The sequence below is a fragment of the Salmo salar genome, chromosome 20 (assembly GCF_965601325.2).
Source record: "Salmo salar chromosome 20, fSalSal1, whole genome shotgun sequence".
NCBI lineage: Eukaryota > Metazoa > Chordata > Actinopteri > Salmoniformes > Salmonidae > Salmo > Salmo salar.
This window is the reverse complement of record NC_138310.1, coordinates 74,918,856-74,990,944: the sequence shown is the minus strand read 5'-3', so window position 1 is coordinate 74,990,944 and position 72,089 is coordinate 74,918,856. Positions and strand designations below refer to the sequence as shown.

The following is a 72,089-nucleotide window of genomic DNA, read 5'->3' as shown; positions in this document are numbered from 1 at the left end:
GGTGTTATTAGGTGTTATCAGTGTGTTACTAGACAGTGTTTGTATGGTGTTATTAGGTGTTATCAGTGTGTTACTAGACAGTGTTTGTATGGTGTTATCAGTGTGTTACTAGACAGTGTTTGTATGGTGTTATCAGTGTGTTACTACACAGTGTTTGTATGGTGTTATTAGGTGTTATCAGTGTGTTACTACACAGTGTTTGTATGGTGTTATCAGTGTGTTACTAGACAGTGTTTGTATGGTGTTATTAGGTGTTATCAGTGTGTTACTACACAGTGTTTTTATGGTTTTATCAGTGTGTTAGTGGAGAGTGTTTGTATGGTGTTATCAGTGTGTTACTACACAGTGTTTGTATGGTGTTATCAGTGTGTTACTACACAGTGTTTGTATGGTTTTATCAGTGTGTTAGTGGACAGTGTTCGTATGGTGTTATCAGTGTGTTACTAGACAGTGTTTGTATGGTTTGATCAGTGTGTTACTAGACAGTGTTTGTATGGTGTTATTAGGTGATATCAGTGAGTTACTAGACAGTGTTTGTATGGTGTTATTAGGTGATATCAGTGTGTTACTAGACAGTGTTTGTATGGTGTTATCAGTGTGTTACTAGACAGTGTTTGTATGGTGTTATTAGGTGTTATCAGTGTGTTACTAGACAGTGTTTGTATGGTGTTATCAGTGTGTTACTAGACAGTGTTTGTATGGTGTTATCAGTGTGTTACTAGACAGTGTTTGTATGGTGTTATCAGTGTGTTACTAGACAGTGTTTGTATGGTGTTATCAGTGTGTTACTACACAGTGTTTGTATGGTGTTATTAGGTGTTATCAGTGTGTTACTAGACAGTGTTTGTATGGTGTTATTAGGTGTTATCAGTGTGTTACTACACAGTGTTTGTATGGTGTTATCAGTGTGTTACTAGACAGTGTTTTTATGGTGTTATTAGGTGTTATCAGTGTGTTACTACACAGTGTTTGTATCGTGTTATTAGGTGTTATCAGCGTGTTACTACACAGTGTTTGTATCGTGTTATTAGGTGTTATCAGTGTGTTACTACACAGTGTTTGTATGGTTTTATCAGTGTTTTAGTTGACAGTGTTTGTATGGTGTTATCAGTGTGTTACTAGACAGTGTTTGTATGGTTTGATCAGTGTGTTAGTGGAGAGTGTTTGTATGGTGTTATCAGTGTGTTACTACACAGTGTTTGTATGGTTTGATCAGTGTGTTAGTGGAGAGTGTTTGTATGGTGTTATCAGTGTGTTACTACACAGTGTTTGTATGGTGTTATTAGGTGTTATCAGTGTGTTACTACACAGTGTTTGTATGGTTTGATCAGTGTGTTAGTGGAGAGTGTTTGTATGGTGTTATCAGTGTGTTACTACACAGTGTTTGTATGGTGTTATTAGGTGTTATCCGTGTGTTACTACACAGTGTTTGTATGGTGTTATCAGTGTGTTACTACACAGTGTTTGTATGATGTTATCAGTGTCTTGCTACACAGTGTTTGTATGGTGTTATTAGGTGTTATCAGTGTGTTACTACACAGTGTTTGTATGGTGTTATCAGTGTGTTACTAGACAGTGTTTGTATGGTGTTATTAGGTGTTATCAGTGTGTTACTACACAGTGTTTGTATGGTTTGATCAGTGTGTTAGTGGAGAGTGTTTGTATGGTGTTATCAGTGTGTTGTCAGTTGACAGTGATTGTATGGTGTTATCAGTGTGTTATTAGAAGACAGTGTTTGTATGGTGTTATCAGTGTGTTGTCAGTAGACAGTATTTGTATGGTGTTAAGAGTGTGTTGTCAGTAGACAGTGTTTGTGTGGTGTTATCAGTGTGTTGTCAGTAGACAGTGTTTGTATGGTGTTAAGAGTGTGTTGTCAGTAGACAGTGTTTGTGTGGTGTTATCAGTGTGTTGTTAGTACACAGTGTTTGTATGTTGTTATCAGTGTGTTGTCAGTAGACAGTGTTTATATGGTGTTATCAGTGTGTTGTCAGTAGACAGTGTTTGTATGGTGTTAAGAGTGTGTTGTCAGTAGACAGTGTTTGTATGGTGTTATCAGTGTGTCAGTTGACAGTGATTGTATGGTGTTATCAGTGTGTTGTTAGTACACAGTGTTTGTATGGTGTTATAAGTGTGTTGTTAGTACACAGTGATTGTATGGTGTTATAAGTGTGTTGTTAGTACACAGTGATTGTATGGTGTTATCAGTGTGTTGTCAGTAGACAGTCTTTGTATGGTGTTATCAGTGTGTTGTCAGTAGACAGTGTTTGTATGGTGTTATAAGTGTGCCAGTTGACAGTGATTGTATGGTGTTGTCAGTGTGTTGTCAGTAGACAGTGTTTGAATGGTGTTATCAGTGTGTTGTCAGTACACAGTGTTTGAATGGTGTTATCAGTGTGTTGTCAGTAGACAGTGATTGTATGGTGTTATAAGTGTGTTGTTAGTACACAGTGTTTGTATGGTGTTATCAGTGTGTTGTTAGTACACAGTGTTTGTATGTTGTTATCAGTGTGTTGTCAGTAGACAGTGTTTGTATGGTGTTATCAGTGTGTTGTTAGTACACAGTGTTTGAATGGTGTTATCAGTGTGTTGTCAGTAGACAGTGATTGTATGGTGTTATAAGTGTGTTGTTAGTACACAGTGTTTGTATGGTGTTATCAGTGTGTTGTTAGTACACAGTGTTTGTATGTTGTTATCAGTGTGTTGTCAGTAGACAGTGTTTGTATGGTGTTATCAGTGTGTTGTCAGTAGACAGTGTTTGTGTGGTGTTATCAGTGTGTTGTCAGTAGACAGTGTTTGTATGGTGTTATCAGTGTGTTGTCAGTAGACAGTGTTTGTATGGTGGTATCAGTGTGTCAGTAGACAGTGTTTGTATGGTGTTATCAGTGTCAGTTGACAGTGTGTAACTCTGCTCTGCTCTTCATCATCAGAGAGTCATCAGACTAGGGAACACACAGTACATCCCTCTTTCTCTTTCTTTGTTTCTTACAAACACTCTCGCACGCAAATATTAAATCTCTCCAACCGACAATAATAACAACAACAACATATGTCAGGATTTTGCATGTTACCCCACTTCCATAACATTCCCCAGCGTTCCCCTCTGCTCCGCATTGCTCCTTTTTCTGTCGTGACAGGGCTGACAGCGATTGATCACCTCTTCTTCCGACAATTCTGATTCGGAGCCGGGAGCGTCTCTGGCTAAAATTAGTGGAAGGCTCAATCAACAGTCTAATTCGGAGCTGGAGTATGTGTGTTGGGGGGAGGAATAGGGAAGTAGGGGAACAGGTTGTGTGTGTAGTGGGGGGGAGGAATAGGGGAGTAGGGGAACAGGTTGTGTGTGTGGTGGGGGGAGGAATAGGGGAGTAGGGGAACAGGTTGTGTGTGTGGTGGGGGGAGGAATAGGGGAGTAGGGGAACAGGTTGTGTGTGTGGTGGGGGGAGGAATAGGGGAGTAGGGGAACAGGTTGTGTGTGTGGTGGGGGGAGGAATAGGGGAGTAGGGGAACAGGTTGTGTGTGTGGTGGGGGGAGGAATAAGGGAGTAGGGGAACAGGTTGTGTGTGGTGGGGGAATAGGGGAGTAGGGGAACAGGTTGTGTGTGGTGGGGGAATAGGGGAGTAGGGGAACAGGTTGTGTGTGTGGGGGAGTAGGATAACAGGTTGTGTGTGGGGGGAATAGGGGAGTAGGGGAACAGGTTGTGTGTGTGGGGGAGTAGGATAACAGGTTGTGTGTGGGGGGAATAGGGGAGTAGGGGAACAGGTTGTGTGTGGGGGGAATAGGGGAGTAGGGGAACAGGTTGTGTGTGGTGGGGGAATAGGGGAGTAGGGGAACAGGTTGTGTGTGTGGGGGGGAATAGGGAAGTAGGGGAACAGGTTGTGTGTGTGGGGGAGTAGGATAACAGGTTGTGTGTGGGGGGAATAGGGGAGTAGGGGAACAGGTTGTGTGTGGGGGGAATAGGGGAGTAGGGGAACAGGTTGTGTGTGTGGGGGGAATAGGGGAGTAGGGGAACAGGTTGTGTGTGGGGGGAGTAGGATAACAGGTTGTGTGTGTGGGGGAATAGGGGAGTAGGGGAACAGGTTGTGTGTGGTGGGGGAATAGGGGAGTACAGGAACAGGTTGTGTGTGTGGGGGAATAGGGGAGTAGGGGAACAGGTTGTGTGTGGTGGGGGAATAGGGGAGTAGGGGAACAAGTTGTGTGTGTGGGGGGGAATAGGGAAGTAGGGGAACAGGTTGTGTGTGTGGGGGAGTAGGATAACAGGTTGTGTGTGGGGGGAATAGGGGAGTAGGGGAACAGGTTGTGTGTGGGAGGAATAGGGGAGTAGGGGAACAGGTTGTGTGTGTGGGGGAATAGGGGAGTAGGGGAACAGGTTATGTGTGTGGGGGAATAGGATAACAGGTTGTGTGTGGGGGGAATAGGGGAGTAGGGGAACAGGTTGTGTGTGGGAGGAATAGGGGAGTAGGGGAACCGGTTGTGTGTGGGGGAATAGGGGAGTAGGGGAACAGGTTGTGTGTGTGGGGGGGAATAGGGAAGTAGGGGAACAGGTTGTGTGTGGGGGAATAGGGAAGTAGGGGAACAGGTTGTGTGTGTGGGGGAGTAGGATAACAGGTTGTGTGTGTGGGGGGTATAGGGGAGTAGGGGAACAGGTTGTGTGTGGGAGGAATAGGGGAGTAGGGGAACCGGGTGTGTGTGGGGGAATAGGGGAGTAGGGGAACAGGTTGTGTGTGTGGGGGGGAATAGGGAAGTAGGGGAACAGGTTGTGTGTGGGGGAATAGGGAAGTAGGGGAACAGGTTGTGTGTGTGGGGGAGTAGGATAACAGGTTGTGTGTGTGGGGGGTATAGGGGAGTAGGGGAACAGGTTGTGTGTGGGGGGAATAGGGGAGTAGGGGAACAGATTGTGTGTGGGGGGGAATAGGGGAGTACAGGAACAGGTTGTGTGTGTGGGGGAATAGGGGAGTAGGGGAAAGGTTGTGTGTGGGGGGAATAGGGGAGTAGGGGAACAGGTTGTGTGTGGGGGGAGTAGGATAACAGGTTGTGTGTGTGGGGGAATAGGGGAGTAGGGGAACAGGTTGTGTGTGGTGGGGGAATAGGGGAGTACAGGAACAGGCTGTGTGTGTGGGGGAATAGGGGAGTAGGGGAACAGGTTGTGTGTGGGGGAATAGGGGAGTAGGGGAACAGGTTGTGTGTGGGGGAATAGGGGAGTAGGGGAACAGGTTGTGTGTGGGGGGAATAGGGGAGTAGGGGAACAGGTTGTGTGTGTGGGGGAGTAGGATAACAGGTTGTGTGTGGTGGGGGGAATAGGGGAGTAGGGGAACAGATTGTGTGTGTGGGGGAATAGGGGAGTAGGGGAACAGGTTGTGTGTGTGGGGGGGAATAGGGAAGTAGGGGAACAGGTTGTGTATGTGGGGGAGTAGGATAACAGGTTGTGTGTGTGTGGGGGAATAGGGGAGTAGGGGAACAGGTTATGTGTGTGGGGGAATAGGATAACAGGTTGTGTGTGGGGGGAATAGGGGAGTAGGGGAGCAGGTTGTGTGTGTGGGAGGATTAGGGGAGTAGGGGAACAGGTTGTGTGTGTGTGGAATAGGGTAGTAGGGGAACAGGTTGTGTGTGGGGGACAGGGTGTAGTGGAGGCTTCTGAGTGCTGGAGCAGATCAGTAGCTGGATCCCGTGGGACTTCCTGTTCCTGTGGGACACTGGCTCTGATTACTGTCACTGACCAGAGAGTGCGTTCCCTCCCATCTTTTGTTCGCTTTCTTCTAGTCCCTCAAAAGTCGAGGTTGATGTGGTACGCAATGAGGCCCGGGCCCAGTGTAGCTCCCTACTCAGAAGCACCTTTCATACCTCTTTTTACTCAACCCCTACTGAGAAGCACCTTTCATACCTCTTTTTACTCAACCCCTACTGAGAAGCACCTTTCATACCTATTTTTACTCAACCCCTACTGAGAAGCACCCCCCCCCCCCCCCCCCCCCACACACACAGTTTCCCCAGCTTGACCTCTGACCTCCTCAGAGCCTGGTTATTAGCTTCTTTATCAGTGCCACACTCCCCCCCCCCCCTTCTCACAGGCCTTCTCGTGTTGCATGTAAACCAAGACAGGCTTTAGTTGGAAACAAATGCAGTCGAAATGCCTTTCGAACAGTGGAGGTGCAGCAGTGTGTGGTGGCTAGTTGGTTCTAGTTTCATTTGGAGGGGGAGTTTGGGGGTAGTCTGTGTGATTGGTGTGATGATGAGTGTGTACGTGTGTGAGTGTGTGAGTGTGTGTGTGTGTGTGTGTGTGTGTGTGTGTGTGTGTGTGTGTGTGTGTGTGTGTGGTGTGTGTGTGTGTGTGTGTGTGTGTGTGTGTGTGTGTGTGTGTGAGAGAGAGAAGGGAGACAGTAAGGGGTGAAGTTGGGGTGAAAAGCATAAGAAAGGTTGGGAGGCATATAGCTTAGTGCATGGCATGGGGCTAGTCTGGGCTTGACTAGAAACCAGTGAGCATGAACAGATGTAGGCAGGTCAAGGGAGGTCAGAGGGTGCAGGTGAACTATCCCTCTAGGAATGATCTCTTTCTCTCTCTCTCTCTCTCTCTCTGATTCCATGATGGTTGGAGGCACTAGCTTCACTCGGTAATAATCATACAAAGCTGCAGGTTGTACTTGTGGAGGAACCCATCGCTATGTCACTGTGCCCTTCTCTCTTCCTCCCTCTCCTCAATCTCTCCCTCACTCCTATCTGTCTTCTCTGTCCTCCTATCTCCTTCTCTCCCATTCTCACTCCTCTTCGTTCAAAGACGAGGAGGAGAGGAGGAGCTGCTGTCCTTGAGACTGAAGCCACAGAGATGCCCCTGTTTTTCAGCTGACACATACACACACACACACAAACATTTTACATGTATCTAACCCTTAATTTTTGGCATTAAACAGTCTCCATATATACTTCCGTAGATTTTTTAAATTGGTACCGTGGCCTTCAGACGAGTCTTGTGAGGCCTGTAGGCGTCCTAGACCAAATCAACTGACATGTACAGTACGTGTTCGTTAGAGTCTCACCTTTCCACAGAGGGGTGTAGCCCAAACTGTTCAGACACTACAGATAGAAGTTGACAGATTGGCTGTACTGACTTCAGACGAGTCACAAGACATTTGTTGGGGTTGTAGAGCAAAACAAAGAACACCGTAGTGTTCGTGAGAGTCTCATCTTTCATAACAGTTTGTCGGCTAAACCAATTGGACACTACAGACTATTTTGTGAGAAGACCATTTACCGCAGATGCAGAAGTGCGACATAGGGGCACGGACATGGACCTTAGGGGGTTTAGAACACTTATTTCAGAAGCATTTGAGAGTTTTCTTCTTTCTACGTCAGGGTCAATAAATGCTGTTCTACTAAAAGTCATTGACATTACAATTCACTCTGAATTAAACATTATTTTAACTATACAGCATTGGTAGTATTTATTTTCTCACATTTTGGTCATATAGTTTTTCAAGAAGGACCGTCCTCCTTCATAGTAACAAACCTTTCGGTTTCACCTCTGAATCCGTTCTCCTCTGTAAAGCCTCCTCTGAACCCGTTCTCCTCTGTCCACCCTCCTCTGAACCCGTTCTCCTCTGTAAAGCCTCCTCTGAACCCGTTCTCCTCTGTAAAGCCTCCTCTGAACCCGTTCTCCTCTGTAAAGCCTCCTCTGAACCTGTTCTCCTCTGTCCACCCTCCTCTGAATCCGTTCTCCTCTGTCCACCCTCCTCTGAACCCGTTCTCCTCTGTAAAGCCTCCTCTGAACCTGTTCTCCTCTGTCCACCCTCCTCTGAACCCGTTCTCCTCTGTCCACCCTCCTCTGAACCCGTTCTCCTCTGTCCACCCTCCTCTGAACCCGTTCTCCTCTGTCCACCCTCCTCTGAACCCGTTCTCCTCTGTCCACCCTCCTCTGAACCCGTTCTCCTCTGTCCACCCTCCTCTGAACCCGTTCTCCTCTGTCCACCCTCTGAACCCGTTCTCCTCTGTCCACCCTCCTCTGAACCCATTCTCCTCTGTCCACCGTGCAGAAAGTCAAATAAACATAGACTGACTCGCTCCCTGAGTGCCCCCCTCACCGCCCGCCATAGCAGCCCCTCTATCAGAGAGCCCCTCCACTCAGGTTTCACTTCTCTGAGCTTCCTGCTGCGCCCAGTCACGCTGACACACACCCTTACACTCAACCAGTCCAATATTGAATGCGTGGGTGTGAGAAAATATGTAGGCCTACATGTGTGTCTAGGTATTTCAGGTTTGTGGTCAATCCCATGTCAATTTAGGTAGTGAATTGGAATTCAAGAGCTGAAAAACACCCTAACTGCACTTTCCATTTCTTGAATAGAAATGTTTATGAACCTCCTGCTGGATTACCTGCATCTAAATGTAATTGACCCTAACCCAGATGTAAATATAAAACATAGACACTTGCATTAGGAAACGTAATGTAACAAAATGTAGAAAAAGTCAAGGGGTCTGATTACTTTCCGAATGCACTGTATGTGTGTGTGTTGAGCTTGATCCTGACTCATCATGGTTGTCACCAAGCTTCCTGTTTGTATTAAACAATCTCTGTCCAGAGAGATAAAGGAGGGGGAGGGTCAACAGATATGTAGAAAGAGAGACAGATTTCTTCTCCCTACTCTCCCTCTATCTTACAGAAAAATAAAGACAACATAGAGGACAATTAGAAATCCCTCTCAGAGCACTCCCTCTCAGAGCACTCCCTCTCAGAGCACTCCCTCTCAGAGCACTCCCTCTCAGAGCACTCAGATGTGGGTAGCAGGATTAGGGCTGTCAGCAGCGCGACAGCTGCGTACATCTGGAGCTGTTGGCCCCTTACAGCTCAATCCTCACATCGTTACATACAGCTAGCTACAGCTACCCCACTGTCTGCCCTGCTTTACTCTGCTGTGCTACACATCACGTCATTACTGACAAACACACACCTTTACCCTGCTCTATCTTACATCCCCATCTCTTGTCTAGCCCTTCCCTGGGGGAAGGATTTATGTGTGACACATGCTGTTTTTCATGATGACGTACAGGTAGGTATCTCTGGTTACGTGACTGTATAATATGCTGGTGGCTTGTGAGTGTGTGTGTGTGCCGTGGGCTCACTGTGAGAGATAGCCACCTGGTCTTTCATAATCCCTCTCTAGAAGATTTAAGCAGTGATCACTCCTACATGTTACCTGGGACGACCAGAGAATGTCTGCCAAAGCCAGGCAATTTTTTCTCAATGAATAGATATTCAACAGTCCAAAAACAGTCTCCTTGGTTTCGCTCTCCTTTTATTGTGGAATACACTATAGTGCACAATGACAATTCAATTGCCTACCATTTTAGAACTTTCCAATCAGTTGCTGACTTATGGGTCAGAATGAATAATTATCTAACAAAATGTTTGTGACTTCCTTAAAGTTTTCATACAAAAATATTGCCCTAGAATCTATCCCACGACCATTTATTATTAAGAATGTTTCAAAAATACTTGGAGACATTTTTTACAGACCAAATCATAAGGTGTTTGACAGTAAATATGTGCTAAAGTGCAACGTTACGTGTCTATGTTTTTGTAGATGTCTACATTTTGTTTTGTATGGCTGCATGAGAAAGTGTGTGTGTGTGTGTTCCCTATCATCCAGACAGATTTCATAGCTATCTATCAGACAGTGCAGGAACACATTGTAACGATGGTGTAGGAATGTCTAGTACTCTGACTCAAAGCTTTGCCTCAAGGATAGGCAGACATCACATAGCAGTGCAGAAAAACAACCAAATGGCCAAATATAGGAATAGCTGAATTCTTACATCAGACACAGTTATACCATGCAGAAAGAAGGAAAGATAATTGCTGTTTTTTAAGCATGGGTGCCCAAAGAGCATGGCACTCCAACATGTTGACACCCATGGCATCTAAATTTAATCTATTTATTTATTTTTGTAATGAGAAAAGACTGTCTGTATTGGTAAGACAAACATAATACATGTGTATGGTACTTACAATTTGAGGACAATACTAAATTCCTAATTCCAATCTAGGACTACATGTCACAGTTTCATGAGCATCACCACTGTAACCATGAACGACTTGCAAGTGGACACAGAACAAATGATCAATTAGCGCCATCTTGCGAACATCCTTTATAAAACACTCACACAATCGAAAGACACCATCTCCCATGATTCCCCCATTTCTACGTCGTATGTAAAGGTCACGTCAGTGTGCGCGATAAGGTAACTACAAACATGGCAGCGCTTTTTGCAATAAGATGCTTATGTAGAAGCAATTCTCGGGTCAGAAATGTCGATGAAAACGCACGAGTACTTGTCAGATGTAGCAGAAGGATGCTGTGCAGTGCACCGTCTTACAGCAGTAAGTCGTTTATTTTGTCGCCACACAGAGAAATGGGAGTTCTACCGCTGACCTTGTAGCATGTGCAGCTATTGTTGTCTAACGTTAGTTGCCTATGCTAGCTAGCGTTCAATTTTCAGTATTTTAACGGTACTAGTAGCTATACTCGAAGCGATTTACACAAATGTAGACAACGTACATTTTTGCCGCGTTCAAAACTGGCAACTCAAATCTCCGATTTCAGTGCGTTCAAGACAACTTAGAATTCGGAAAAAACGAGCTCCGACTGGAAAAATCGAACCGTCATCCAACTAGGATTTCTTAGTCGGAAACTCCGGCCTCTTTCTAGAGCTCCGACCTGAAGAGAGATCACTGGCATCGTGATTTGACCTTGTTTTTTCCCAGTTCTCAGTAGACTTGAAGGCACCATTAGCATTTCTTTCAGCATAAACTACTGGTGGTTTCAAGACAACTGGGAACTCAGGGAAAAAAAAGAAACGTCAGTGATATTCTGCTCGGAAAGTCGGAGCTCTTGGAAGTTCCCAGAGTTCTCGACATTTCCCGATTTGGATGAAGATTTAAAAGATTTTTCCCAGTCGGAGTTTTTTTTTTTTTATCCCAGTTGTATTGAACAATCGGAAGTCGGAGATTTCCCGAGGTCTGAGTTCCCATTTGTTTTGAACGTGACAGCAGTCAGACTTAGCGCATCACATGCATATTATCTGGCTACCATTGAGCTAATTTAAAGGGAAAATCCACCCCAAATAACTCATTCCTTTAATTTACAGTGTTAAGTAACTATGTGAGAACAATATTTTATGTGAATAAATAAGGCTGGTAGCAACGTGGAAATCTGTTGCAGCTGAAGTCTACTACAAAACCGACAATGCAATGCTCTCTCCATGGGCTGGCTAGGTAGCTAGATAAAAAGCAAACGTAGTTAAACACATTATAGCTAACTATCAATTTAGGAGTCCACAATCTCGCCATGTTCAACCTGCAGAGTGGAGTCTGACATTCGCAACGGCACTATGCAATGCACCCTGGACTGAAGAGGCAGACATATGAGAATTGTGGAGGACCCTCTTGTTAAATTACACATTACTCAAGGTAGGAATATTGCAAAAATATGAAAAATGGCTCATTTGAGAGAAGACAACGTCCTGCGTTATGACTTCGGCCCTTATTGAAATCTGACGTATGATAGACGTTTTTGCGATCTAAAAGTCATATTCCTATTAACTTCCAGTGTAGTGAGTGGCTTTATTACAATGCTACGTCATAATGGCCAAATTTCTGCCTGCTTGAACGGCAATAGCGCAGATACACATGAACAGGGGGGCAACTTTAGTTTTAGAAGTGGGTGGGGGGGACATAACCTGGCGGTGATTCTGGGGGTCCTCCCTCAGAATTGTTTTAGGCATCTAAAGCTATTTTCCTGCATTTCTACTGGGGCTGTCCCTGACACACAAATAAACAAATTGTTGGTCGACCAAGAGTCTTTTTTTTCTTTTTTTTTTTTCTTCAACCAATCGATTGGTCAAAAATGTGAAACGGGAAGAGTGCGCTTGTTTCATATGGAAAAGCGTTGCGGTAGCTTTGATAAAGAACATTGAGATGAAGCAGCTGCTTTATAAGTGGGATGCACTGAGTGCTACATCCTGAGGGGTTCGTGCTGATTGTACGGAGATTGTGACAGATGGTTAAATGGCAACCCTTGAGAAGGCATGAACAAGATGTATGTCAGGAGAACTGCAGTATTATCATAAGGAGAAGTGTACTTGGAATACGGAGTAGGAATGGAGGAAAAAAGAGAGGCAGAGGAGCTCTGAGGGTGCGCTTTAGTCGGTTAAAAATGGTGGAAAAAAGGGAGCTGGTTTGTTAAAGAAGAATGGTAGAAAGTGTAAGCAGGGTGAGCTGAAGACAGGAGGCGAAATGGAAGTGAATGAAGGTGAAGTATCAGCGGTGGTAGGTGTGGTGATGTTCTCGTAGCCCGAGACATGCACCGAGGTTCAGGATAAAGATGAGTCTTTAGTTTTTGGGAAAAGTGGGCCGTTGGCTTTTGGCTGATCCATTTGTGGTTTCAGGGTGGGTGAAAACAAATTATTGAAAGGAGGGATTACTGGGGTAGTGGTAAAACATGACATTGTTGGCTGATACCGAAATCAAATATTTTCCTTGTCAAAAAACCCAATACTGACATTTAAAGTTTTAGTCCTTTTAAGCATTCTAGTACAGTAAAATATTTGAAACAAACACTGACCAAAAAGTTATTTTGTCGACATTTACATATGTCCCCATTACCAGTGAAACATAATCAAAACCTATTTCTTTCGCTTACTTGCAGTGCTGTTTCCTTGTTCATTCGTTTCATTCTCAACCAGGATTTCAAGCAGTGAAGTTTCAGCTCTGTCTGTCCGTGGCCTCTCTTCCTCGGTGCGCACTGCCACTGTGTCCGTTTCCATCTTGTCCAGCTGTGTCTGTAACATTTCAAGCGTTCAATTAGCGGTCCTTGTACCTAGCATCGTGCATGGCGGCGATACAGTAAAGAGGCTCACAGAGAATGCCACCGAATCACTTGCTCACACCCTCTTTTAAAGTACTTTTGCAAGTTTTAACCCCACTGTCTGTGTCGGCAGTTATGTTGAGCAGGCGTTTCAATGCCATGACAGAGGGTATCACGTCTGCTGCAGACGCAGTTGATGAGCTTATTTCTCAAGTCAGTTGTTCAAATGGAGCTAGGAGTATGTTCATGTTTTAAAATGCCATGGAAATGGCAGCAGCGGTATGAGAACCAGCATATTATTGAGCATGCAATACGGCTTTCCTCAGTACGAAATCCCCGTCTACCCATGTTCATGGGGCTGACATCGCTGGTCCAAATGTCAGTCGTGAAGCTAATAGCAAGTAGCTCATGGATGTGCGTTTCAACAATACTGTGTAACACCGTTAGAGCAAGATCTGAAAAAGAACGCCTACTTGGTAGTGTGTACCGGGGCTCGTCCAGTCGGCGAAAGCCAACATCATCCACGACAGAGAACAGTTGATTGTCAAGGGCAATGAATACCATTATCTTGGCGTTTAATGGATTTGGCATTAGTTGTCTCGCTGAAATGTTCTTACTCTTTCAAATGACTGCTCCGCTTGTTGACTGCTCGATCCACACAGCAGACATTGTGGGCTAGGTTAGGAATGCTGTGTTGCACGTGTAGCGCTATATTTTTGAGGCGTCATTACGTCATCTACCTAGGCTATATGGGTATGGGCCGATGTTGGCATTTTTAGGTAATATCGGCCGCTTACCGATATATCGTGCATCCCTAGTTATGAACTGTACTGCAGGGATGGAATGTAAGTCGCAGAAAATGGACATTGTGGTGGCAGCTGCAGAGAAGTATTTGGCTGTGAGTAACTTGACGTCAGTTACAGGGTTTGTTAAGTGGTGTCGTCCCATCCTTTCAAGCTGTTGGCATGAGGTAGAACTAAATAGATTTAAATAGTGGAGTATGGTGGTGTTTACTGATAAAAAAAATGATGTATTGTTAGATGGTAGGGTATGTTAATTATTCTATATTTTTTTCAAACAAAGTATAAGGGAGTTTTTCTCTAGTCTAGTAGGTGGTGGTAATGCAACATTTATTGGATGCCAACCGCCGTTAAACCTCATGGAAGAAGGAGAGAGCCTAACCTGGGAAAAAAACTGACAAAACCTGTTCCTGAACCCCCCTGCTGCTGGCCTTGGCAGATTCTCACATAATGCCCCAGAAGTTTCTGGTAATAGGCTACACCAGCGGTCGGAAACCTTTTCCATTTGGAGTGCCAAGTTATCCTACCATTTCTACCAATCTGAGTTCCAGTTATTATTTTCATATGCACATTTTCGTGGAACAGTTTAATTTCATGTTTAATAGTCTAAAAATCATTATCTGGTTAATTGCAAGGGTTAAGAAGTAATCAGGTATTTTATGACGTTGCCACTGGATCAGAGCATTATATTTTCCCTTTCATGTAGAGTGGTTATTGAAAGGACAGAGCTGGAAATATTGTTCAATAGTCTAAAAATAGATTTCATTTAGTTGCTGTTTGAGGTGAAGAAAGATTACTTTGAAGATCCACAGGTCATTAGTGGTGGTCAGTTAAGACAATCAGAAATACTATCAGACATCCCCAAATGGGCAGATTTGTAGGCCTACAAGTCCTACTTCTGTATGAATAATCAGGTGCGCGTCATTGCTCAACATTGACAGGAGCGTTTCAAACGAAAGACAATTAATAAATTAACAAGACTCATAAATGGAATGAAATAAACTTGTTTCTCACAAGTGTAGCATAGGTTGAGTTTTGCATGACACATGTCCACTCCGAGAATGAGAAATGTAAATGACTGATAGTAATAATACAGGGCCTACAATCAACACCTGCCAAATGTGGGTAGATTTTGGCGTTGGCGGGTAAGATGTCCATTTCACCAGCGACATTGTCAGGTGGTCAGGGCTCCACATTGCAAGCATTTCACTCCCATTTGGGAATGAAAATAGACAAGTATGATCATGTTGTAGTAATTGTTTTCAAAAGTATTTCTGCCGTTTTGTTTCATAGTTGGTAAATTAATCACACAAAGTCTAAAAATTACAAATCCTATGGCCTATCCCACCTCGAGGTGCAACACTGCCTGGCTAGGGGCTGTGTGCACGCAACACTGCCTGGCTAGGGGCTGTGTGCACGCAACACTGCCTGGCTAGGGGCTGTGTGCACGCAACACTGCCTGGCTAGGGGCTGTGTGCACGCAACACTGCCTGGCTAGGGGCTGTGTGCACGCAACACTGCCTGGCTAGGGGCTGTGTGCACGCAACACTGCCTGGCTAGGGGCTGTGTGCACGCAACACTGCCTGGCTAGGGGCTGTGTGCACGCAACACTGCCTGGCTAGGGGCTGTGTGCACGCAACACTGCCTGGCTAGGGGCTGTGTGCACGCAACACTGCCTGGCTAGGGGCTGTGTGCACGCAACACTGCCTGGCTAGGGGCTGTGTGCACGCAACACTGCCTGGCTAGGGGCTGTGTGCACGCAACACTGCCTGGCTAGGGGCTGTGTGCACGCAACACTGCCTGGCTAGGGGCTGTGTGCACGCAACACTGCCTGGCTAGGGGCTGTGTGCACGCAACACTGCCTGGCTAGGGGCTGTGTGCACGCAACACTGCCTGGCTAGGGGCTGTGTGCACGTGAAGAGTTGAGTGAAAGATTTGTTTTTAGATTTGCTGTGCACAGGCATAAGTTTATCTGAAAGGAATGTCTACTGAAGTGAGACTGCCCTTTTGTTCCTTGGCTATTTACGTTTTGTTTACAAGCTAGGTTGTTTTTCAATAGTTAAGTTTCAACTGCTAGGGAAGAGAAGATAACACAGCTATTAGTCATACACAGTCTCACAGGCACATCAATCTCGAGTCACGTTACCATGGTAACCTCCCACCCTTAAAGGTGGTCGGTGAATTTCTTTTCTTCTCTTTTGTGATATTTAGGTTAAAAGGTTCAGGTCACCAAAAATCTGAAATTAAACAATATACCACAATACGTCTTACCAGTAATACATGTCGTTTTAGAAACAAGTCCCATGTGTCTCAGTTGGTAGAGCATGGTGCTTGCAACAACAGGGTTGTGGGTTCGATTCCCACGGAGGACCAGTACATAAGTGTGAATGTATGCACTCACTACTGTAAGTCGCTCTGGATAAGAATGTCTGCAAAATGACAAATGTAACAATGTAACATTTTAAATGTAAACATTACAAAGCATGTTCATTTTGTTTTTGTTTTGTGATGTAATTTTTGCCGGGAAAAATTTATTTTGTCTGTTAAAAAGTCTGAGTGACTGGTACATTTTTTATTTTTTGTCTACTTGACACGGTGGCTGCTGAACCAACAACTACATTTTAGGCCAGGGGTGGGCAAACTTTTTGGTTGAGGACCACATCGGGATTTAGAATTTCAACGGAGGGCTGCATTTTTTGGGGGGACCAATTGTTTGTTAAATTCAATTTGTGGGGGCGTCCCGAGTGGCGCAGCGGTCTAAGGCACTGCATCGCACTACAGACCCAGGTTCGATCCTAGGCTCTGTCACAGCTGGCCGTGACTGGGAGACCCATGAGGCAGAGCACAATTGGCCCAGCGTCGACCGGGTTTTTTATTTTTTCACCTTTATTTAACCAGGTAGGCTAGTTCAGAACAAGTTCTCATTTACAACTGCGACCTGGCCAAAATAAAGCAAAGCAGTGCGACACAAACAACAACACAGAGTTACACATGGAATAAACAAACATACAGTCAATTATACAATAGAAAAAGTCTATATACAGTGTGTGCAAATTAGGTAGTAGAAAGGCCATAGTGGTGAAATAATTACAATATAGCAATTAAACACTGGAGTGATGTGCAGGAAATGAATGTGCAAGTAGAGATACTGGGGAGCAAAATAAATAACAATATGGGGATGAGGTAGTTGGATGGGCTATTTACAGATGGACTATGTACAGATGCAGTAATCTGTGAGCGGCTCCGACAGCTGGTGTTTAAAGTTAGTGAGGGAATTATGAGTCTCCAGCTTCAGAGAATTTTTTTTAAAATTTTTTTTAATTTTATATATATATTTTTTTATTTGTTGTTTTTTTTTTGTTGGTTTTTTTGCAGTTCGTTCCAGTCATTGGCAGTAGAGAATTGGAAGGAAAGGAGGCCAAAGGACGAATTAGCTTTGGGGGTGACCAGTGAAATATACCTGCTGGATCGCGTGCTACGGGTGGGTGCTGCTATGGTGATCAGTGAGCTGAGATAAGGCGGGTCTTCACCGAGCAAAGACTTATAGATGACCTGGAGCCAGTGGGTTTGGTGACGAATATGAAGCAAGGGCCAGCCAGCAAGAGCATACAAGTCTCAGTGGTGGGTAGTATATGGGACTTTGGTGACAAAACGGATGGCACTGTGATAGACTGCATCCAATTTGCTGAGTAGAGTGTTGGAGGCTATTTTGTAAATGACATCGCCAAAGTCAAGGATTGGTAAGATACCATCGTAAAACTATGTTTGGCAGCATGAGTGAAGGATGCTTTGTTGCAAAATAGGAAGCCGATTCTAGATGTAATTTTGGATTGGAGATGCTTAATGTGAGTCTGGAAGGAGAGTTTACAGTCTAACCAGACACCGAGGTATTTGTAGTTGTCCACACATTCTAAGTCCGAACCGTCCAGAGTAGTGATGCTGGACGGGCGGCAGGTGTGGGCAGCGATCGGTTGAAGAGCATGCATTTAGTTTTACTTGCATTTAAGAGCAGTTGGAGGCCACAGAAGGAGAGTTGTATGGCATTGAAGCTCGTCTGGAGGTTAGTTAACACAGTGTCCAAAGAAGGGCCAGAAGTATACAGAATGGTGTCGTCTGCGTAGAGGTGGATCAGAGAATCACCAGCAGCAAGAGCGACATCGTTGATATACAGAGAAGAGTGCCGGCCCAAGAATTGAACCCTGTGGCACCCCCATAGAGACTGCCAGAGGTCCGGACAACAGGCCCTCCGATTTGACACACTGAACTCTATCTGACAAGTAGTTGGTGAACCAGGCGAGGCAGTCATTTGCGAAACCAAGGCTGTTGAGTCTGCTGATAAGAATGTGGTGATTGACAGAGTTGAAAGCCTTGGCCAGGTTGATGAATACAGCTGCACAGCATTGTCTCTTATCGATGGCGGTTATATCGTTTAGGACCTTGAGCGTGGCTGAGGTGCACCCACGACCAGCTCGGAAACCAGATTGCATAGAGGAGAAGGTACGGTGGGATTCGAAATAGTCAGTGATCTGTTTGTTAACTTGGCTTTCGAAGACATAGGTCTGTAGCAGTTTGGGTCTAGAGTGTCTCCCCCGTTTGAAGAGGGGGATGACCGCTGGCAGCTTTCCTATCTTTGGGGATCTCAGACGATACGAAAGAGGTTGAACAGGCTAGTAATAGGGGTTGCAACAATTTAGCCGGATAATTTTTGAGAGGGTCCAGATTGTCACGCCTGGCTGATTTGTAAGGGTCCACATTTTGCAGCTCTTTCAGAACATCAGCTATCTGGATTTGGGTGAAGGAAAAATGGGGGAGGCTTGGGCAAGTTGCTGTGGGGGGTGCAGGGCTGTTGACCAGGGTAGGGGTAGCCAGGTGGAAAGCATGGCCAGCCGTAGAAAAATGCTTATTGAAGTTCTCAATTTCCATGGATTTATCGGTGGTGACAGTGTTTCCTAGCCTCAGTGCAGTGGGCAGCTGGGAAGAGGTGTTCTTATTCTCCATGGACTTTACAGTGTCCCAGAACTTTGGGGATTTTGTGCTACAGGATGCACATTTCTGTTTGAAAAAGCTAGCCTTTGCTTTCCTAACTGCCTGTGTATATTGGTTCCTAACTTCCCTGAAAAGTTTCATATCGCGGGGGCTATTTGATGCTAATGCAGTACGCCACAGGATGTTTTTGTGCTGGTCAAGGGCAGTCATGTCTGGAGTGAACCAAGGGCTGTTTCTGTTCCTGGTTCTACATTTTTTTTGAATGGGACATACTTGTTTAAGATGGTGAGGAAAGCACTTTTAAAGAATAACCAGGCATCCTCTACTGACGGAATGAGGTCAATATCCTTCCAGGATACTCGGGCCAGGTCGATTAGAAAGGCTTGCTCGCTGATGTGTTTTTAGGGAGCGTTTGACAGTGATGAGGGGTGGTCATTTGACCGCAGACCCATTACAGATGCAGGCAATGATCGCTGAGATTCTGATTGAAGACAGCAGAGGTGTATTTGGAGGGCAGGTTGGTTAGGATGATATCTGTGAGGGTGCCCGTGTTTACGGATTTGGGGTACATGGTAGGTTCATTGATAATTTGTGGGAGATTGAGGCCATCAAGCTTAGATTGTAGGATGGCCGGGGTGTTAAGCATGTCCCAGTTTAGGTTACCAAACAGCACGAGCTCTGAAGATAGATGGGGGGGCAATCAATTCACATATGGTGTCCAGGGCACAGCTAGGGGCAGAAGGTGGTCTATAGCAAGCGGCAACAGTGAGAGACTTGTTTCTGAAAATGTGCATTTTTAAAAGTAGAAGCTCAAATAGTTTGGGCACAGACCTGGATAGTAAGACATAACTCTGCAGGCTATCTCTGCAGTAGATTGCAACTCCGCCCCCTTTGGCAGTTCTGGGTTGTCGGAAAATGTTATAGTTAGGGATGGAAATTTCAGGGTTTTTGGTGGTCTTCCTAAGCCAGGATTCAGACATGGCTTGGACATCCGGGTTGGCAGAGTGTGCTAAAGCAGTGAATGAAACAAACTTGGGGAGGAGGCTTCTAATGTTAACATGCATGAAACCAAGGCTTTTACGGTTACAGAAGTCAACAAATGAGAGTGCCTGTGGAATGGGAGTGGAGCTAGGCACTGCAGGGCCTGGATTAACTATCACCAGAGGAACAGAGGAGGAGTAGGCTAAGGGTAGGGCTAAAGGCTATAAGAACTGGTCGTCTAGTACGTTTGGAACAGAGAAAGGAGCAGGTTTCTGGGTACGGTAGAATAGATTCAAGGCATAATGTACAGACAAAGGTATGGTAGGATGTGAGTACAATGGAGGTAAACCTATGTATTGAGTGACGAGAGAGATATTGTCTCTAGAAACATCATTTAACTTCTATGGGCTAGGTGGGACGCTACCTGATATTTCACTGACGCAGCCAGTGAAATATCAGGGCGGCAAATTCAAAAACAACAAAATGTCATAATTCAACTTTCTCAAACATACAACTATTTTACACCATTTTAAAGATACACTTCTCCTTGTTGTAACCACATTGTCCGATTTCAAAAAGGCTTACAGTGAAAGCAAAACATTAGATTATGTTAGGAGAGTACATAGACAAAAAATAATCACAGCCATTTTCCAAGCAAGGACATGTGTCAATAAAACCCAAAACACAGCCAAATGAAGCACTAACCTTTGACGATCTTCATAAGATGACACTCCTCGGACACTGTTACGCAATACATGTATGTTTTGTTTGATAAAGTTCATATTTATATCCAAAAACAGCATTTTACATTGGCGCGTGATGTTCAGAAAATGTATTCCCACCAAAACGTCCGGTGAATGTGCACATCAATTTACAAAAATACTCATCATAAACGTTGACAAAATATATAACAATTATTTAAAGAATTATAGATATACTACCCCGCTGTGTCAGATTTTAAAATAGCTTTACGGAGAAAGCACATTTTTCAATATTCTGAGTACATAGCTCAGCCATCACGGTGAGCTATACAGACACCTGCCAAGTTCGGGGCAACCTAAACTCAGAATTAGTATTAGAAATATTCTCTTACCTTAGCTGATCTTCGTCAGAATGCACTTCCAGGACTGCTACTTCCACAAGAAATTTTGTTTTTGTTCCAAATAATCCATATTTATTTCCAAATACCTCCGTTTTGTTCGTGCGTAGAGATCACTTATCCAAAGGCATAACGTGCGAGCGCGGAACCAGAGACGAAAAGTAAAAATGTTCCATTACCGTACTTAGAAGCATGTCAAACGCTGTTCAAAATCAATCTTTAAGGTATTTTTTACGTAAAATTACTATAATATTCCAACCGGACAATGGCATATTCATTCAAGGAGAAAAAGAAGGAACTGCGTGCTCGCGTGACCGCGCATATCCAATCCCTTTGTTGCCAGGCAGACCACTCAGAAACTGAGCTCCTATACTCTGCCCGGTGACAGGAGAATGCTCAAACCACTTTCTGAAGGCTTTAGACAGCCAATGGAAGCCTTAGGAAGTGCAACGTAACCCCACGGATACTGTAGTTTCGAAAGGGACTAGAAAGAAGAAATACAATTCTCAGATCCTCCACTTCCTGGTTGACTTTCTCAGGTTTTTGCCTGCCATATGAGTTCTGTTATACTCACAGACACCATTCAAACAGTTTTAGAAACTTTATGGTGTTTTCTATCCAAATCTACCAATAATATGCATATTGTAGTTTCTGGGCCAGAGTAGTAACCTGTTTTAAATTGGGTACGTTTTTTCATCCGGCTGTGAAAATACTGCCCCCTAGCCCAGACAGGTTAAACCAGGTGAGGTCACTGCATTATTGGGAGGTGTAACTAAAGGATTAGCTAAGGCTTATTGAGCAGGGCTAGAGGTTCTACAGTGAAATAAGGCAATAATCACCAACCAAAACAGCAATGGACAAGGCATATTGACATTAGGGAGAGGCATGCGTAGCCAAGTGATCATAGGGGGTCCAGTGAGTAGCTAGGCGGGCTGGAGACGAGGCGATTGACAGCTAGCGGGCCGGGGCTAGCAAGCTAGCAGAAGGGTCTTAGAGAGACGTCGCGACGGAAGAAGTATGTTGAAGCCCCTCGTGCGGTTACGTCGGTAGACCAGTCGCGATGGACAGAGCAGGGCTCTGTATAGTAAAAGGGTCCAGGCCAATTGGCAAAATAGGTATAGTGGCCCAAGAAATTGGCCGATGGGCCTCTTCAGCTAACAGTCCGATATGCTCTAGACAGCTAGCGGGCCGCGGCTAGCAGATGGGCATTCGGAGGATGTCGCGACGGAGGAGCCAGTTGATAAACCCCCTCGGGCAGATTACGTCGGTAGTCCAGTCGTGATGGAACGGCGGGGCTCCGTATCGGCAGTAAAAGGGGTCAAGGGCAATTGGCAAAATAGGTATTGTAGCCCAAGGAGTGGCTGATGGACCTCTTCAGCTAGCCGGGAGATGGGCCTAGCATAGGCTAGCTCCAGGCTAATTGGTGCTTGCTTCGGGACAGAGACGTTAGCCAGGAGTGGCCATTTGGATAGCAGCTAGCTAGCTGCAATGATCAAGAATGAAAAGGTTCAGAGCTTGCGGTAGGAATCTGGAGATATGGAGAAAAATAAGTCCGATATGCTCTGGTTTGAATCGCGCTGTGCAGACTGGCAAGAGTTGTCCGGGCTAAAGGTTAGCTGATGACCGCTAGCAGTGGCTAGCTGACTACTAGCTAGTAGCTAGTTAGCTGGCTAGCTTATGTTGGGAGTTCCGGTTCTAGAGTAAAGAAAATAGCAGATCTATACCACATTGGGTGAGGTGAATTGCAGGAGAGTATGTTGAGGTTAAGAAAAAATGTAAAAAATCTAAAATATATGCGAAGAAAAAGATGTATACACGACAAGATGAAGACGTCGGACTGCCACGCCATCTTGGATTAGGAGAGGGTTTAGGTTAGGCGAGGGTTTGGCAGGCCTAGATTTCCTTGTCCCGTCGTGCTCTAGCGACTCGTGTGGCAGGCCGGGCGCATGCACGCTGACACGGTTGCCAGGTGTATGGTGTTTCCTTCTGACACATTTGTCCGGCTGACTTCCGGGTTAAGCGGGCATTGTGTCAAGAAGCAGTGCGGTTTGCCTGGGTCGTGTTTCGGAGGACGCACGGCTCTTGATCTTCAACAGCCAGTGTAATCCCGTGGCGCGTTATTCAAATTCCTCAAATGCTAAAACTTCAATTTTTCAAACATATGACTATTTTACACCATTTTAAAGATAAGACTCTCGTTAATCTAACCACACTGTCCGATTTCAAAAAGGCTTTACAACGAAAGCAAAACATTAGATTATGTCAGCAGAGTACCCAGCCAGAAATAATCAGACACCCATTTTTCAAGCTAGCATATAATGTCACATAAACCCAAACCACAGCTAAATGTGGCACTAACCTTTGATCTTCATCAGATGACAACCCTGGGACATTATGTTATACAATACATGCATGTTTTGTTCAATCAAGTTCATATTTATACCAAAACCCGCTTTTTACATTAGCATGTGACTAGCATGTGACTAGCATTCCCACCGAACACTGCCGGTGAATTTACTAAATTACTCACGATAAACGTTCACAAAAAGCATAACAATTATTTTAAGAATTATAGATACAGAACTCCTCTATACACTCGATATGTCCGATTTTAAAATAGCTTTTCGGTGAAAGCACATTTTGCAATATTCTCAGTAGATAGCCCGGCATCACAGGGCTAGCTATTTAGACACCCAGCAAGTTTAGCACTCATCAAAGTCAGATTTACTATAAGAAAAATGTTATTACCTTTGCTGTCTTCGTCAGAATGCACTCCCAGGACTTCTACTTCAATAACAAATGTTGGTTTGGTTCAAAATAATCCATAGTTATATCCAAACAGCGGCGTTTTGTTCGTGCGTTCAAGACACTATCCGAAAGGGTAAATAAGGGTGACGAGCATGGCGCAATTCGTGAGAAAAAAATTCTAAATATTCCATTACCGTACTTCGAAGCATGTCAACCGCTGTTTAAAATAAATTTTTATGCCATTTTTCTCATAAAGCGATAATATTCAGACCGGGAATCTGCGTTTAGGTAAACAGACGAAAGAAAATAAAGCATTCGGTCGACTCGGGCACGGGCCTAAGCCCATAGTACTCTGATTGGCCACTTGCCAAAAGCGATAAAGTGTTTCAGCCAGAGCCTGCCTCGATATCGTTCAACTTTTTCCCGCGCTCTGAGAGCCTATGGGAGCCGTAGGAAGTGTCACGTTATTGCAAAGATCCTCAGTCTTCAATAAAAAGAGCCAAGATGAAACACAATTTGTCAGACAGGCCACTTCCTGCATGGAATCTTCTTAGGTTTTGGCCTGCCATATGAGTTCTGTTATACTCACAGACACCATTCAAACAGTTTTAGAAACTTTGGGTGTTTTCTATCCAAAGCCAATAATTATATGCATATTCTAGTTACTGGGCAGGAGTAGTAACCAGATTAAATCGGGTACGTGTTTTATCCGGCTGTGTCAATACTGCCCCCTAGCCCTAACATGTTAACAGCTTTTCCAATTAACCCTAATTTGAAGAGGGAGTGGTTAAAATTGATTGGACACACCTAGTAAGCAATACTATACACACTTTAAAGTGAAATACTGTAGCTATGTTATCATAAAAATTTTACTCCAAGCTAGAAGTATCAGAACACTTAAAGGTAGTTCTAACCTTAAATATGGCTGGGAGAAGTGTCAAGAATAAGAAAGCAATATATTCCATAGTACACTAGAACACAGCAAAACATGAACAACAAGAGTCTAAACATAGCTGAGGGCAATTGAGCAAAATGTCCACTAGATGACAGCAAATGGACCCATCACAACCCTACAGGAAGGGTGAGAAATCCATATCTTCATTTAAACCCGGGTATTTAGTGGCCTGTAGTTTGTATCCATCATCAATAGTATCTCTCTGGTCTTCCTCACATTTTTGTTTGACATGTTTTGTGTAATCGGGGAAAAAGCCTCTATCAACCTTTCAATATCGTTTGGAAATCAACTTAAGGTTCATCATACAGACAAACTATTTTAAATCTTTGAAGCTTCTGGCTTGTCCGGTGTTTGATGCACTGAGAGAATAATGTATCTGCAAAAGGTCACCTTAGCAGGGTCATGCAACCAGAGAAGCACTGAGACCCCTGTCACCATCTGATCCTGCTCAGATGAGGCATGACAAAGAATTTCATTGGTGTACATTTATACATTATCCAAGAATATAATTAATGGTTCAATAATTGAATTGACCATTTTTCCTAGATCCCAGACTAGCTTACCCATCAACTCAAGATTGAACTTTGTATCCATTCACTGATTGTTATAATATATACCTGAGCTCCGTAGACTAGTCTTCGCTGGCTGTCTGACCCTGCAGGGACACCTGTCACCATCTGATCCTGCTAAGACCTGATGAGCATAATGTTGTGTACTGATTGTGCACCATGACAGTGAAGCTGTTTATACCATGTCAGTGTGAAAAGTAGGGAATTAGCTTGGGGAACTGACAGATCAATTACATTGCTATACTGATTAAAATAAAAACTCACATTGCGCTGAAAAAACGTCAGAATATCGGTCTTCAATCGTTTGGCCGCTGGTTTCATCGTTTGATTCAGGTCTAGTGTGATTGAGGCAAAAATAATTGCTGAAGATAGTGAGGTAGCTAGCTAAAAATACAATTTTAAAGTTTGGGGGGCTCATGTCCCCACCATCCCCAGTGAAAGTTGCGCCCCGCACATGAAAACATGAAATGACCCTGGGAATCGATAAAAAATCGCTCTGCTGCACAAAAACAATATTAACCTCTCTAGGGTATGTGGGACGAAATCGTCCCACCTAGTCAACAGCCAGTGGAATCGAGTGGCGCGATATTCAAATACCTATTACTTCAATTTCTCAAACATATGACTATTTTACACCATTTTAAAGACAAGACTCTCGTTAATCTAACCACATTGTCCGATTTCAAAAAGGCTTTACAACGAAAGCAAAACATTAGATTATGTCAGGAGAGTACCCAGCCAGAAATAATCACACACCGATTTCAAGCTAGCATATAATGTCACAAAAACCAAAACCACAGCTAAATGCAGCACTAACCTTTGATCTTCATCAGATGACACTCCTAGGACATTATGTTATACAATGCATGCATGTTTTGTTCAATCAAGTTCATATTTATATCAAAACCCAGCTTTTTACATTAGCATGTGACGTTCAGAACCAGCAAACATACCGAAAACTTCTGGTGAATTTACTAATTTACTCACGATAAACGTTCACAAAAAACATAATTATTTTAAGAATTATAGATACAGAACTCCTTTATGCAATCGCGGTGTCAGATTTTAAAATAGCTTTTCGGCAAAAGCACATTTTGCAATATTCTGAGTAGATAGCTCGCCATCACGGGCTAGCTAATTTGACACCCACCAAGTTTGGCGTTCACTAAACTCAGAATTACTATAAGAAAAATTGGATTACCTTTGCTGTTCTTCATCAGAATGCACTCCCAGGACTTCTACTTCATTCACACATGTTGTTTTGGTTCAAAATAATCCATAGTTATGTTCAAATATCCTCTGTTTTGTTCTTGCGTTCAAGACACTATCCGAACGGTGACGCGCGGACGCGTATCGTGACAAAAGATGTCAAAATATTCCATTACCGTACTTCGAAGCATGTCAAACGCTGTTTAAAATCAATTTTTATGCGATTTCTCTCGTAAAATAGCGATAATATTCCGACCGGGAGATGTCTTTTTCGTTCAAAGACTGAAAATGTAAAATGGGCTCTTCACGTGCACGCATGCGCCCGTCTCATTGTTCTCAGATCGACCACTATCCAAATGCGCTACTGTTTTTCAGGCAGGGGCTGCAAAGTCATCATTCAACGTTCTGTCGCCTTCTGAGAGCCTATGGGAGCCTTAGAAAGTGTCACGTTACAGCAGAGATCCTCTGTTTTCGATAAAGAGAGTATAGAAGGCCAAGAAATGGTCAGAGAGGGCACTTCCTGTAAAGAATCTTCTCAGGTTTTGGCCTGCCAAATGAGTTCTGTTATACTCACAGACACCATTCAAACAGTTTTAGAAACTTTAGGGTGTTTTCTATCCAAATCAAACAATTATATGCATATTCTAGTTTCTGAGCAGTAGTAATAACCAGATTAAATCGGGTACGTTTTTTATCCGGATGGGAAAATACTGCCCCCTACCCTAGAGAGGTTAACATTCAAAATGGGTCAATCTTTCCTTTAAGTTACTAGCTAGCTCGGGTCCATCGCGACAACAATGACGCAGAACCCAAACCGGCTGCACGCATGTGCCATCGTGCATAAATGTATTTTGTCCCCCTACACCAAACGCGATTACGACACGCAGGTTAAAATATCAAAACAAACTCTGAACCAATTACATTTAATTTGGAAACAGGTCAAAAAGCATTAAACATTTATGGCAATTTAGCTAGTTAGCTTGCACTTGCTAGCTAATTTGTCCTATTTAGCTAGCTTGCTGTTGCTAGCTAATTTGTCTTGGGATATAAACATTGAGTTGTTATTTTACCTGAAATGCACAAGGTCCTCTACTCCGACCATTAATCCACACATAAAACGGTCAACCGAATTGTTTCTAGTCATCTCTCCTCCTGCCAGGCTTTTTCATCTTTGAATTTATATGGTGATTGGCATCTAAACTTTCATACTACACTGACCGGCAACACAGTTCGTCTTTCAATCACCCAATGAGGAGATGGCACATGGGTACCTCCTGCTATAAACCAATGAGGAGATGGGAGAGGCAGGACTTGCAGCGCGATCTGCGTCAGAAATAGTAAGGAGTTCTATTTTAGCCCTTGGCAACGCAGACGCTCGTTGGCGCGTGCAATAATTGAATAACATAGATTCCTACATTTATTTTGCAACGTTCGCGCACACGACGCGAGCGGTGTGGTCAGCCTATTAGTTGCACTCCGCCAGTTTCCATGTGTTCTTTGTTTAGTGGCTGGCTTCAATATAGCTACTTTCGTAACTATCAAAAAATGCTGGGATACACTTTTTCCCAAAATCATAATCCCACTGGGCCAGAATTACCTCAGGCATGATCATTGGAGCAAGGCTCGAAAGACCTGTCGCTGCAGCTACTCCATCCCATCTATTCTTTAAGTACCCAGTCCACCTTAAGATTCTCTGGAGAACATGTAACAATGATGTAACAGTCATTCCAGTGGTTGACGATTGAAAAGTATCTAGAAAGCTTGTATTCAAAAGGTTTGTACATACCATCTTTGGTTTGTACTTGGCGCCATTCTTCCTGTTTCGCAGCATCAGTGAGATCACTTCCTATGTCAATATGCGGAATGTGACTAGCTCTGATGCAGGTCGTCCCTGCAGACCCGAGACCAGAGCTAGCTTCATCCATCTCTGAAGTCATTAATTTGTTTCTAGGTTCTCCAGATGCCCATGTGAGGCATCTGCAGAGGTGCAGGACATCCTAACCAGAATCACAGGCTTGGACCTGGAGAAGGTGTTCAGACCCATCAAACAGGAGCTGAAGCCCCCCACATACAAACTTATGACAGATGCACAGTTGAAGGAGGTATGGACACACACATACACATGGTAGGGCAGATAGTTTGTCTGTCATGCGGAACATTTCATTTGGCAGATTACATCCCTGTAGTGTCAGTCTTGTTAATGTGTTCCTGTTTGTGTTGTAGGCAACCCAGAGTGCAAGGGAGCAGGCCCAGAGGCTGCTGAAGATGCCTCCAGTGCTGCCGGAGAGGAAGCCCATCAACGATGTCCTGTCTGAGGACAAGATCCTGGAGGGCATGGACACAGCCAGAAACGTCTTCACTGACATCACCTTCAACATACCACACAGGGTAGGAGATCGAGGAAGTGTGTTTGTTTGTGTCCACCAACGTTACATTCAACATACAGTACACCACAGGCAAAGTGTGTAATGGTTTGTGCCCATCAACATAACCAATATTTACAATGCCTCAAACAATTAGTGCTCTTTTGTCATGTTTTGTTCTCTCTTCCATGGTCACCTGGTGTTTCCAGGAGCGGTTCATAGTGATCCGGGAACCCACCGGGACACTGAGGAAGGCATCGTGGGAGGAGAGAGACAGGATCCTGCAGGTCTACTTCCCTAAAGAGGGCCGCAGGCTCACAGCACCCCCTGTCTTCAAGGAGGAGAACCTGAAGATGGTGTTTGGCCAGGATCGTCATGAGGATGTGTTGGATCGGTGCCAGGTCCAGTTTGAACCTGACTCCTCAGAATACATCAGGGTAAAAGACCACTGCCTTTACACTCCTCAACAGGCTGTCCAGATGTATGCTTCAGTTATTATTACCCATTAGCAGTTAGTAAAACCCTCTCCCTATTGGCTGTGCTCTGTTGTCCAGGGCATGCAGCCACCTATGAGGATCTTGAGAAGATGGGGAAGTATGATCTGCTGCGTTCCACCAGACATATTGAAGGCCTGGTCTGGTACCTGGTCAATGCCAGGAGGGTGGATGGACTCATCATAGACATGCTGCAGAAAGACCTGTGAGTCTGTGTGTTAGACCAGTGGCTCCCAACCTTTTTCGGTTACTGTAGCACCCACTGAATTTAGCTCTGCCCGGAGTACCCCTGAAGTATCCCCTCGTGAATTTTACAAGTAAGCATATAGTCGCATGAATCTCCTGGTACCCCCTGTGGATAGACCAAGTACCCCTTGTTGGGAACACTGTGTTAAGAGGCTTGTTTTTCTTCTACATGACACCCCATGCCATCTGTTTATGACTCCAAATGTTATAAGTGTTTTGTAGGCATTGGGACAAGTAATGATTTAATAACACCATAACTGTCATTGTTAGCCCAGAGTAACATCTCTTAACACTGGTTGTGTTGTTCTAGATGGCAGGATGCAGTGAGTCTGGTGGGTCCGTTCAACAAGGTCCATCCACACAGTGAGACAGCCCAGGAGGCCTCCAGCCAACAGGCCTCTGGACTGGACCTGCTCAACGTGAGGCCCTACCAGCAGACACTAGTGTATCTCAGAACCGGATTTATAGGTTGCACTAGTCACCATATTGGTAGACGTGATACACAGTAACCCTTTGTTTAACCTCTTGTGTCTGTTCCCCACCAGATCTACGCGAAGCGGGAGTCCCAGAGGGCAGGATACGTAGTGCTGGCCCTGCAGGCCTACGAACAGACTTCCGCAGAGAGCTCCGTCTGACCGTCATGCATCACCACACCTAACCACTGGAGAGCTCTGTCACATCACAGCATAGCTCCATCTAACCGTCCCATACATTTCACACCCACAACAATAAACCAACGGAGCAGTGACATTCTCCCCAATGGCCTGCCTATCCATGACCCAATCTTTAATCAACTGGACAATTACGGTAAACAGAGAATTACTTAGTCCTGGAACTATGGAGCTCATATGAACCACTTGCAAGCCAAGTGTCCATAGCCATTGAATGGCATCAAAATGTGCACATCATTGGGATGCACCAAGCTTGTCTTCTATCGACACAGTGCAGATATTCACTTCTGCATTTCAACCTTGTCATTTGTCCATAACCTTAATCATACTGTATCTCAACATTGGAACTGACTGTAAGCTGTTTAATTATCATGATGCATGTACATACAAAATACATTTTTTTATATACATTTATTGAATCTGAATTATTCCTATGGCCTGATTCAGACAAACACTTGTCATCTTTATTGACTTGATAACAGTTAATTACACAACATTTTCTAGACCAGTCATACATAAGGCACTTGGGTTCACATCTGTAACAATGAAATAGGTTCCTTATTAAAAACAGCAGATGCAGCATGCTTGCCAAGACATGTAGAGGTATACTGAAGACAAGCTCATGACCTGTGGAGAGGACCTAACCTAACTAATGAAAGATGGATCAAAGCCTGGTTAGCTAGCGGTAAGAGGTACAGTAGTAAACTATTCCTATGTGAGAGGATAAGGTGAACATGTCAACACTATCATTCTTTACTGTAGGTCAATGTGAAAGTTGGATGAAGTACTAAACAAAAGATTTCAAAACCATTTTTTTACCTTTACTTAACTAGGCAAGTCAGTTAAGAACAAATTCTTATTTACAATGATGGACTAGGAACAGTGGTTTAACTGCCTTGTTCAGGGGCAGAACGACAGATTTGTACCTTGTCAGCTCGGGGATTCGATCTTGCAACCTTTCGGTTGCTAGTCCAACACTCGAACCACTAGGCTATGCTGCCGCCCCATTAGTTGGATTCCATTGCTAAATGTTTGCAATGGAAAAAGTTTACTCTAGGAACCAACCTGAATTTGTGCAATAGAAACTTGTTTTCTATTTGGAGTAAACAGTTTCTATTGCAAAATATTTAGCAATGAAATACGACTAATGAATACAACCCCGGGTTGTGTTCAGCATGTGCGAAACCAGAGAAATTGATTTGACACAGTACATTTGACCTGTTCAATAAGAAGGCAAATTTGTTTCCCGTTTCAAAACATTTCCGTTTGTTCCAAATTAATGAACCCAGTCCACCCCATTATCACCCAAAGCATTATCCCACGGTGTTTCACAGTTAATGTGTAAAGATGGAAAGACATGAACTCATCCACCCCACCTTTCACCAGTTTCACTGTAAAGGTAAAAACACCCCTGTCCCCCCCACACACACACACTCCCATTCACTAGGAGTATGAACAACACTGTGTTCTTTGGTCACTTTAAGGACATTTCTCCACCAAGACTTTCAGTCGTCTAAGAAGTCATCGTCCAGATTGACGTCTGTGATGTCGATGTCATCATCCAGATCAAACAGGTCCAGGTCGTCAAGGCCCTGGAGGAATAAGTCATGTATGTGAGTCAGTGGAAAACTGTAGGCGAGGGTGAACTACCTTGCTGGTACATTGTTGTCCCGTAACATTTATATAGAGTACATCATTGTTCAATATCAATACAAATCAAAAGATGATTTCCAATATAGATTAGCATTCTAAATACTGTGTAAGTCATGACAGGATGTATAGACTGGTTAGGTTTACCTCATCATGCAGGTCCATGGATGCTGTTGCTACTGCTAGAGGGGCTGTCTCCTCCATTCCTTTACCCTCTAAGAGGGCAGCTAGACGGGCTGCCTCCTCCACACCTTTACCCTCTAAGAGGGCAGCTAGAGGGGCTGCAGGGGCTGGCTCTGCGCCTGGTGGAACCACCTGGGTGAGGGCTGGTAGGGGCTCTACTGCTGGGGCTGCTGCAGCCTCGTCCTCTACAGCTGGGTTTGTAGCTGGATCTATGGCTGGGGCTAGGTCTATGAGTGGTGCTTGGGCTAGGTCTATGAGTGGTGCTGGGGCTAGCTCTATGAGTGGTGCTGGGGCTAGGTCTATGGCTGGGGCTAGGTCTATGAGTGGTGCTGGGGCCAGGTCTATGGCTGGGGCTAGGTCTATGAGTGGTGCTGGGGCCAGGTCTATGGCTGGGGCTAGGTCTATGAGTGGTGCTGGGGCTAGGTCTATGGCTGGGGCTAGGTCTATGAGTGGTGCTGGGGCTAGGTCTATGGCTGGGGCTAGGTCTATGGCTGAGGCTAGGTCTCTGGCTGGGCCTAGGCATATGAGTGGTGCTAGGGCTAGGTCTATGGCTGGGGCGAGGTCTATGAGTGGTGCTGGGGAAGGTTCATTCTCTTCTACAATGACTGGAGCTTTTTCAGATGCTGCTATGGGTTCTGCTACTGCCTCAGTAAAGGGTGCTTCTGCTGCCACTGCCACTTCTATGGTAACAGGTGCTTGTTCTGTTGCTATGGGTTCTGTTACTTCCTCTGTAACCATGGGTTCTGTTGCTATGACTTCTAGTACTGCTGCGGCAAAGGGTGCTTCAGCTTCCACCTCCGCTTCTATGGTAACAGGTTCTGGTTCTGTTGCTATAGGCACTGGCGCTTCCTCGGCAACTGGTGCTTCTGTTACAATGGGTTCTGTGACCGACTCTGTAACAGGTGCATCTGTTGCTATGGACTTCATTGTTGCAGGTCCTTCCTCAACAGGCTCCTCTGGTGTTGCTATGACTTCTTCCTCTGGGGTGGACTGTGCTACCTCTGGCACCAAGAGGGGTGCTTCTGTGTCATTTTCTATGGTGACAAGAACCTCTATCTTAGTGATGGTATCTTCCACTAATGTTGCCTCCTTTGGCTTGGGAGCTTCCACTTCAACAATAATGGGTTCCTCCTCTGCCAGCTCAATGGATTCTCCCACTGCAGCCATAGTTGGTTCCACTACTGTCACTGGGATAGATTCTTCTACTGCTGGGGTAAACTCCACTACTGCAGCTGCAACAGATTCTACCTCTTCCATGACAATGGACTCTTCCACTACTGGAGCTTCTGGAGCTGCAGCCTCCACCACTGCTGCCATTACAGGGGTTTCTACCACTGCTTCCAATACAGGGGTTTCATCCATGCTCCCAGCAACCTAGAACAGTGACAGTAATGTAGTTTAATTAAGATTGACAAGTTGACAAATCACACTGAATGGTTGTCTAAACTAGGTCTTATGTAAGGAGTACTACATATCACAGCTGTGATATGTCCAGTATTCCAGTAGGTGTGAGATTTCAGACTTTACCTCTGGTTCAGCAGGCACTACTTTTGGCACATAGTCTGCAGATTCCCCCAGGACATTCCTATTCTCATTGGACTGAAGAGTAGAGAGGTAGAACAGTGAGCGGAGAGGTAGAACAGTGAGCGGAGAGGTAGAACAGTGAGCGGAGAGGTAGAACAGTGAGCGGAGAGGTAGAACAGTGAGCGGTGAGGTAGAACAGTGAGCGGTGAGGTAGAACAGGGAGCGGCGAGGTAGAACAGGGAGCGGCGAGGCAGAGCAGGGAGCGGCGAGGCAGAGCAGGGAGCGGCGAGGCAGAGCAGGGAGCGGCGAGGCAGAGCAGGGAGCGGCGAGGCAGAGCAGGGAGCGGCGAGGCATTATTACGACAGTACTATTACAAGTACTGTACAAGACTTATACTATAATAACAAGCATTATTATAATATGATTTATTTGACCAGAAAACAAGGGCAGAGGTACAAAGGTGTTATGGTAACTGTAAAGGTCAAATCATTGACCTGTATTTTACTGGTGGCCGCATACATTGTGTCTTCATCAGTGCATCACATTAATCTATAATGCTCGGCTAGTATTGCACCACTAGGTGTTGCTAACACACTACATAACATAACTAACATAACTATACTGAACAAAATATAAACACAACATGCAACAATTTCAAAGATTTTACTGAGTTACAGTTCATATAAGGAAATCAGTGAATTGAAATAAATTCATTAGGCCCTAATCTATGGATTTCACATGACTGGCAATACAGTTGGTCATAGATACCTTTTAAAAAAAAAAGTAGGGACATGGATCAGAAAACCAGTCAGAATCTGGTGTGACCACCATTTGCCTCATGCTTTGCAACACATCTCCTTTGCATAGAGTTGATCAGGCTGTTGATTGTGGCCTGTGGAATGTTGTCCTACTCCTCTTCAATGGCTATGCGAAGTTACTGGATATTGGCGGGAACTGGAACACGCTGTCATACCCGTCGATCCAGAGCATCCCACACATGCTCATGTCTGGTGAGTACTAGGACATTTTCAGGAATTGTGTACAGATCCTTACGACATGGTGCCGTGCATTATCATGCTGAAACATGAGGTGATGGCGGAAGATGAATGGCATGACAATGGGTGCATTCAAATTGCGATAAAATGCAATTGTGTTTGTTGTTCGTAGCTTATGCCTGCCCATACCATAACCCCACCACCACCTCTGTTCACAATGTTGACATCAGCAAACCGCTCGCCCACACAACGCCATACACGTGGTCTGCAGTTGTTAGGCCGGTCAGACGTACTACCAAATTCTCTATAACGATGTAGCGGCTTATGGTAGAGAAATTAGCAACAGCTCTGGTAGACATTCCTGCAGTCAGCATGCCAACTGCAGGCTCCTTCAAAACTTGAAACATCTGTAGCATTGTGTTGTGTGACAAAACTGCACATTTTAGAGTGGCATTTTATTGTCCCCAGCACAACATGCACCTGTGTAACGATCATGCTGTTTAATCAGCTTCTTGATATGCCACACCTGTCAGGTGGATGGATTATCTTGGCAAAAGTGAAATGCTCACTAACAGGGATGTAAACATACATTTTTTTTTGTGCACATGGAACATTTCTGGGATCTTTTATTTCAGCTCATGAAACAGGGGACTTTACATGTGTTTATATTTTTGTTCAGTGTAAGATGGAAAGAACATGTTCAATCAGGGTTGTGTTAAATAGGTATGAAACAGAAGAAAATGATCCAAAACGGCTGCAAAAGTTTTGCCACAATGTGCCCAAGATGTGTGTATCTACTCACGGTGATGAGAGGGTACTCTGCGGCAGGTCTCAGCCTGACGTTGGTCTCCTTGAGGTAGTCTTCAGCCAGGAAGGCCTCCTGTAGGCCGGGGAACAGGTTGCTGTAGTCTGTAGGGTCGGCCAACGCATCAGCTGCCTTCTGGTTCACCTTCCCCAGGCTCTCCTTCCACAGCTTCACCACTCTGGAGGTACAGGGAGGTCAGAACACATGTATACGCACGAACGCACACACTCACACACACACATAGACACACACAAACACACATAGACACACACACGCACGCACACACACATAGACACACACAGACACACATAGACAAACACACATAGACACGCACGCACGCACGCACACACAGACACACACACAGCTGTGCAGGTTAGCGTTTTTCTGAATCATGTGCTGGAGGTAGCTCTGCAGAGTGGTCACTAGTCATAAATTCAGATTTTAACAATACTGCTAACCCGAACGCTTAACCCTAACCTTAAATTAAGATCAAAAAGCTAGATTTTGTTTTCATGCATTTTTTTAAATATAGCCAATTTAGCCAAGTTGTGTCTCCAGGGCAAGATTGAGATAATCAAGGTCAACCTGCCAGTGCTGTACCTAGACACATGGCTGGGCAGGTATGTTCTGGCCAGGAATGCAGCCTCTGGCAGCCGGTTGGTTTTAATGAGGAGCTCCAGACATTTGTCCAGTCTAGAAGGAAAAAACAGAAATATGGAAATACAATGACTAATGATGAAACCAAGGACATTGACATTTCCAGATCATAAACATAAAGAACACCAAGATCCAATAATGAATTATAAATGATGAAACGATAAGAACAATTTATTGAGAGATGATGATGTACATTTGATGTACATTTAAAAGTTAAACACCAACCAGTACTCTCTGCTCACTCCTCCTCACCTCCCTCTGTAACATCTACCCTTCTCTCCCTAAACACACTTACTTCCCCTGGAGGAAATAGGTGAGGAAAGCCACGTTGGTCTTGCCGTCTCTCTCTGCCCCCTCTGCCAGCTTGCCCACCATGTTGGCGTTACCCGAGGCTGTGGCCAACAGCAGTAGCCCCCCATAGTCCTGGGCATGGTGCAGACACTCCTGGGCCAGGACAAACTGGCACTTAGTGGTGGCCAGCTCTGCCAACTGCTTCCACTTCTGCTCCGACTGCAGGGCACCGTGCCAGGGAGAGAGGATGTGGAGAGGGAGAGAAAGGGACGGGGGGAAGAGAAAGAGGGAACAGGTATGTCATGTTAGAAAGACATTCATCACAAACACAAAACAGAAGCCCTATTCACTCTGCTTTCGATTAGTTAAAAATATGATAAGATATACCCTTTAGGTATATATATCCTGTAGGTCTCCAAATATGTCTGCAAATATCCACATTTGGCCCTACATTTCTCAATACTTCCCTTGCATTCCAAGACTTTCTCTTTATGTGTTGTCTCACCTCTGCCTCCACAGCCACCTGGTAGGCGATCTTCAGTTCTCCTAGCTGCAGAGCCAACTCAAACCTGTGTTCTGGGTCTGTGGACACAGCCAGGGCCTGCTGAATGAAACCCTGCAGAGAGATGGAGAGAGGAGAAAGGGTTACACAAAAGATACACATAGACACTGGAGAGGACACACACAGAAATGGTGTGCGTTAAGACACACAAAAATGTAAAAATACACCCACCCTCCCAGTCTCACCTGTTTCTCTAAAAAGTGGGCGACCCTGGTCCTCATCTCTTTAGGGATGGTGGGTAGGACCCTGTCGGCCATCCCAAAGTCCCTCCTCATTACAGCAGTCTGGTACTCCAGCACCGACACCAGCAGAGAGTAAGTGACGATGTTCAGCTCCTTATCACCCAGATACAGACGGTCATCCTTAGGGATGTAGCCCAACAGGTACATCGTTCTATAGCAGATAGACAGGGAGTCAATACAACACCAGTATTTTAGACAGACAGGTACAGTACATAGTTCTATAGCAGACAGACAGGGAGTCAATACAACACCAGTATTTTAGACAGACAGGTACAGTACATAGTTCTATAGCAGACAGACAGGGAGTCAATACAACACCAGTATTTTAGACAGACAGGTACAGTACATAGTTCTATAGCAGACAGACAGGGAGTCAATACAACACCAGTATTTTACACCGACAGGTACAGTACATAGTTCTATAGCAGACAGACAGGGAGTCAATACAACACCAGTATTTTAGACAGACAGGTACATAGTTCTATAGCAGACAGACAGAGAGTCAATACAAAACCAGTATTTTAGACAGACAGGTACAGTACATAGTTCTATAGCAGACAGACAGGGAGTCAATACAACACCAGTATTTTAGACAGACAGGTACAGTACATAGTTCTATAGCAGACAGACAGGGAGACAATACACACCAGTATTTTAGACAGACAGGTACATAGTTCTATAGCAGACAGACAGGGAGTCAATACAACACCAGTATTTTAGACAGACAGGTACATAGTTCTATAGCAGACAGACAGGGAGTCAATACAACACCAGTATTTTAGACAGGTACAGTACATACAGTTGAAGTCGGAAATTTACATACACTTAGGTTGGAGTCATTAAAACTCGTTTTTCAACCACTCTACAAATTTCTTGTTAACAGACTATAGTTTAGGCAAGCCGGTTAAGACATCTACTTTGTGCATGGCACAATATATTTTTCCAACAATTGTTTATTGACAGATTATTTCACTTATAATTCACTGTATCACAATTCCAGTGAGTCAGAAGTTTACATACACTAAGTTGACTGTGCCTTTAAACAGCTTGGAAAATTCCAGAAAATGATGTCATGGTTTTAGAAGCTTCTGATAGGCTAATTGACATCATTTGAGTCATACCTGTGGATGTATTTCAAGGCCTACCTTCAAATGCAGCGCCTCTTTGATTGACATCATGGGAAAATCAAAAGAAATCAGCCAAGACCTCAGAAATAAAATTGTAGACCTCCACAAGTCTGGTTCATCCATGGGAGCAATTTCCAAATGCCTGAAGGTACCACGTTCATCTGTACAAACAATAGTACGCAAGTATAAACACCATGGGACCACGTAGCCGTCATACCGCTCAGGAAGGAGACACGTTCTGTCTCCTAGAGATGAACGTACTTTGGTGCGAAAAGTGCAAATCAATCCCAGAACAACAGCAAAGGACCTTGTGAAGATGCTGGAGGAAACAGGTACAAAAGTATCTACATCCACAGTAAAACGAGTCCTATATCGACATAACCTGAAAGGCCGCTCAGCAAGGAAGAAGCCACTGCTGCAAAACCACAAAAAAAAGCCAGACTACGGTTTGCAACTGCACATGGGGAAAAAGGTCGTACTTTTTGGAGAAATGTCCTCTGGTCTGATTAAACAAAAATAGAACTGTTTGGCCATAATGACCATCGTTATGTTTGGAGGAGAAAGGGAGAGTCTTGCAAACCGAAGAACACCATCCCAACTGTGAAGCATGGGGGTGGCAGCATCATGTTGTGGTGGTGCTTTGCTGCAGGAGGGACTGGTGCACTTCACAAAATAGATGGCATCATGAGGAAGGAAAATTGTGGATATATTGAAACAACATCTCAAGACATCAGTCAGGAAGTTAAAGCTTGGTTGCAAATGGGTCTTCCAAATGGACAATGACCCCAAGCATACTTCCAAAGTTGTGGCAAAATGGCTGAAGGACAATAACGTCAAGTTATTGGAGTGACCATCACAAAGCCCTGACCTCAATCCTATAGAACATTTGTGGGCAGAACTCAAAAAGTGTGTGTGAGCAAGGAGGCCTTCAAACCTGACTCAGTTACACCAGCTCTGTCAGGAGGAATGCTCTAAAATTCACCCAACTTATTGTGGGAATCTTGTGGAAGGCTACCTGAAACATTTTACTACTATTATTCTGACATTTCACATTCTTAAAATAAAGTGGTGACTCTAACTGACCTAAGACAGGCAATTTTTACTAGGATTAAATGTCAAGAATTGTGAAAAACTTAGTTTAAATGCATTTGGCTAAGGTGTATGTAAACTTCTGACTTCAACTGTAGTTCTATAGCAGACAGACAGGGGAGTCAATACAACACCAGTATTAAGGTGAGCACATAGCTTGAATGAAAGGAAACATGACACACAATGACTTAAGGAAATGACATTCTGACATAACATTTTGTAAGGCATGAATCCTTTATGTTTTAGGCCCTAGGGAACTGTAAGAGTTGAGCGAGATTTGAAATACTGAAACACATGCATAACAGGTCATTTGAGGTGAACAGGTCAATGGTTTGTAGCAGTTTCAGCAGGTAGGTATAGTCTTACCTGTCCAGGTGGGCGATGGTGACAATCTCTCCTCCTACGTAGTAATTGAGTCTGTTGACTGAGCTGGTGTAGATGAAACAGTCTCCCACCCACAGACCTGTCTTCACCACCTCCTGAATCTCACCCAACACCTAGAGAAAGTGGGGTGAGGGGGGAGAGAGAGACCGAGAGTGGGAGAGATATAGGTATAGAAGAAAATGTTAGAGTAGAAATACAAAATAAATTGTCCTGTCCAGAATCTAATCACTAGATGTCGCGTAGTCTCACCTCGAAGGCATCCTCTATCCCATCCTCGGTGACTCCCTCCTTAGTCTCCTGTGCTGTTGCCACTTTCTCAGCCAGGTAGCGCAGCACAAAGAAAGACTCCTCCGTGGCGATACACACCAGCTCCCCAGACTCTGACCAGAAGACCTGAGGAAAGAAGAGGTGGTTACAGGAGGGTTGGGTCACTGTGGAGAGGAGGTCAGAAGAGGGTTGGGTCGCTGTGGAGAGGAGGTCAGAGGAGGGTTGGGTCGCTGTGGAGAGGAGGGTTGGGTCGCTGTGGAGACTAGGTTAGAGGAGGGTTGGGTCGCTGTGGAGAGGAGGTCAGAGGAGGGTTGGGTCGCTGTGGAGACTAGGTTAGAGGAGGGTTGGGTCGCTGTGGAGAGGGGGTAAGAGAAGGGTTGGGTTGCTGTGGAGACTAGGTTAGAGGAGGGTTGGGTCGCTGTGGAGAGGGGGTAAGAGAAGGGTTGGGTCGCTGTGGAGACTAGGTTAGAGGAGGGTTTGGTCGCTGTGGAGAGGGGGTAAGAGAAGGGTTGGGTCGCTGTGGAGACTAGGTTAGAGGAGGGTTTGGTCGCTGTGGAGAGGGGGTAAGAGAAGGGTTGGGTCGCTGTGGAGACTAGGTTAGAGGAGGGTTTGGTCGCTGTGGAGAGGGGGTTAGAAGGGTTGGGTCGCTGTGGAGAGGGGGTTAGAGAAGGGTTGGGTCGCTGTGGAGAGGTTAGAAGAGGGTTTGGTAGCTGTGAAGTGGGGGTTGGATCGATGTGGGGAGGAAGTTAGAGGAGGGTTGGATCGCTGTGGGGAGGAAGTTAGAGGAGGGTTGGATCGTTGTGGGGAGGAAGTTAGAGGAGGGTTGGGCGCTGTAGGTGGCTTTTCACCCTCTTGACCTGAGCTAGGTGCTGCCTGGACCTGCTATAATCTGTAAATCGTCATGTGTCTGAAAGTTGATACAGATCACCTGTGGATTAATAACAGTTTAACTACTGTAGCCGACTCACGTGTTTAGGCTGGATCTCAATGCGGCGGACCAGTTCTGTGTTCTCCCAATCGTAGAAGGCCAGACCACTCACTGACCTCACGCCCAGCAAGAACCCACCATGGATACCTGCAGGGGATGATACACACATATCGTTTGGTATAACATGTCAGCAGATCATCTGCATGCACACACACACACCCACACATAGGGAGTCAGTTCATGCTGGATCAAATATGATATGTTTGTCTTACCTTCTGCCCCAAAGTCTGGTTTAAAAGACTTATTTTCCTTGAAGTTCTTGAAGATTTTGACCATACTGGTGCTCTCCCGAGTAGCATACCTGCCATAGAAACAACAGTGGTTAAGTCAGCCTGACCATACTAGACCGTGGATGGTCCATAGATGACTGTGTATGAGTGGTCAGTGTGCGGTTGACTTGATTTACTCTGAGGAGTCGTGGCCCCAGACAAACTCCTGTGCTGAACCGAAGCTCTTGTTCCTCAGGGCCATTGCAGTGTAGATGATGTACTCTCCATCCCCACACACCACCACAAACCTGTAACACACATACACACAGACACACGACACTAGTTAGTGTGTGATCATACACCAGTGGAGGCTGCTGAGGGGAGGACGACTCATAGTAATGGATGAAATGGAGTCAATGGAATGATATCAACCACATATAAACCACGTTTGATGCCATTCCATTTACTCCCTTCAAGCCATTATTATGAGCCATCCTCCCATCAGCAGCCTCCACTGACACACACACACACACACACACACACACATATACTGTCCATTTATGGTCCTGTAAGGCTCAGTTGGTAGAGCATGGTGCTTGCAACACTAAGATTGTGGGTTCGATTCCCGGGGCGCACCAGTACATACAAATGCATGCTCGCATGACTGTAAGTCACTTTGGATAAAAGCATCTGCTAAATAGCATATATACAGTACCAGTCAAAAGTTTGGACACACCAACTCATTCCAGGGTTTTTCTTCATTTTTTACTATTTTCTACATTGTAGAATAATAGCGAAGACATCAAAACTATAAAATAACACATGGAATCATGTAGTAACCAAAAAAGTGTTAAACAAATCAAAATATATTTGAGATTCTTCAAAGTAGCCACCCTTTGCCTTGATGACAGCTCTGCACACTCTTGGCATTCTCTCAACCAGCTTCATGAGGTAGTCACCTGGAATGCATTTCAATTAACAGGTGTGCCTTGTTAAAAGTACATTTCTGGAATTTCTTTACTTCTTAATGTGTTTGAGCCAATCAGTTGCGTTGTGACAAGGTACAGTAGGGGTGGTATACAGAAGATAGCCCTATTTGGTAAAAGACCAAGTCCCTCCGGCCGTGTATCACATCCGGCCGTGATTGGGAGACCCATAAAGCGGCGCACAATTGGCCCAGCGTCGTCTGGGTTTGGCTGGGGTAGGCCGTCATTGTAAATAAGAGTCGGTTCTTAACTGACTTGAATAATTAAATAAAGGTTACATATTATGGCAAGAACAGCTCAAATAAGCAAAGAGAAACGACAGTCCATCATTAATTTAAGACATGAAGGTCAGTCAATGCGGAAAATTTCAAGAACTTTGAAAGTTTCTTCAAATGCAGTCGCAAAAACCATCAAGCGCTATGATGAACCTGGCTCTCATGAGGACCGCCACCGGAAAGGAAGACCCATAGTTACCTCTGCTGCAGAGGATAATTTCCTTAGAGTTACCAGCCTCAGAAATTGCAGCTCAAATAAATGCACATCTCATCCTCAACTGTTCAGAGGAGACCGCAGTCTTCATGGTCGAATTGCTGCAAAGAAACCATTACTGCTGCAAAGAAACCATTACTGCTGCAAAGAAACCATTACTGCTGCAAAGAAACCATTACTAAAGGACACCAATAAGAAGAGACTTGCTTGGGCCAAGAAACACGAGCAATTGACATTAGACCGGTGGAAATATGTCCTTTGGTCTGATGAGTCCAAATTTGAGATTTTTGGTTCTAACCACCGTGTCTTTGTGAGACACAGAGAAGGTGAACGGATGATCTCTGCATGTGTGGTTCCCACTGTAAAGCATGGAGGAGGAGGTGTGATGGTGCTTTGCTTGCGACACTGTGTGATATATTTAGAATTCAAGGCACACTTAACCAGCATGGCTACCACAGCATTCTGCAGCGATACGCCATCCCATCTGGTCTGCGCTTAGTGGGACTATTATTTGTTTTCCACAGGACAATGACCCAACACACCTCCAGGCTGTGTAAGGGCTATTTGACCAAGAAGGAGAGTGATGGAGAGTGATGGAGAGTGATGGAGTGCTGCATCAGATGACCTGGCCTCCACCACCCGACCTCAACCCAATTGAGATGGTTTGGGATGAGCTGGACTGCAGAGTGAAGGAAAATCAGCCAATGAGTGCTCAGCATATGTGAGAACTCCTTCAAGATTGTTGGAAAAGCATTCCAGGTAAAGCTGGATGAGAGACTGCCAAGAGTGTGCAAAACTATCATCAAGGCAAAGGGTGGCTACTTTGAAGAATCTCAAATATAACATATATTTTGATTTGTTTAACAAATCAATCATGTAATAACTACATGATTGCATATGTGTTATTTCATAGTTTTGATATCTTCACTATTATTCTACAATGTAGAAAATAGTAAAAAATGAAGAAAAACTCTGGAATGAGTTGGTGTGTCCAAACTTTTGACTGGTACTGTATATATATTTTTACATTTGATGAGCAACTAGTACACACATGCACACAAACATGGTAACACACACACACACTGACCTGCCATTGGGGTTGTGCTGGATGGTCTGGGGATAGATTTCACAGCTGCCCATGTCTTTGACGGCCAGGGACAGCCTCTCTCCATCCTGTATATCAGCCTCTCCCATGGCCTTCAGGTTGGCCTGCTGCACCTCAGAGTGCTTGGCCCACATGATCTTACCGTTAGAGTCCATAGACATGGCTGGTTCCTCACGGCCCAACTGAGGGAGGGACGGGGGGATGAGGAGAGAGAGGGGGGAGAGAGAGGGAGAAGAGCAGGAAGAGAGAGGGAGAAGAGGGGGAGAGAGTGAAGAAGATGAAACAGAGGAAGAGAAGGAGTGATGTTCAAATCATAATATTTCAACTCCAGCTGAACATACAACTTGGACATACATGGGTGATATGTCGGCCTACAGAATCGAACTGGCCCCGTTTGAAAACAATGCAAGCATTCTATATGATTACCAACAATACTAATAATCTGATCACTGACCCCACATCATTCTTGATGTGTAGTTTAGAGTTTCCTTAAGTTGGTACCTTGATGATGATGCTGCCTTCATCATATCCCAGCGCCACACTGTTGGCGCCTCGCTGGCCACACACACACCACACACGTTCCATCCCATAGTTCAGTGTGTTTTCCAGGCGGTACGTGCTGGAATGCCAGACTCTCACTGTGCCTGTATGTCCATAAGAAGATGGAAGAAGGGAGGAGAGAAAGAGATTTACATGTGAGAGGGTGGTCAAACATAGATAACGGATCCAGGGAAGACTAGAACTAGTCAACATGACAAGAAAACACCATGTTATTACCACGGTACAATGTTACAACTTTAAAATGTTACTATGTTATAACATAGGTAAACACCTTGTTATTCCATTCCAAAGGGATAAGGTAAACACTACACTACCCACCGTCCTCGGAGCCTGTGAGGATGATTGGCAGCTCAGGGTGAAAGCTGACACAGGACACATTCTGGGTATGGCCCTCTAGAGTCTGCACACACGTCTTATTCTGGAGGTAGAGGAGAGGACGAGAGTAGAATCAGTCAACTCAATATATATCATCAGTAGACAGACGCGTAGTACTTCAAGTGTGTGTATTTTCTGATCTGAAAAGTGTGTGTTGTGCATATTCATATGTGTTCCATTCTTCGTTTGAGAGTGTGAAAAACTGTGTGTACGTGTGCATATAAACTGTGTGTACATGTGCATATAAACTGTGTGTACGTGTGCATATAAACTGTGTGTACGTGTGCATATAAACTGTGTGTACGTGTGCATATAAACTGTGTGTACATGTGCATATTAACTGTGTGTGCATATTAACTGTGTGTGCATATAAACTGTGTGTACGTGTGCATATTAACTGTGTGTACGTGTGCATATAAACTGTGTGTACGTGTGCATATTAACTGTGTGTGCATATTAACTGTGTGTACGTGTGCATATTAACTGTGTGTACATGTGTACAGTCGTGGCCAGAAGTTTTGAGAATGACACAAATATTAATTTCCACAAAGTTTGCTGCTTCAGTGTCTTTAGATATTTTTGTCAGATGTTACTATGGAATACTGAAGTATAATAACAAGCATTTCATAACTGTCAAAGGCTTTTACTGACAATTACATGAAGTTGATGCAGAGTCAATATTTGCAGTGTTGACCCTTCTTGTTCAAGACCTCTGCAATACATCCTGGCATGCTGTCAATTAACTTCTGGGCCACATCCTGACTGATGGCAGCCCATTCTTGCATAATCAACACTTGGAGTTTGTCAGAATTTGTGGGTTTTTGTTTGTCCACCCGCCTCTTGAGGATTGACCACAAGTTATCAATGGGATTAAGGTCTGGGGAGTTTCCTGGCCATGGACCCAAAATATCAATGTTTTGTTCTCCGAGCCACTTAGTTATCACTTTTGCCTTATGGCAAGGTGCTCCATCATGCTGGAAAAGGCATTGTTCATCACCAAACTGTTCCTGGATGGTGGGGAGAAGTTGCTCTCGGAGGATGTGTTGGTACCATTCTTTATTCATGGCTGTGTTCTTAGGCAAAATTGTGAGTGAGCCCACTCCCTTGGCTGAGAAGCAACCCCACACATGAATGGTCTCAGGATGCTTTACTTTTGGCATGACACAGGACTGATGGTAGCGCTCACCTTGTCTTCTCCGGACAAGCTTTTTTCCGGATGCCCCAAACAATCGGAAAAGGGATTCATCAGAGAAAATGACTTTACCCCAGTCCTCAGCAGTCCAATCCCTGTACCTTTTGCAGAATATCAGTCTGTCCCTGATGTTTTTTATGGAGAGAAGTGGCTTCTTTGCTGCCCTTCTTGACACCAGGCCATCCTCCAAAAGTCTTCACCTCACTGTGCGTGCAGATGCACTCACACCTGCCTGCTGCCATTCCTGAGCAAAGCTCTGTACTGGTGGTGCCCCGATCCCGCAGCTGAATCAACTTTAGGAGACGGTCCTGGCGCTTGCTGGACTTTCTTGGGCACCCTGAAGCCTTCTTCACAACAATTGAACCGCTCTCCTTGAAGTTCTTGATGATACGATAAATGGTTGATTTAGGTGCAATCTTACTGGCAGCAATATCCTTGCCTGTGAAGCCCTTTTTTTGCAAAGCAATGATGACGGCACGTGTTTCCTTGCAGGTAACCATGTTTGACAGAGGAAGAACAATGATTCCAAGCACCACCCTCCTTTTGAAGCTTCCAGTCTGTTATTCAAACTCAATCAGCATGACAGAGGGATCTCCAGCCTTGTCCTCGTCAACACTCACACCTGTGTTAACGAGAGAATCACTGGCATGATGTCAGCTGGTCCTTTTGTGGCAGGGCTGAAATGCAGTGGACATGTTTTTTGGGGGATTCAGTTCATTTGCATGGCAAAGAGGGACTTTGCAATTAATTGCAATTCATCTGATCACTCTTAATAACATTCTGGAGTATATGCAAATTGCCATCATACAAACTGAGGCAGCAGACTTTGTGAAAATTAATATTTGTGTCATTCTCAAAACTTTTGGCCACGACTGTACATAAACTGTGTTTCCATGTTTATTTCCATGTGTACCTGGTAGTCCCAGATCTTGACCAGGCGGTCGTCAGCTCCTGATATAAGATAGGGCTTGTCCCCTCCGCTGTAGTAGTCGATACAGTTGACTCCTTTCTCATGGCCCTCCAGAGTGAAGTTAGGGGCGGAAGATCCCAGCTGCCACACCTGCAACAGCCAAGGGCCAAATAATACTTCAATGTATTACTGAAATGTAGTGGTAATAATTTACAACAACTGTATAGAATTCATGAAACATTACACATCTATAAGCAGTTCAACATAACAATAATCAAACCAACAACTGTAGTGCTACAAACACAAAGATTAGTGGTGTGTGTGTGTGTGTGTGTGTGTGTGTGTGTGGGGGGGGGGGGGATAATGTATGTACCTTAATGGCCCTGTCCAGGGAGGCGCTGGCGAACTGGTTGTTGTCTTTAGGGTTGATGACGATCTGCATGACATAGTGGGTGTGGCCCTCAAACACCTGACCACACACCCACTTCCTGTCCCAGTCCCAAAGCTTGATCAGCATGTCATCTGGACACACAAACAAACACACACACACACACACACACACACACACACACACACACACACACACACACACACACACACACACACACACACACACACACGATCATGTTCACAATATTCAATGGTTGATGTTTGTAATTTATGTATATATAGAGAGAGAAAGAGAGAAAGAGAAAGAGAGAAAGAAAGAAAGAGAAAAACACAACATACCACTGCTGGTAAGGATGTAAGGTTGTGTTGGGTGGACTGCGATGCAGCGGATGTAGTCAGAGTGGGCCTCAAACATGTGAGCTCTCTCCAGAGTGTTGTAGTTAAACACACGGATCTGCATGTCATCCTGGGGAGGACCAGAGAAGAGCAAGAGAGAGGAGGGAGAAGGTGAAGGGAGAGAGGGTGGAACTCTGAATAGGACAGATAGATGCATTATAAGCAGTTATAAGGGTGTTATAACACTTACTGCTCCAGCAATGACCCAGTGCTTCCTCGCCACAAACTTAGCCACTCTCACAGGCAGGTCACACACCTCGAATGTCTTCACCAGGGTCTACACAGATTCAAAAGAAGCACCAGCATCATGCTCATCATCATCCAAGAGAAACAATCCATTCATATATCATTCAAGAACATAATGTGCAGCAAGGTCTACAATGAATGGATGAATGAATGAGGCCTGAATCCTAAATGAGAATGAATGTTGTTTACCTGTGTCTCGTGGTTCCAGACACAGACACTGCCATTGTACAGGCTGGCAACCATCCATGGTTCAGTTGGGTGCAGGTCCACACTCTTCACACGGTTCGACCGAGCGGTCAGCTTCCGCTTGATGTCCAACCGGAGAGGCTGAGAGGGACAGAGGGAGAGAGAGAACCCAATATATTAAGTCATATTCTACCTCTGACTCCTAACTTAACCAATACTAGACACAGTATCTTATTTTGATACTAACCAGATTACTCTTCACTCCTATGTATATGCAGATCAGTTGAATGGAAACAATAAATAAAACATCTGATTTGACAGAGACCAGATCTGAGTGGTTTTATGGAGACAGGTCGGATACACTTCCCTTTTTCTCTCTTTTTTTTATATGTATTCAAATTAGTCTGATTACGCTTATCAATAAAACTATAAGTGTATCCAAACCATAACAGCTATACACTTGTAGGCCTACAGTAGATACAAAGTTTCACAAAGTGGCACCAAGTCAACTGTTAAGCTTGTGGGGAGGGTTAATATGGGGGCGTGTCTGTTTACTGAAGCTCATTCCACCACATTTGAGGTGCATGAATGATTCTCTCTGGTCTGGAAATTCCCAGGCATTAGCCATTTGCGATAAAGTAGTTTAGGAAAAAAATCGTTATATAAAGTTGCATATTGAAGTACTAGCATATTTAGTAACTGACCAATCGATCAGAGACTTCATGAGTCTTTTGAATACCATGTTGTTACATTATTGCCATTTCTAGAGTTTCTGAAATATCTTCAAAAACTCGATCATTCACAACTAGCCAGGCATAGGTTAATTCATTGGATGTGGTCTAAATTTGTTTTCAATCAGGTAGCAATCGTAAAAAAAGCTATTCACATTTTTTTTTAAAGCCTAAAACGACTGGCCTGAGCGGCAGCGGGTCTTTATCAATACTTTCACTCTAAATCTATGTTGCACTTCATTCAAAATCTATGTTTTCATTTCCTTACCATGTTTCTACGTCTGCGGGTAGTGTTTGGTCAAAGTGCCCGACCACCCTGAGAAATGAGTCGGGCTGGTAGACTAGTTTGGAGCAGAGAGTCTTCTTGGCGACGTGGATTCTATGGAGCTTCCTGGCTGCACTTCGCAAGATCCGGTGGAGCAATAGTACAGTCTGTACCTAACATGACCATACTATGCGGTGTGTATGTAAGTTACAGAGAAATGTAGGGACGTTCGACTACAGGCAAAATGTAGCCTACCCACTTTCCCCTCCAAAAAAGATATACATAAATAAAAACGAATAAATGAATGAATTATAAAGATAATCATTCATTTGAACATCTTAAACATTGCCTAATGTCCTATTTGTACAAATGATCTCCCTATTTCTAATGTGTATAAATATGCTAACTTGATGAGTGAACAATCTTTCAGATGTTTATCAGGCTTAAACTACAGTACCTAGGCTTACCCAATATAGTCCATGCAGTGTTCAAATCAAATGAAACTTTATTTGTCACATGCGCCGAATGCAACAAGTGTAGACTTTACCGTGAAATGCTTACTTACAAGCACTTAACCAACAGTGCAGTTCAAGAAGACTTAGGAAAATATTGACCAAGTACACTAAAATAAAAAGTAATATTAAAAAGTAACACAATAAGAATAACATTAACGAGGCTATATACAGGGGGCACAGGTACCGAGTCAGTGTGCGGGGATACAGGTTAGTTGAGGTAATTTGTACATGTAGGTACATGCTGGAGGAAACAGGTACAAAAGTATCTATATCCACAGTAAAACGAGTCCTATATCGACATAACGTGAAAGGCCGCTCAGCAAGGAAGAAGCCACTGCTCCAAAACCACCATAAAAAAACAGACTACGGTTTGCAACTGCACATGGGGACAAAGATCTTACTTTTTGGAGAAATGTCCTCTGGTCTGATGAAACAAAAATAGAACTGTTTGGCCATAATGACCATCATTATGTTTGGAGGAAAAAGGGGGAGGCTTGCAAGCCGAAGAACACCATCCCAACCATGAAGCACGGGGGTGGCAGCACCATGTTGTGGGGGTGCTTTGCTGCAGGAGGGACTGGTGCACTTCACAAAATAGATGGCATCATGAGGGAGGAAAATGTTGTGGATATATTGAAACAACATCTCAAGTCATCAGTCAGGAAGTTAAAGCTTGGTTGCAAATGGGTCTTCCAAATGGACAATGACCCCAAGCATACTGGCTTAAGTAGCTTAAGTACAACAAAGTCAAGGTATTGGAGTGGCCATCTCAAAGCCCTGACCTCAATTCTATAGAAAATTTGTGCGCAGAACTGAAAAAGCGTGTGCGAGCAAGGAGGCCTACAAACCTGACTTACAAACCAGCTCTGTCAGGAGGAATGGGCCAAAATTCACCCAACTTATTGTGGGAAGCTTGTGGAAAGCTACCCGAAACGTTTGACCAAAGTTAAACAATTTAAAGGCAATGCTACCAAATACTAATTGAGTGTATGTAAACTGACCCACTGGGAATGTGATGAAAGAAATAAAAGCTGAAATAAATCATTCTCTCTACTATTATTCTGACGTTTCACATTCTTAAAATAAAGTGGTGATCCTAACCGACCTAAGACAGGGAATTCTTACTAGAATGAAATGTCAGGAATTGTGAAAAACTGAGTTTAAATGTATTTGGTTAAGGTATATGTAAACTTCCGACTTCAACTGTAGGTCCTGAATGGCAGGAAGCTTGGCCCCAGTGATGTACTGGGCCGTTCGCACTACCCTCTGTAAATGCTGAGATGCCGAGCAGTTGCCATACCAGGTGGTGATGCAACCGGTCAGGATGCTCTCGATGGTGCAGCTGTAGAAACTTTTGAGGATCTGGGGACCCATGCCAAATCTTTTCAGTCTCCTGAGGGGGAAAAGGTTTTGTCGTACCCTCTTCACGACTGTGTTGGTATGTTTTGGACCATGATAGTTTGTTGGTGATGTGGACACCAAGGAACTTGAAACTCTCGACCCGCTCCACTACAGCCCCGTCGATGTTAATGGGGGCCTGTTCGGCCCGTCTTTTCCTGTACTCCACGATCAGCTCCTTTGTCTTGCTTACATTGAGGGAGAGGTTGTTGTCCTGGCACCTCATTGCCAGTTCTCTGACCTCCTCCCTATAGACTGTCTCCTCGTTGTTGGTGATCAGGCCTACCACTGTTGTGTCTTCAGCAAACTTAATGATGGTGTTGGAGTCGTGTTTGGCCACGCAGTCTTAGGTGAGCAGGGAATACAGAAGGGGACAAAGTACACACCCCTGAGGGGCCTCTGTGTTAAGGATCAGCGTGGTAGATGTGTTGTTGCCTACTCTTACCACCTGGGGGCAGCCTGTCAGAATGTCCAGAATCCAGTTACAGAGGGAGGTGTTTAGTCCCAAAGTCCTTAGCTTAGTGATGAGCTTTGTGGGCACTATGGTGTTGAACGCTGAGCTGTAGTCAATGAAAAGCATTCTCACATAGGTGTTCCTTTTGTCCAGGTGAGAAAGGGCAGTGTGGAGTGCGATTGAGATTGCTTCATCTGTGGATCTGTTGGGGAGGTATGCGAATTGGAGTGGGTCTAGGGTGTCCGGGAGGATGCTGTTGATGTGAGCCATGAGCCATGACCAGCCTTTCAATGCACTTCATGGCTACCGACGTGAGTGCCACGGGGCAGTAATCATTTAGGAAGGTTACCTTCACTTCCATGGGCACAGGGACTATGGTGGTCTGCTTGAAACATGTTGGTATTACAGACTCGGTCAGGGAGAGGTTGAAAATATCAGTGAAGACACTTGACAGTTTGTACGTGCATGCTTTGAGTACACGTCCTGGTAATCCGTCTGGCCCAGGGGCTTTGTGAATATTGACCTGTTTAAAGGTTTTGTTCACATCGGCTACCGAGAGCGTTATCACACAGTCATCCAGTACAGCTGGTTCAGACCAGAGTTCAAACCATGCTGGTCTTGCAAGAAGCACGTTCCAAACAACTAAGCAATCACATACTTGTGTCATAACAATTAGAATGTTATACGCTCCCAGCTCTATGCCTACGATGCTTTATGGTTGAAGTGTTCTACTTTAAATCGTTTAACTGCACCCTTTGTTGAGGTTTTCAAATCTGTCAGGTCTTGATAAGAAAGCCTGGGTGGTGTGAGGAATACTCTCCCAATCTTGTATTCAAAGTCCACACCTCCTCACTGTTGCATGTTGAAAGGTTCCGTAGACCTGGTGTTCTGTCATTGATAATCACTTAGATCTGTCCCTGTGAAGTAGTAGATAAGGTCGCAGGCCTTCACAACCCAACTGAACATCATATACTGTACGCTATTCATATATGTCTTCTTCTGGTCATCTACTGTACAGTGTACAATGTATTCGATTGATTTGCCAATTTACACATAGTTCTGTTCTCTCACAATGACGCACTAATTTGAGAAGCTATGTTATGTTTTTAAAAGTTCATACTGTTGTTTTTATTTGCAAGTACTGTCAACTCTGGTCAATATACACCCATATAAATATTAATTTAACTTAAAGTCAATGCATCCCATCTGCTTGGGTTGAATTAAGTATTTATTATTAAGTACAATCACATCATAAATACATAACATAATTATGCAGGCAGAAACACATGTATGTAATGTTCTTCTTGCTCTTTTGCACCCCAGTATCTCTACCTGTACATTATCATCTGCACATCTATCACTCCAGTATTAATGCTAAAATGTCATTTTTTCACCTCCATGGCTTATTTATTGCCTTACCTCCCTAATCTTCTACATTTGCACACACTGTACATTGATTTTTCTATTGTGTTATTGACTATATGTTTGTTTATGTGTAACTCTGTGTTGTTGTATTTGACACACTGCTCTGCTTTATCTTGGCCAGGTCACAGTTGTAAATGAGAACTTGTTCTCAACTGGCCTACCTGGTTAAATAAAGGTGAAATAATAAAAAAAAATATACAAAAATTACAACAAATACGGTTTTAGGGTTTCTTCTTGAACACTTGTTTGCAGACTTTGTCTTCAACATAGATGTCCTGAAAGAAAAAGAGACGGAGAGAAAGACAATGAGACAATCACATAACATGTAGTCTGCATCCGAACCGGCACCTTATTCCCTATACCAGGGATGTAAAGTCATTCCATGGAGGGCTGAGTGTCTGAGGGTTTTAGTTTTTTCCTTTCTATTAATACCTATACAACCAGGTGAGGGGAGTTCCTTACTAATTAGTGACCTTAATTCATCATTACAAGGGTGGAGCGAAAACCCGCAGACACTTGGCCCTCAATAAAATGGGTTTGACATATGTGCCCTATATAGTCCACTTCTGGTAAGAAGTAGGGCCCTATAAAGGGAATAGGGTGCCATTTGGCATGAAGCTCTATAGGGATTATAGTATTCCTTCTCTTTCTCAGAGCTGGAAATCAAGATTGACTTTACAACTTCCACTGTACTGATTGACATACGGAAGTACACCTTCTCACTTTATTATCATGAAAAGTCCAGAGTGTAAATCTGAATGAGGATATGTATAAAAACTGAAGGATTGATAGCTGTCTGTCTCTTTATCTCTCTTCTCAGAAATGTACTAAATGTATAGAGCTTCTGTTGTCTTAGGTATGAAGAATCTGTAACGTTCTGTATGTTCAGGTTGAAGTCTAGGACATTTCTTTCTCTCTCTTTTCTGTGTCTAAACCCCTCCCCCCATCTGTCTTGCTCTCACCAGGTGTAGCAGGTCTCCTTCTATCCATTGCTTCCAGCCACGATTGGCCTTCTCTCCCTTCTGCACAGCCACCAACTTATCTCCATCCCAGGTAACCAGTGTCTGAAGAACACACACACACACACACACACACACACACACACACACACACACACACACACACACACAGTTAGCTTACCATGGACAAGCATTTACCCAAATGTCCCACAGCTAAGATATCAGGCTGGTATCATAGAGGTAACATAGTAAACGAAAATACGTGAAACTCAAATTTGTATATATTACATTTGGTATGGTTGCATAAGACAGAAGGTTACTTAAGGCAAAAACAAAAGTGGGGTAGTTGGTCAGGGTGGATGACGTGAACATCTAGCAACCCAAAAGTTGTGTGTTCTAATTGTAATTGGTAACATATCATACACATTTTAATTCAGAACATATCATACTAAGTGGATGATGTATATCCACAAATTAAAACATACCATACCAAATGTAACATATCATACTAATTTGGGTATCCCGTATTTTCGTTTACTATGTTACATCTAACCCTGAGTCCAGGCTGAAGATATGTGTTTATGTTTCCATAAAGCCAGGGTCAACAACCCACAGCAGTGCTTATGGCTGTCTCTTGAATTCTAATCTGAGAGAGACTGGACCAAACCTTTTAAGATGCTTGGATTGTGGGCTATGTGACCATACAGTATGCATTAACAAACTGAGAGTCAAGGGAAAGCAGGAGATGAAAACCTATAAGAAATGTAAATAAAAAATGGTGGAATAGAATAAAAGGAGAGAACATGATGGAGAGGGTAAAGGTTAGGGTTTGGAACCGGTTAGGACGGAGTGCAGTAACACTCTGACGTGGTCATAGTGGTTGTGGTCCTACCTGGATTGTCCTGTTGTCCAGTCCCTTAGTGACCTCCTCAAACTCCTCCCCGACGGTGAAGTTGACCTCGTAGTTCCTGAAGGTGCTCAAGGTCTTGGTCTCAAACTTGTCTCCGTTCTGGACGATCACCTTGGTCTGGGTCAGGTGGGCAGCGATCTTACGGGTTGCAAAGTCAATATCTGGAGGAAACACAATGAAACAACAATGTCAATGTTTAAAGATGCTCTGCACTTTCCAAGACATAGACTGACCAGGTGAATCCAATCCCTTGTTGATGTCACTTGTTTCATCCACTTCAATCAATGTAGATGAAGTGGAGGAGACAGGTTAAAACAGGATTTGTAAGTCTTGAGACAAATGAGACATGGATTGTGTATGTGTGCCATTCAGAGGGTGAATGAGCATGACAAAATATTTAAGTGCCTTTGAACGGGGTATGGTAGTAGGTGCCAGGCGCACTGATTTGAGTGTGTCAAAAACTGCAACGCTGCTGGGTTTTTCAGAATGGTCCACCACCTGAAAGACATCCAGACAACTTGACACAACTGTGGGAAGCATTGGAGTCAACATGGGCCAGCATCCCTGTGGAATGCTTTCAACACCTTGTAGAGTCCATGCCTGAAAAATTGAGGCTGTTCTGAGGGCAAAATGGGGTGCAACTCAATATTAAGGTGTTCCTAATGTTTAGTACACTCAGTGTATACTGTAAACAGGATAAGTATGAAGTATGAACTTCTTAGGGCTAGGCGTCCCGCTAGCGGGACAACTTCCGGTGAAACAGTAGCTATTACAGTGAAAGCATGCCAAGTGATTGTTTGAGGACGGCGCCCCACATCAAAATATTTTTCCATCGGCCCAGGTTTCATAAATTCACAAATAGCGATTAAATATTCACTTACTTTTTGAAAATCTTCCTCTGATTTGTCATCCAAAGGGTCCCAGCTATAACATGTAGTGTCGATTTGTTAGATAAAATCCTTATTTATATCCCAAAAAGTCAGTTTAGTTGGCGCCATTGATTTGAGTAATCCACTCGTTCAACATGCAGAGAAAGGAATCTGAAAATCTACCCCTCAACTTTGTTTCAACAAGTCAAAAAACGTTTCTATTTACTCCTCAGATACCCTAAAATGTCATCAAACTATAATATTTCTTACGGAAAGAAGTATGTTCAATAGGAAACCGATTTTACAGGTGGGTCTTGTCTTCATGGCGCGCGCAAACACGAATTTCCAAGACTGTGTCCCTGTACTAAAACTGATATTTGCTATTCGTTTTGGAAGTTACAAGCCTGAAACCTTGATAATAGATTGCTGACACCCTGTGGAATCCATAGGAATTGCCTCCTGGGAGCTAGACTTGAGTATGCCCTTATACTTGCCATTGTAAGAGCATGGTCTCTCTCAAAAACAAAATTCCGGATGGTTTTTCTTTGGATTTTCTTCTACCATATCTATTGTGTTATATTCTCCTACATTATTTGAATGTTTCTACAAACTTTAAAGTTTTTTTATTTTATATGCATACACTGGCTTCAGGGCCTAAGCAACAGGCAGTTTACTTTGGGCATGTCATTCAGGCGGAAATTGAGAAAAAAGGGGCCGTGCCCTAATTAAGCAATAGGGCCCGAGGGGGTGTGGTATATGGCCAATATACCACAGCTAAGGGCTGTTCTTATGCACAACACAACTATTGCTATTATAAACTGGGTGGTTCGAGCCCTGAATGCAGATTGGCTGACAGACCGTATATCAGACCTTATAGCACGGGTATGACAAAACATTTATTTTTACTGCTCAAATTAAGTTGGTAACCAGTTTACAAAAGCAATAAGGCACCTCGGGGGGTTGTGGTATATGGCCAATATACCATGGCTAAGGGCTGTTCTGTATCCTTAAGAACAGCCCTTAGCCGTGGTACAGGTGAAGTCAGAAGTTTACATACACCTTAGCCAAATACATTTAAACTCAGTTTTTCACAATTCCTGACATTTAATCAGAGTAAAAATGTCTTAAGCCATTTAGGATCATCACTTTATTTTAAGAATGTGAAATGTCAGAATAATAGTAGAGAGAATGATTTATTTCAGCTTTTATTTCTTTCATCACATTCCCAGTGGGTCAGAAGTTTACATACACTCAATTAGTATTTGGTAGCCTTGCCCTTAAATTGTATAACTTGGGTCAAACGTTTCGGGTAGCCTTCCATAAGCTTCCCACAATAAGTTGGGTGAATTCTGGCCCATTCCTCCTGACAGAGCTGATGTAACTGAGTCAGGGTTGTAGGCCTCCTTGCTCGCACAAGCTTTTTCAGTTCTGCCCACACATTTTCTATAGGATTGAGGTCAGGGCTTTGTGATGGCCACTCCAATACCTTGACTTTGTTTTCCTTAAGCCATTTTGTGACAACTTTGGAAGTATGCTTGAGGTCATTGTCCATTTGGAAGACCCATTTGCGACCAAGCTTTAACTTCCTGACTGATGTCTTGAGATGTTGCTTCAATATATCCACATAATATTCCTGCCTCATGATGCCATCTATTTTGTGAAGTGCACCAGTCCCTCCTGCAGCAAAGCACCCCCACAACATGATGCTGCCACCCCCGCGCTTAACCGTTGGGATGGTGTTCTTTGGCTTGCAAGCCTCCCCCTTTTTCCTCCAAACATAACGATGGTCATTATGGCCAAACAGTTCTATTTTTGTTTCATCAGACCAGAGGACATTTCTCCAAAAAGTACCATCTTTTTCCCCATGTGCAGTTGCAAACCGTAGTCTGGCTTTTTTATGGTGTTTTGGAGCAGTGGCTTCTTCCTTGCTGAGCGGCCTTTCAGGTTATGTCGATATAGGACTCGTTTTACTGTGGATATAGATACTTTTGTACCTGTTTCCTCCAGCATCTTCACAAGGTCCTTTGCTGTTGTTCTGGGATTGATTTGCACTTTTCGCACCAAAGTACGTTCATCTCTAGGAGACAGAACGCGTCTCCTTCCTGAGTGGTATGACGGCTGCATGGTCCCATGCTGTTTATACTTGTGTACTATAGTTTGTACAGATGAAAGTGGTACCTTCAGGTGTTTGGAAATTGCTCCCATGGATGAACCAGACTTGTGGAGGTCTACAATTGTTTTTCTGAGGACTTGGCTGATTTGTTTGATTTGAAGGTAGGCCTTGAAATACATCCACAGGTTCACCTCTAATTGACTCAAATTATGTCAATTAGCCTATCAGTTGCTTCTAAAGCCATGACATAATTGTCTGGAATTTTCTAAGCTGTTTAAAGGCACAGTCAACTTAGTGTATGTAAACTTCTGAACCACTGGAATTGTGAAATAATCTGTCTGTAAACAAATGTTGGAAAAATGACTTGTATCATGCACAAAGTAGATGTCCTAACTGACTTGCCAAAACTATAGTTTGTTAACAAGAAATTTGTGGAGTGGTTGAAAAATGAGTTTTAATGACTCCAACCTAAGTGTATGTAAACTTCTGACTTCAACTGTATATTAGCCATGTACCACAACCCTCGGGCCTTATTGCTTTATTATAAACTGGTTACCAATGTAATTGGAGGAGTTGAAAGTAATATTTTGTCATACCCGTGCTATACGTTCTGATATACCACGGCTTTCAGCCAATCAGCATTCAGGGCTCAAACCACCAACCAATTTCATATAGACTCTCTTCACCTTGGTTGGACAGTGAGGTGTGTATAGTATTCTGTTTTATTGTGTTCCCTTGTGCATTAGCCACCAGTCCCACTCTTCAGTTATGAGACTGGAGCTCAAGTTCTAGAATTACTATTCCACTCAGACCAGCTCTGTTGACCATCTCATTTACCCTTTTTAAAATGGCCTTGTACCAGAAATAGAGCTGAATAAGTTCAACTGTGAGCCTGCACTGCATTGCATTGGCCACAAAGTGTAAATTCAATTCCTACCCATCTCTCTTTTTGATGAAGCTCTTTTATTTACCCATCCAAATATGTTCTCCCTCCCTCTGTTTCCATATGGCTCTAATTATCGATCTGTTCATGGAAATGAGAGAGCGCCACGGAATGAGACGCCTTGGATTTGGGATTTTGGGGATTTGTTGGGTTGAGCGGGAGGGAGTTATAACACGGAGGGAGTTATGACACGGAGGGAGTTATAACACGGAGGGAGTTATGACACGGAGGGAGTTATAACACGGAGGGAGTTATGACACGGAAGGAGTTATAACACGGAGGGAGTTATGACACGGAGGGAGTTATAACACGGAGGGAGTTATGACACGGAAGGAGTTATAACACGGAGGGAGTTATGAGACGGAGGGAGTTACAACACGGAGGGAGTTACAACACGGAGGGAGTTACGACACGGAGGGAGTTATGACACGGAGGGAGTTATAACACGGAGGGAGTTATAACATGGAGGGAGTTATAACACGGAGGGAGTTATAACACGGAGGGAGTTATGACACGGAGGGAGTTATGACACGGAGGGAGTTATAACACGGAGGGAGTTATAACACGGAGGGAGTTATAACACGGAGGGAGTTATGACACGGAGGGAGTTATGACACGGAGGGAGTTATAACACGGAGGGAGTTATGACACGGAGGGAGTTATGACACGGAGGGAGTTATAACACGGAGGGAGTTATAACACGGAGGGAGTTATGACACAGAGGGAGTTATGACACGGAGGGAGTTATAACACGGAGGGAGATATGACACGGAGGGAGTTATGACACGGAGGGAGTTATGACACGGAGGGAGTTATAACACGGATGGAGTTATAACACGGAGGGAGTTATAACACGGAGGGAGTTATAACACGGAGGGAGTTATAACACGGAGGGAGTTATAAATTGCAGATAAAGTCATGAATAATAAAAGACTTGTGGTTTATCAACGCCATGCTGAGTGGATGGATGAGGGCCTTCGCTTTCCAGCGACATGCCGACGCCTCTTGGCAGAGCTTGGGATGGGATTTTCTATTCTCTTGAATGGGGACGATAGAAATGCTTAAAAGAGTAAATCAATATTTGTTCGACGTGGTAACAAGCGGGAGCCATTCACACAAACATTGGAGGTTAAGTCGCCATGACAGAAGCTCAATAAGTAACTGAAGCAGCACCACATCATCCTTTCACTCTCTCACAATCTCACTCACTAACACTCTCAAATAAAGTATTTAAACTAACATTGTCTCTGACATCCCCCTCTCTATCAGACACACTCGTGCACACACACATAGACATATGCACACACACACACACACACATACACACACACAACACACTCTTTCTCTGTCAATTCCCTCTCTCCTCTCCACTCCTTCCTTCCCTCCCTTCCTCCCTCTCCACCATCTTGCTCTGCATATCTAGTATCTCTCTCTGCATATCTAGTATCTCTCTGCATATCTAGTATCTCTCTCTGCATATCTAGTATCTCTCTGCATATCTAGTATCTCTCTCTGCATATCTAGTATCTCTGTCTGCATATCTAGTATCTCTCTCTGCATATCTAGTATCTCTGTCTGCATATCTAGTATCTCTCTGCATATCTAGTATCTCTCTCTGCATATCTAGTATCTCTCTCTGCATATCTAGTATCTCTCTGCATATCTAGTATCTCTCTCTGCATATCTAGTATCTCTCTGCATATCTAGTATGTCTCTCTGCATATCTAGTATCTCTCTCTGCATATCTAGTATCTCTCTGCATATCTAGTATCTCTCTCTGCATATCTAGTATCTCTCTGCATATCTAGTATCTCTGCATATCTAGTATCTCTGTCTGCATATCTAGTATCTCTCTGCATATCTAGTATCTCTCTCTGCATATCTAGTATCGCTCTCTGCATAACTAGTATCTCTCTGCATATCTAGTATCTCTCTCTGCATATCTAGTATCTCTCTGCATATCTCGTATCTCTCTCTGCATATCTAGTATCACTGTCTGCATATCTAGTATCTCTCTGCATATCTAGTATCTCTCTCTGCATATCTAGTATCGCTCTCTGCATAACTAGTATCTCTCTGCATATCTAGTATCTCTCTCTGCATATCTAGTATCTCTCTGCATATCTCGTATCTCTCTCTGCATATCTAGTATCTCTGTCTGCATATCTAGTATCTCTCTGCATATCTAGTATCGCTCTCTGCATAACTAGTATCTCGCTCTGCATATCTAGTATCGCTCTCTGCATATCTAGTATCTCTCTGCATATCTAGTATCTCTCTCTGCATAACTAGTATCTCTCTCTGCATAACTAGTATCTCTCTGCATATCTAGTATCTCTCTCTGCATAACTAGTATCTCTCTGCATATCTAGTATCTCTCTCTGCATAACTAGTATCTCTCTGCATATCTAATCTCTCTCTCTGCATATCTAGTATCTCTCTCTGCATATCTAGTATCTCTCCCTGCATATCTAGTATCTCTCTCTGTATATCTAGTATCTCTCTCTGCATATCTAGTATCTCTCTCTGCATATCTAGTATCTCTCTCTGCATATCTAGTATCTCTCGCTGCATATCTAGTATCTCTCTCTGTATATCTAGTATCTCTCTCTGCATATCTAGTATCTCTCTCTGCATATCTAGTATCTCTCTCTGCATATCTAGTATCTCTCTCTGCATATCTAGTATCTCTCTCTGTATATCTAGTATCTCTCTCTGCATATCTAGTATCTCTCTCTGTATCGCATGTCCCTATTTTCCAACAGACATTAGAACAACAGCTTACCAATGGCCTTCATGATATCCTCAAAGTTCTCGTTGGTGACCATCACCCATTGTCCATTGAAGTCTGCAGGCATCTTGGCACCGGCCGGGTTTGTGTTACTGTATATGCCCTGTATCTGTCTGTGGGGAATTTGCTCACACACACACACACTGCAAGAGGTAGTCAGATTCTATGGTACCAACCCTTTATATACAGCCTGTTTACGTGTGGAACTAAGGGGCAGGGTTCGCCTGATAACACTCTCTATATTTCTTAGAGAAGGGGCAGGTGTGTGTGACTGTATGTGTGTTTTACGTGTGTTTGTCCGTCTGTGTGTGTGTGTGTGTGTGTGTGTGTGTGTGTGTGTGTGTGTGTGTGTGTGTGTGTGTGTGTGTGTGTGTGTGTGTGTGTGTGTGTGTGTGTGTGTGTGTGTGTGTGTGTGTGTGTGTGGTGTGTGTGTGTGTGTGTGTGTGTGTCAAGTGTGGAGGCACTTAGCGTCAGCTAACCCACTGCCTCTTAACAGGCTAGCCGGATCCCTTGTTCATTGTAATGATGCAGAAAGGAAACAAGATGGAGAGCACCAGCTAGAGCAATGAGAGCTAGTTCCCCTGTCACCTGTCAACGCAGACACTAAAAAGCAATGCTGAGGAGAAGGTCAGAAGGTCGTTTCTCTCTTCTGAAACAAGAATAAATATAGACTAGGTTTCCAGTTGAAACACAGAATATACTGAGTGTACATTTTACTATTTTCTTCATGTTAAGACAGAAAAATAATGGGAGTCAAAGCAACAAACTGGCATTTGCATTTTCTATCCTGGTTGCTAGATGTGTAGGTGCTTTAGCCAACTCCTATGCTTTAGCCCAGGGAAACTGGCTAAAGTATTACAGATCTGGCAACCAGGCTCGATACAATCTGCAGGGAAAGTAAAAAAAACTTCCTGTACATTTTCCCAGATTGTGATTGCATATTTGCCAATTAACTCTATATCTGTAAGTGGTTTGTGGTTATATTTGCCTTGACTTTAATTCTTCCTAATGAATTACAATAACCTACCGTATTTCTGACTTGAAATCCCTTCTCATAATCAATGTTGATTAGTGTATTTGTGTGTGTGTGAGAGCGAGAGAGAGAAAGAAAGAGATAATGAGCTGATTACTTTGTTATCTGCCACATATGGCTGATATCTCTAGGATGGTCCCATAATCTGCTGCATGAAATCTATCATATCAGCAAAGGAAGGGGGGGACAGAGAGGAACACCGGAGGGACAGAGAAAGAGAGAAAAAGAGAGAGAGGGACACAGAGAGAGAGAGGGACTAAGAGAGTGAGAAAGGGAGAGAGAGGCAGAGAGAGAGAAAGGGACAGAGAGCGGGACAGAGGGAGATGTAGAGAGAGAGAAAGTGAAGAACAAACACCACTGTAAATATAACCCATATTTATGTTTATTTATTTTCCGATTTGCACATGATATGACATTTGAAATGTATATATTATTTTGGAAGTTTTGTGAGTGTAATGTTTACTGTAATTAGTTATTTTTTATTTATTTCACTTTTGAAACATACATTTCCCATGCCAATAATGTCCCTTAAATTGAAATTGAATTGATAGAGGGGGGGTAGGAGCAGAGAGAGAGACGCATCGAGAGAGAGAGGAAGTGAACATGAGAGGGGGTATACAGAGTTCAACCTAGGGCAGACCTCTCTCAAGGTCTAAAACATAGAGAAAATAATAAAATGCCTTTATCTTTCAAGCATAATGCATATGGTATGTTTACAGTAATGTGCATGATGTTTCTGCTATGGTATGTTTACAGTAATGTGTATGGTGTGTATACAGTAATGTACATGATGTTTCTGGCATGGTATATTTACAGCAATGTGAATGATATTTCTGCCATGGTATGTTTACAGTAATTTGCATGGTACTGTATGTTCACAGTAATGTGCATAATGTGCATCATTTAGTATTCCTATTGTGACCTTGAGTTCATAAACACTGCATTAAGGACATAGATCATGCATGAGCTTGGTGTAGGTTGAACCCAGTGTTATTAATTTATCAGGATTGAGTTCACTGTTACCCTAAACCAAAATCCTAATCCATAAATACATGCAACCAACAACAGCTGAACAACGGCTCTGCATATATTGTGTTGTATGTACTCCTGACTACACAATTAATTTACCTGCGGGGACAATCAAGTTGTAATTTAATTCAAATTGAAACGGGGCAGTATTTCACACGATTATTGCATTTGCATCACATCAAAATAACAGTTTGACAGTTTGACTGTGATGTGAATTGAACTCTTGAGTTGCTTTGAAGGGGTGAAAGGTCGATGTCTGAAATGTTTTATCACCCCTCTGATAAGATCAAAATAGCACTATTATCATCGGAACTTTCACCCCGTCATTGCCACGAAACTGAGTAAAGTCTCACGGAACGGAAATGTTGTCATGCACCTGAGTAAGTGTTTCTTAAAACTAGTGCTGGCTGAGTAGCCTTGCTCTTCCTTCATAATGTAAAAGCCTACAGAATGCAGAATCCAATTACTTAACCCTCTAGAAAACCTTTTTGCCCCCGATTTTCCATGGTGTTTTACTACCCTAATGGCACAGCATTGCCCTGAGGCAACCCATAAAGATTCTGTGTGTGGGGGGTAAAAGTGTTTTATATTATTGAAGATTGTTTTATATTATTGATACATTATCAGAAAGACAAAATATTCCCAAAAAATAGTATAATCCAAAATGAGTGCAGTAGAGGGCTGATATTACAGTTTTTCTCAATTGCTAAAACACAATTTCTGAAACCTTGCTCCATTTCCTGAAAACATTAAACACAAAACCTCATCTTCAAGCACTATTTATATAACCTCTGACTCCTTTCGCAAAATGAAACATTCGCCTCAAAACAGTTTTACCTGTGTTCAAAATCAAACACTGCTCTCAAATCATAAACAAAGTGATCAAAATGATATACACTCTCAAGCAGTCAGTAAACAATACACCGCAAAAATAGAAAACACATTGTTCAAAACATACAATTCTCAGGGAGAAGTAAATTATTTATCTAAAAAAATATTCATATTTTTCCGTCATTGTCTTTTGATGAACGAAAACATGTTCTATCATAGTAGCTCAAAATTGATCAGAAATGACTACTCTGCTTTGCTCTTTGCAATTTTGTTTTTTGTTCTTCCTCCTCCTTGTACCCCTATTTTTACAGTACTGTACCCTGCATCTCACAAACTTGTCCTTTGTCTCTGTGATACTGTAATTTTTGTTCTTTGTTGATATGAACCTGCAACCAGTCAAAATCTATTGAGCAGTCAGTACTGTTAATAAATGGAAAGCACAATGTTCAGGGCCATACAATTTGTCAATTGTACAGTATACAGCCTACAATGCACTGTACTACAGTATACAATACTAAAAGAGACAAAAATCAAAGGAGTAAACGTGATCAATGTGCTTCTTCTTGTCTTTGGGCTGGGTCAGGCCAGAGCACTTCGTCGACATCACAAGCAATATTGTCCCTCCTGAGGCAACGGGGGAAGAAGCCTCTTGTGTGCCATATCCAGCCCTGACATGATTCCTCACCTATATCACCACAGGCTAAATCCATGGCTTGCAGCAGATTTACTCTGGTGTAGGGTTGTCTATCATACACTTTCCATCTCCAAGAGGAGAAAAACTCCTCAATCGGATTCAGGAAAGGTGAGTATGGAGGGAGGTACAAGTTCATAAACTGCCCATTGATTTTAAACCATTCCCTTACCTGAGCAGCTCGGTGGAAACTGACATTGTCCCACACTATTACATAGGTGGGAATGGGATTCTCATTTAGCTCTTGACCCTGCTGCTCTTGAACCTGCTGCTCAAATAAAATATCTCTTAGATTGGCAATAAATCTTAGAAGGTGCCGGGTGTTATATGGCCCGATTGTAACATGGTGATGTAGAACACCATGGTTGCTGATAGCAGCACAGATTGTGACATTGCCACCACGTTGACCAGGGACTTCAACAATGGCCAGCTGTCCAATCATGTTTTGGCCTCTCCTTCTCCTCTTTGTTAGATTGAAGCCTGCTTCATCGACAAAGATGAACTCATGGGGTCTGTCCAAGGATTCCAAGTCAAATATTGTCTGTGTAGAAATACAATATACTGTATGTAGGATTTTGTAAGTCGTACAGAGACAGTGCTATACTGAAGAGTACAATTAGGCCTACTGTATGCACTTCTGATTCACATACATAGTATGTACTGAAGAGTAATGTCATTCACATAGTATGTGTTGGTACTGTAGACAATCTGGATTACAGTAAATGTTTCTGAATGTACACTTACTTGCACATACTGAGCTCGCAGTTCTTTCACCCTTGGTGAGTTGCGCTCAAAAGGTACTCTGTATACTTGTTTCATTCGCATCCTGTTACAATGGAGGACACGGTCAATTGTGGAAATGCTCACACTGTCGATTCCCTGGAAGTGTGTGTTGTCTTGTATCACTCGTTCCTGGATTTCTCTGAGTCGTATTGCATTATCTTGAAGGACCATGCCAACTATAACGGCCTCTTGCTCCCGAGTGAATATAGCTGTCCTTGCACCTGCATGTGGCAGCCTTGCAATTCTACAAAAAGTAGTTATGCAGTTACAAAACATATTCATGCAGTACAATACATACAGTGATTAACTTTACAAATGTCTATTGAAACAGCTGCATATAGTGTAGTACAGTAAATTTGCAATTACAAAAATACAGTAGTATACTGTACCTGTTCTCTTCTCTCAGTGTCCTTACTATGGTGGACACAGAAAATCGGCTCAAATTGGGTTGCACTCTAAGTCCTGCTTCCCTCATTGTCAGTCCATGGACAAGAACATGGTCTATAACTGTTGCTCAAATTTCATCAGATATTTCCACTCTTTGTCTACCTCTTCCTCTTTGTCCTCCTCTTCCTCTTTCTTGCCCTCCTCCTCCTCTTCCTCCTCGTCGCCCACCTCGCATACGCACTCGTCCTCGTCCTCTCACATTGTTTCTTCTATCCATTCTCAGACTTTCTCCTTCCCACCTTCAACAACCTGTTTGCTCTCTGAACTGGCTTATATTGGTTGTGTCGCATCATTTGAAACAGGTTAAATCCATTTTGAGTGGTTGTGTTCAATCAATGACATGTGTTCTCTATTTGTATTTGATTGTTGCCACTTGTGTTTACCAGTATGGATGACATGTGCATTAGAGTGCAGAATGTGTTTTGAGAATGAGAATGTGTTTAGAGTTTTGCTGAAAAGTCTAAGTGAGATCTGCAAATTGTGTTTTACCATGTGAAATGGTTTAAGGTATTGACAACAGACTGCATAATTAGCTAAATGAGTCCAGGCAGCTGAGAACTTTGTTCAGCCAATGGGTTTTAGTGTTTTAGCAATTGAGAAAAACTGTAATTACAGTGCCTTGCAAAGGTATTCATCCCCCTTGGCGTTTTTCCTATTTTGTTGCATTACAACCTGTAATTTAAATTGATTTTTATTTGGATTTCATGTAATGGACATACACAAAATAGTCAAAATTGGCTTAGTGAAATGGAAAAAAAGACGTGTTTCAATTTTAAACGTGGCAGGGGGTATTTGTTTTATATGGTTTGGTGTGTGTGTGTGTATGTAGAGGGGTGTTTGATTTATTTATTCCGGGGTTTTGGTCATTGTTCTATGTTTGTATATTTCTATGTTTGTTCTAGGGTGTTTAGATCTGGGTTTAGGTAATTGGGATTGGGGCCTTCAATTGGAGGCAGCTGTCTATCGTTGCCTCTGATTGAAGGTCCTATAATTAGGAATGTGTTTGTCATGGGAATTGTGGGAGGTTGTTCTTTGTACTGCTGTGTGAGCCGACAAGACTGTTCGTTCATTTATTGTTTTGTTTAATAGTTGTGTTCACAATAAAAGTTAAGATGAGCACTCAACTCGCTGCGCCTTGATCCAATTACTATGACGACCGTTACAAAAGTGCTGCGTGCATATGTATTCACCCCTTTTGCTATGAAGCCCCTAAATAAGATCAAGTGCAATCAATTACCTTCAGAAGTCACATAATTAGTTAAATAAAGTCCACCTGTGTGCAATTTAAGTGTCACATGATCTGTCACATGATCTCAGTCTATATATACACCTGTTCTGAAAGGCCCCAGAGTCTCCAACACCACTAAGCAAGGGGCACCACCAAGCAAGCGGCACCATGAAGACCAAGGAGCTCTCCAAACAGGCCAGGGACAAAGTTGTGGAGAAGAACAGATCAGGGTTGGGTTATAAAAAAATATTAGAAACTTTGAACATCCTACAGAGCACTATTAAATCCATTATTTAAAAAAATGGAAAGAATATGACACCACAACAAACCTGCCAAGAGAGGGCTGCCCACCAAAACTGACGGACCAGGCAAGGAGGGCTTAATCAGAGAGGCAACAAAGAGACCAAAGATAACCCTGAAGGAGCTGCAAAGCTCCACAGCGGAGATTAGAGTATCTGTCCATAGGACCACTTTAAGCCGTACACTCCAAAGAGCTGGGTTTTACAGAAGAGTGGCCAGAAAAAAGCCATTGCTTAAAGTGTTCACCAGAAGGCATGTGGGAGACTTCCCAAATGTATGGAAGAAGGTACTCTGGTCAGATGAGACTAAAATTGAGTTTTTTGGCCATCAAGATAAACGCTATGTCTGGCCAAATCCAAAACCCCTCATCACCCCGAGAATACCATCCCCACAGTGAAGCATGGTGGTGGCAGCATCATGCTTTGGGGATGTTTGTCATCGGCAGGGACTGGGAAACTGGTTAAAATTGCAGGAATGATGGATGGCGCCAAATACAGGGAAATTCTTGAGGGAATTCAGTCTTCCAGAGATTTGAGACTGGGATGGTTCAACTTCCAGCAGGACAATGATCGTAAGCATACTGCTAAAGCAACACTCGAGTGATTTATGGGGAAACATTTAAATGTCTTGGAATGACCTAGTCAAAGCCCAGACCTCAATCCAATTGAGAATCTGTGGTATGACTTAAAGATTGCTGTACACCAGCGGAACCCATCCAACTTGAAGGAGCTGGAGCAGTTTTGCCTTGAAGAATGGGCAAAAATCCCAGTGGCTAGATGTGCCAAGCTTATACAGACATACGCCAAGAGACTTGCAGCTGTAATTGCTGCAAAAGGTGGTTCTACAAAGTATTGACTTCAATAGTTATGCACGCTCAAGTTTTTTTCAAAATATTTTGCATCTTCAAAGTGGTAGGCATGTTGTGTAAATGAAATGATACAACCCCCCCCAAAAACAAATTTAATTCCAAGTTGTAAGGCAACAAAATAGGAAAAATCCCAAGGGGGGTGAATACTTTCGCAAGCCACTGTAGGTGGGTGATTATATTTGCCTATTTCAAAGGTGTTATTTTCAATATCCCAACTCCTTGAGACACCCTTGAAGAGTGGGATCACAGCCAGGGTCTGCCAATGGCAATCATGGGGCAATTAGTGCCTTGCTTAAGGGCACATAGACATATTTTTCACCTTGTTTGCTCGTTGGGGGTCGAATTAGCAACCTGACGGTTACTGCTCCAACTCTCTAACCAGTAGGCTACTCGCTGTCCTGAGAGTATCGTGTGCTATAGCCACCCACTTTTTGTTATAGACTGGGCTCACCAGCAACAACTTCTATGCCAAACATGGATTGTATTGTCTGTTAACCACACGAGGGTAGTATTGTAACATGGAAAACAAGTCATTTTTACTTGTGCATGCTCTTCACATGCTCAGACTCTGCAGCAAACACTGGGCAAGCCAGAAGCTTCAAAGATTTAAACCATTTTAAGGCAGTCTGACAAACCTGTAAAACAAATGTCAAATAAAAATGTGAGGAAGACCTGGGAGACACTATTGATGATGATGAGGTTTATTGCACTGGTCATCCCCAAAGCCAGCACTTCCTTTGGCTGCCTTTCCTTCCAGTTCTCTGCTGCCAATGACTGGAACGAATTGCAAAAATCTCTGAAGCTGGAGTCTTATATCTCCCTCTCTAACTTTAAGCATCAGCTGTCAGAGCAGCTTACCGATCACTGTACCTGTACACAGCCAATATGTAAATAGCACACCCGACTACCTCATCCCAATATTATTACTTACCCTCTTGCTCTTTTGCACCCCAGTATCTCTACTTGAACATCATCATCTGCACATCTATCACTCCAGTGTTAATGCTAAATTGTAATTATTTTCGCCTCTAAGGCCTATTTATTGCCTTACCTCCCTTATCTTCTACATTTGCACACATTGTACATAGATTTTTCTATTTTTCTTTTCTATTGTGTTATTGACTGCACGTTTGTTTATGTGTAACTCTGTGTTGTTGTTTTTGTCGCACTGCTTTGCTTTATCTTGGCCAGGTCTCAATTGTAAATGAGAACTTGTTCTCAACTGGCCTACCTGGTTAAATAAAGGTGAAATAAAAAATAATTTAAAAAATGAATGAATGGATACAGATGTGTTTGAATGCCCAGTCCTGTTCATATAATCTCAAACATAAATTACTGCAGTTTAAGACCATCCATAGAATGTACTATATGAAACTGAATATCATGCATTCGTAAATGTAGTTCCTCTGCTAGAGGTGTAAAACACTAAAGGGGACATATTTGCATATGTTATGCCCTTGTGAAGGCTGGCTGCATTCTGGCAAAGAGTACGTTCTTTTATCTCAGTATGTTTACAGATTAATCCTGTTTTTGTTTGCTTGGAAATGTTGATACTGGAGAATGTTACCAGAAGAAACTGTGTAACCTAGCATTTATAGTGGCTAAGAAATGCATTGCCATTAAAGGTTGGTTATCCACCCACAATGTAACAATGGATGGCAGAGATGTCAAGTTATGTATCACTAGATTTGATTTAATACAAGATTAAGGGTATACTGTGCAACTTTCAAAAGGTCTTGATGCCTTATATGGAATACTGTATTACAGACTTCTTGTCTCAGTCTGTAATACAAACATGTCTCAAGCAGACCACCATAGTCCCTGTGCCCAAGAACACCAAGCTGCCTAAATGACTATCGACCCGTAGCACTCACGTCTGTAGCCATGAAGTGCTTTGAAAGGCCGGTCATGGCTCACATCCACACCATTATCCCAGGAACCCTAGACCCACTTCAATTTGTATACCGTCCCAATAGATCCACAGATGATGCAATCTCTATTGCACTCCACACTGCCCTTTCACACTTGGACAAAAGGAACAACTATGTGAGAATGCTATTCATTGACTACAGCTCAGCGTTCAACACCATAGTGCCCTTAAAGCTCATCACTTAGCTTAGGACCCTAGGACTAAACACCTCCCTCTGCAACTTGATCCTGGACTTCCTGATGGGCCTCCTTCAGGTGGTAAGGGTAGGTAACAACACATCCGACACTCTGATCCTCAACACTGGGGCCCCTCAGGGGTGCATGCTCAGTCCCCTCCTGTACTCCCTGTTTACTCATGACTGCACGGCCAGGCACGACTCCAACACCATCATTAAGTTTGCCAATGACACAACAGTGGTAGGCCTGATCACCGACAACGATGAGACAGCCTATAGGGAGGAGGTCAGAGACCTGGTCGTGTGGTGCCAGGACAACAACCTCTCCCTCAATGTGATCAAGACTAAGAAGATGATTGTGGACTACAGCAAAAGGAGGACCGAGCACGCCCCCATTCTCATCGACGGGGCTGTAGTGGAGCAGGTTGAGAGCTTCAAGTTCCTTGGCGTCCACATCACCAACAAACTAACATGATCCAAGACAGTCACACCAAGACAGTCATGAAGAGGGCACGACAAAACCTATTCCCCCTCAGGAGACTGAAAATATTTGGCATGGGTCCTCAGATCCTCAAAAGGTTCTACAGCTGCACCATCCTGACTGGTTGCGTCACTGCCTGGTATGGCAACTGTGTGGCCTCCGACCGCAAGGCACTACAGAGGGTACGGCCCAGTACATCACTGGGACCAAGCATCCTGCCATCCAGGACCTCTATTCCAGGCGGTGTCAGAGGAATGCCCTATCAATTGTCAAAGACTCCAGCCACCCTAGTCATAGACTGTTCTCTCTGCTACCGCACGGCAAGCAGTACCAGAGCGTCAAGTCTAGGTCCAAGAGGCTTCTAAACAGCTTCTACCCCCAAGCCATAATACTCATGAACAGCTAATCAAATGGCTACCCAGACTATTTGCATTGCCCCCCCCCCATTTTACGCTGCTGCTACTCTCTGTTATTACCTATGCATAAGTCACTTTAATAACTCTACCCACATGTATATACTACCTCAATTACCTCAACTAACCGGTGTCCCCGCACATTGACTCTGTACCGGTCCACCTGTATATAGCCTCGCTATTGTTATTTTACTGCTGCTCTTTAATTATTTCTTACTTTTATTTCTTATATTTTTATCTTTAAAAAATGTGTTGGTATTTTTCTTAAAGAAATAAAGGAGAGCCGCACACTGTAGGAGCTCAGATGCAAAAATATTTATGTCCAACGTTTGGACAGACAAGCTGTCTTCATCAGGGTATAATTGTAACAAAGCCTTTCTATGGAGGGGGGTGTGTGGAATCAGGAGCAGGAGAGCAGAAGGGTTCCAGGAAAATCCACCGTTTATTTTGGCAGATCCGAAAAAACACAACGACACATACAGGGGAGAAACCTCAACTCCGTAATGCCTACAAGCAAAATGTTCACGGTAACACAACTAACAATGCCCGTGGTGCAGGCACACACCCCTTACATGTTGCCTACAGCAAAATAATCCCGCACACAGCCTAACCTGCTGCGGGGAAATATAAAGCAACCGAAATCAACAAAACAAGACACAGGTGTGTAAAACCAGACAGAACTAAATGAAAAGGAAAATGGGATCGGTGGCAGCTAGTAGGCCGGCGACG

General features: G+C 43.7%; 2 protein-coding genes across 2 annotated transcripts; both read right to left on the bottom strand.

Moving 5' to 3' along the window:
* Positions 1 to 30,407: 30,407 nt before the first annotated feature.
* Positions 30,408 to 49,002, bottom strand: LOC106592201 (coatomer subunit beta'). The gene is made up of 22 exons (XM_045703939.1): positions 48,778 to 49,002; positions 47,782 to 47,919; positions 47,537 to 47,623; positions 47,290 to 47,416; positions 46,934 to 47,082; positions 46,564 to 46,710; positions 44,402 to 44,501; positions 44,024 to 44,166; positions 43,505 to 43,704; positions 41,140 to 41,250; positions 40,946 to 41,034; positions 40,714 to 40,820; positions 39,728 to 39,871; positions 39,461 to 39,591; positions 36,822 to 37,029; positions 36,580 to 36,690; positions 36,079 to 36,293; positions 35,727 to 35,819; positions 35,124 to 35,304; positions 33,330 to 33,401; positions 31,767 to 33,176; positions 30,408 to 31,561 (listed from the first exon to the last, which is right to left on the bottom strand). Exons 1-22 carry the CDS (start codon positions 48,778 to 48,780, stop codon positions 31,475 to 31,477), a joined length of 4,053 nt encoding a protein of 1,350 aa, XP_045559895.1. The 5' UTR covers positions 48,781 to 49,002; the 3' UTR covers positions 30,408 to 31,474.
* Positions 49,003 to 52,351: 3,349 nt separating this feature from the next.
* On the bottom strand, positions 52,352 to 61,267 carry ret2 (Retinol-binding protein II, cellular). Its single transcript, NM_001146482.1, has 4 exons — positions 61,146 to 61,267; positions 54,418 to 54,596; positions 53,529 to 53,630; positions 52,352 to 52,841 (listed from the first exon to the last, which is right to left on the bottom strand). Exons 1-4 carry the CDS (start codon positions 61,216 to 61,218, stop codon positions 52,788 to 52,790), a joined length of 408 nt encoding a protein of 135 aa, NP_001139954.1. The 5' UTR covers positions 61,219 to 61,267; the 3' UTR covers positions 52,352 to 52,787.
* Between the last annotated feature and the right edge of the window lie 10,822 nt (positions 61,268 to 72,089).

What these genes read in the sequence shown, in the direction of transcription:
- ret2 (NM_001146482.1), bottom strand. Translation starts at nt 61,218, where the DNA reads ATGCCTGCAGACTTCAATGGACAATGGGTGATGGTCACCAACGAGAAC. An exon ending in GGATATCATGAAGGCCATTG is followed by an intron (nt 54,597 to 61,145) that starts GTAAGCTGTTGT and finishes TGTTTCCTCCAG; the next exon opens with ATATTGACTTTGCAACCCGT. An exon ending in AAGGAGACCTGCTACACCTG is followed by an intron (nt 52,842 to 53,528) that starts GTGAGAGCAAGA and finishes TTTTTCTTTCAG; the next exon opens with GACATCTATGTTGAAGACAA.
- LOC106592201 (XM_045703939.1), bottom strand. An exon ending in CAGCACAACCCCAATGGCAG is followed by an intron (nt 41,251 to 43,504) that starts GTCAGTGTGTGT and finishes TGTGTGTTACAG; the next exon opens with GTTTGTGGTGGTGTGTGGGG. An exon ending in AGGTGGCTGTGGAGGCAGAG is followed by an intron (nt 36,294 to 36,579) that starts GTGAGACAACAC and finishes GGTGCCCTGCAG; the next exon opens with TCGGAGCAGAAGTGGAAGCA.